We start from the raw sequence: 72,089 nt of genomic DNA on the forward strand, positions 1-72,089 counted from the left end.
CCACGATCAAAGTACCTCAAGTGGGTGCACGAGATTAACCCTCTGTTTTGATTAGGAAACCCTAGAAACGCGCTGCCATTAGGGGACCAAGGATTCAAAACCCTTAGATGCCCAAGAAAACGGCCCCACTTCCATAATCCCCATGATGAAACCAGTTTATCCTCTATTGAAACCCAATGAGATTCCTCCAACAACGCAATGATAGGAAGAATTTGTGCAGTGTGGAGAAGGAAGAGAGACGGAGTCACACGCTACAGTTGCCACGGAAGTTAGAGAGGAGGAGGACGAAGATGTGGATGTGGAGGGAAAAACTTAGGAATTTGCCATCGTCCAACCTCGTCCTTTGGATTTTTTAGGAAATAGGAAAGCCTCACGAAACGGATCTCACCAGAAGGGACCAAACGGATTTTTTTAGGATTACCAAGTTTGAGTGAAGTCCTACGAATTAACTTTAAACCCATGATTTCGAAAATGTTTCTATTGTTATAGGATATCTATATGAAAGTAAAGAAAAGTTATGGGGCTGGTGTGGGCAGTTAGCTCCACGACTGCCATGCCCCCAGGCCTATGTTAGCTTCCGCTCTCGCATGGGCACAATGATTACCAGGTTCAAGCTGGTGTCCTGGTACATGTCAAGATTTATATTCAAAGAAATTGGGCAGCTTCTTTTTTACACCAAACCTTTGTTTTCCTTGACTTATACGTGCATAATCTAAGGGAGCGTTTGATATACCCATGATCACGGAAGTTTAAAATCAAAATGCTCATTTTTTAAGAAATGATAATTATTAAATAATTGGGGTATTTTTTTTAGAGAATTAAGAAATTAAAACCTGAAATTTTGATTTCATTTTGAGAAATTGTGATTATGAAATCTTCATTCTTGAAACAAAATTCTAAACCACTAACAACTATTCATGTCGCTGAACTACTAAACATAAACTAGAGAATGACTATGAAACAACATCACTATGTATCTAGCAGGATTACAAATTTTCTGGATATGGTTTGGTGGATTGACATTTTCTGATGTATCAAACTTGTTTTAGATCAAATCGCTATAGTGCGTGTGATAAGAAGTTGTACTATTAGAACAAAATGTTCTTAGAATCATGACTCATGAACACCCATTGTGGGATTCTTAGAATCATGACTCATAAAAATAATATATAATAATGATATATATTGTTGTGACACTTATAAGTATATTCTATCCCTCCTAAGTCCCGACACAGCTTAAGGTCATGGATGTCTTCAAGCCTCTTTTCTAGACATTAGGTTATTAAGTTCCTCTGCACCTAAAAAAGGTGACGTTTGTATCAAATATCAAATAAATCATAAGTAAACAAGTGTTTTTATATTTGCCAAAAGATAGGCTCCTACTCTTTCTTTTTTTCTTTTTCTTTTTTTGGCCATATGTTAGACAGATGCTTCTAGATATTCCTTCCTTCTTTTATCTTTGATTGTACAAGTTGAGATGCCTCTACACATTCCTTCTTTTATCTTTGGTTGCATGAGTTGAGATTTTTTTTTTTTCTGGCCTGATGTTAGACAGATGCCTCTAGATAATCCTTCTTTTATCTTTGATTGCATAAGTTGAGATGCCTCTACATATCTTTGATTGCATAAGTTGAGGTAACTTGTGAGCCAACTCTAATTTATGCCATTGAAACATCCTCCTGCTCCAAATTCTTTACTTCTTCCAAATTAAATAGTAAAATTAAAAGGGAACAAAAGTTCAAAAGCAAACCTAAGTTTTGATAGTGTTTGGATGATACCCTCAAAAAAATTTGGTTTGAAAGCCATGTTTTGTAAGGCCAGTGTTTAACCAGCTTTTAAAATCTGGTTTGTATGTTTGGATTACATTGTTAAAGAAAAAAAGGTTTCACTTCTTGAAACTTTGCTTTCGTTTGAATGTCAAAAAATTGAGCTTTTGACAGAGTATACAAAAACTAATGTCAGGTGAATTATTATTGAGTAGCAATTACATTGCAGTTACCACAAGGAAAAATCTCAACAAATCAACATCCAATATTTGCGTATGATGCAAGCTGAATTACAACATAGATGACCCTTTGTCAGAGTCCGGCCGCTTGGGATCAATTTTCATACTATTTGGGACATGGATTTCCTTTTATGGATCCGGTGTTTTGAAATTGTATTCAGTTTGAAGGGAACCAATACAGGAAAAATCCACTAAGGTGGATTGCATCGGGCTAGTGGAGAGGATGGCTATACATGAAAACAAACCTGGCCTTGTTTGAAAAGATGGTATTTCACTATAGAGGTTGGACTTTAATTCAAACTTCACGAATAGTTTCAGCAACAAACAAGCATGGAACAATTTCTCTAGAAGATTTTTTACTGTTCAGGAACTTTAGTACTGGCATTGAAGTTTCACCTAAGTAGGTGAAACCATAATGTCAGGCATCATTTTTTCTGCCTATTCCGTTTCACCTGCTAGAGCACGTGCAAGTAATCTCAATAGTTGTTAAAAACATATGGAATAGTTTCATATACAGACAAATATGAAACTAAAATGTCTGAAACAAAAGTTTAAGGTCATCAAACAATGTGTGCTATATTATTGAAGGGTATTTAATACCATTTATGCAAATGCCACTTAGTGGGTATATGACATGAGCTCAAATGTGAAGCAGCTAACTTGTAACAACAATAACATTGAGTTGTTCCTTCCTAATTAACCTTATCATGAACAGAATAATATTCAAATCCAAGTACAAATGGAACCCTTACATGGCAAAACATCACATGTCTTTATACCATGAACATGATGCATAGGAGAGAAAGCTACATGTGGCTGGTCCACGATGCGCGGTAAAAGAGATAAGGATATTTTGGTAATTTATTAAAAAATGTCTTCCACAATATTTTTACTTTTTTGCATTTTCAATTTTGTCTGTACAAAAAGTTTGTTTTTTCAATGTGAACTAAATGTATTTTAGTCATTAAAGTGACACGAAAAATTGAATGCATAGTTGCCATGGTACGAGGAGACCAGCCGTAGTTGCGAACTTAACGTGTTGGTTCTCTATCATCAATATTCTGAATTAGAATAATTAAGCATAAGAGATGCATATGAATAGAGATGAGATAGACAATAAGAAAAGCTAAGGGTTTGGGCACAGTATTAGGAACGAGTACTTGACTGCAGGTCCTGCAAAAGCATGCTTCAGCCGATGAAATGCACTATTAACACATGACTGTGGTATGTTTCTATTCAGACGTATACTCCACAGAAGTAGGGCCTCTCACTTTCATGCCTGCTGTTTGAGAAGGAGCGAGCAATTTTTGTTGCCAATATGAAGACGAAACATCGGAAAAAGCTGTATATGTATTGAAACCTGATTGAAACAGTCGGTAGACCTGCAGCATGCATAATAAACTCAACAGGCTCTGTTCCAGTTCGGTGTGTGTTGCCTCAAAAGGCCGCAGGTTAGACTCTGCTCATGACCGAATTCAGATAATTATCTCACCTCTAATTTGTGTCTTAACAACATGAAATAAGTGGCGCCTTGATCCCTACTCTTTTTGGTACCGCTGACTCGAGAAACTAATGTCAATCATGAGCTCCTCAGTAACTATTCATGTGCTTACATGGGTAGTTATATAGTTTCGCTACTCTTCATATCACACCATGAGTGCTTCTTTTGACCATGCACATCTGATCTGTATGTCCAAAAATCTAAGAATCAACACGAGGGTTATGCTTCTTCATTGTTAACATTGACAAGCTTCTATAATTAAACTGAAATGGTTATACTGTTGACCTTCGAATTAATTAAATCCTACGGTTTTGTTTACTTTTTACGACTTTGAAGGAGAATTAAAATCGCTTCTCCCTATAGGTAAGTTGTTCTTTTTCCTTAGATATAACAGCCTGTTTGTAAGGCTTAATTTCAGACTCGATCGCATCATCATCGCCATGCTCACAAGTACTGTTGAGTACTTCCTGTTTCTGCCTTGCAGATTTGGATCCCAAGTAACTAGTTCAGCCCTCAACTAAGCTTAAAGATACAACATATATATACAAAGAACAATAAGAAGAGGTAATGACATAAATAAAAGAGTGAGAACATAGATGATAACCAAGTAAAATCATAAGCATAAGAAAGTACTTTCACAATTTCATTCCCTTCATTTTCATTTCAATCCATGAAACCGATCAATCTGAAGGAGGCAAACAAGAAGAAGCTAGATGCTCTTACACAAATCAATGCAGGAGCTCTATTCCCAACGCACAAAGCCCAACGGCACCCAATTTTACGGGAGTATCAGGTAACCAACCCCGTGCCCACCTCTAATCTTGAATGAGAACATATCCCTTGTGATGCAATTGCAATGAAACTTGTAATAACGCTTAAAAAACAATACTTTAACTTTTCCACAAATTTTCAAACGTAAGAAATTGTGTGTAGGTATTACAACTCGGAGGCCACTTTCATGTCACATTATTTTTTTGTGCAGCTGAGATTTTTTAAGGGTGCCAGTTTAGATAATGCTGTTATGTATTGAACGCATTTTAGTTTTATTTTTATAATATTTAATTTCTAAATTAATTTAAAATACTTATATCATTTTTAAATTTATAAATTAAAGAAGAAATCCAGCATGTGGAGATATATAACGATTTCGACATGCCGTATGAAGATTACTAGACTGATACATGAGACATAACATACTAGCACTTTTACCAAACTCCTCTTTAGTTTGGTCTTGTTGAAATTTGGAACAAGAGCATCAAGAAAATTACTCCTTCAACCGTAAGTTTATTCCTTTTACGGGATTGTGCAGAGTAAAGACATTAGTATCAAAAGTTTTTATTTTCTACCTTCCGTTTGGTGGACATGAAATCTTCTATTTTACGTACTCTCGCAATTTGTTCCTCTCATGATTTTTCTCATTGTCGGTGAGTAAATTGAAAGGCAGGAAAAAAAAGAGCGGCAAGCAGCTCGCAGGTCAAATCATCTTTCTCCCTCTCCAAGAATTCGACAGCCACACCAAACCCGTCAACTAATTCTTCTTCCCCCTTACGTATACTATTGCGGTCCCTTGCCTTCTTCCAATTCGGCTGCTGGACCGATTATATCCATGCATCTGTCAAGAAGGAAAGGCAGTTTCTCCAGCCTACGGAGTAGCCATGAAGCATATGCCGCGCAGGAGCAACAACCTGTCCGTCTTCGTGGTCATCGGCTCCACCCTCCTTTTTGCCTTTTCCATGTACAACGAAGACGTCAAATTGATCGTTGAATTCCCATTCTCGAGGCAGAAAGCTCGGCAAGAGAACGATGCAGCGCAGACATCAAACGACTTGCAGGGGCAGCCGACATTGGAAGTTCTGCAAAAGGCTAATGGGGAAGCCCTTCCCAGCAAGATGATTTTGATGCCTCGATCCGATGGGGAGGCTAACAGACCCGTGGATAAGAAATTTGATAGAGAAAATGGAGATAACAGAGACGTCGACTCTGGCGATGGAAAAATGCAGGAAATCAAGAAGATGACGAAGGAAGAGGATGAGGAAGGGGAGGAGGAGGAGGAGGAGAAGGAGAAGGAAAAGAAGGAAGCAGTACCAGAGGAAGAAGACATGATTTACGATATACCAAAAGATTGCGATCTCTTTGATGGGGAGTGGGTGTTTGACAACGTAAGCTACCCTTGTACAGAGATAGCGATTTTGAGTTCATGACAGGACAAGTGACTTGCGTCAGAAATGGAAGAAAATATCAAAATTGGAGATGGCAGCCTCGCAAATGCTCAATGCCAAAGTACCTCTCCCTCTCTCTGACTTCATCTTTTTCAAAATATAATTTTCTGGTTAATCTGCTTTACATGACACCATGTTGAATGTTCTGATAACTATAACTATCTAAACTCTCTCGATCTGATCTCTCTCTCGACGTTATTGATCAGGTTCAGCGCGAAACTGTTACTGGAGAAGCTGAGGGGGAAGCGGCTCATGTTTGTGGGGGATTCGACCCATAGAAATCAATGGGAATCAATGCTGCTTGCTTCGTCCAATCCGTCATACCGTCCGGCAAGAAGAGCTTGACCAAAAATGGATCCCTCAACGTGTTCAGAGCAGAGGTAACGTTCACTTTTTATTGTTTATTGTTCATGGTGAGACCACTCAAGGGTAGTTGATCTGTCCCAACTATTTTAACTTCTTTAACTTCTGGTACCCATTTGTGTAGTTGCTTATGCATGTTCATGAAGATTACAAGACACAAATAAAGAAGCCAACTTTCGTACAGCAGATGATTTTAAACTTCTAAACGACATGATATTTGAAAATATAGTGTTACTATACATAAAAGGTAACTACTCACTTCTGTCATTTTTTATTTTTGTATTTTCTATATATATATATATATATATACATGTGTGTGTGTGCGCAAATTCTTCATCAGCCAGTTAAAAGAATGAAATGGCTTCATGACCATACTAAGAAATATGAATATCATTATGGAAGAAGTTGATAGTTGGAATAATAATATTGTCAACTCGACAAAGTGCACCCCACCTTTAATGGTCTGATGGGGACATGCTACCATCCCTGACGGAACCAACTATGCTACACCTCTTGAAAGGAAATACAAGCAATTGATTTTTTTTTTTTCATATTAGATCCTCAAACGAAGTTTATGGACTCATATGGTTACTAATTTGTACCTATTTTTACTTTTGTATTGGAATTATAATAGGGGTATGAATGATTGTGTAGCTAAAAAGCAAAAAATCTTCATGAAACGATGAATTGGTGCTGAGAACGTGGGGTCCCTTGGTCATTATTCAAGCTCGAATGGATGGGTCAGACTAATTTTCAAACTAATTAACTTACATCGGCATTAACTTCTCTAACTTTGAATGATTCAATTACTTCCCTCACTGAATGCACGGTACTGTTGGCATTCAATTGGAAGAAAAACCTACTTCGTAGTCAAAGAGTCAATAGAGGTTGCTGTAAACAATCTAATGCGAAAAAGGATCCTCTAAACTAAGTTGCTTTGGCACTATTCAGTACATTACTGGGCATAGCTCGTTATTATATATATATGTGTTACCTGATCCTTACGTCACTGATCTTGGTATCCAGTAATATAACGCAACGGTGGAGTTCTACTGGGCGCCATTCCTGGTGGAATCCAAGTCCGACCACCCAAAGATGCACAGCATATTGAATCAGATTATAATGCCTGACTCGATCGTCAAACACGCGGAAAATTGGAGGGGAGTTGACGTTTTGATCTTCAATACATATATCTGATGGATCAACACATTCAAGATGAAAATTTTGTAAGTTATTATGCTTTTGGATAGAAGCTCATAAGGAAGGGAATTGTTGGGGGTGACTCATATTTGTTTCCTCTTACTGATCTCTTTGTTACCAGAAACGGCAGGGGGGGGGGGGGGGGGGGGGGGTTGTTTGAGAATGGCTCCACGGAATACCACGAGATCGAGAGGCCGGTGGTGTATGAAAAGGTGCTGAGGACTTGGTCAAAGTGGGTCGATTCCAATGTCGAGGAGAGAAGAACCAAGTCTTCTTTTGCAATGTCTCCTCTCCACATTAAGTAAATTAATGGAACTCTCTTTTTCTTTGTTTACCATATATAATGTGAGAGTTGGTACTGTCCGAGATCAACCAAATAAAGTTTCAGAAAATATTTTTACATGGGCCACTAACGATGTCAATTTGAATAAGATATTCGACTTAATCGATCAAAAAAAATATTATAGAAAAAAATTAATATTTGATTAAGAAATATATATGGCATATATATATTTCTAAGAATCGACTAACCTAAGTATGACATAAAAATAAATGGCAGTAAGTTGTCAGTCAAAGTTGAATATGAAGAAAATACATTTCACAATTGTTAGCAGATTTATAGGTGTTTGACACTTAACCCATTCCTTTATAAATCAATTGCATAAGTCACTTGATTCCTTTAAATTTGAACTATTTGATATAAATCTGATATGACATGTTTTGACTGATGTGCCAAAACATCTATGGTAAAACTGATAACTCGTGAAACTAAGCATCTTACATTGGATCCTAAAATCCTTACTTCACCTTTCTTTTGCATTGAGAAAATGTCGGATTTAAGATCAAATAAAGGAAAGTCTGATTTTAAGTCCATGGTTATTAAATCCTGCGGATTTTAGATCAAGTGGAAACAGATGTCCTTTAAGCACTTAATACGTCTCCAAGAACAACATGCAAACATGGACAACTCGGAAGTACATAGGCTAGAAGAAAATCTGGGTGAAGTAACAATTTAAATTCCCAACCAGATAAGCATGTCCAACCAACCTCAACTAAATCCACCAACGTGAACTCGGTGACTGCTGGACATAGTTGGCCACCACATACCCGACTACACACCATGAACTTGTTAGAAATGGACTGGCCACCAGAGTTGCCTAGATTGATCATGACCAGCACCAGGTCTGAGCTAAGTTGAGTCTTTATCCATTACCAACTACATTAAGTGTTTAATTTCAATTAACATATCATTAATCTCAACTTTATCAATTTCTTTGCCTAATATCACACTTAGGCTAAACTAATTGGCATGTCAAGTTATTTTGCATCAAGTTGACTCACATCGGCATAAGTTTAGAGAAGGACACAATTAAGAGTGGCACACTTGATTTGACTGAGCGAGTATGAAATTTGCTGAGTTTGTTCAAGCCAAGGCGTCAATGAAGCAGGATCTTATTTTTAATCATAGCACTCAACATACCAGTCAATTTTTTAACACAAAGGCATTCGAATTCCTTGTATTCTGATCTGGAAATTCAAAAAACATCATTGGGCTTCTTCGGGTAGGTTAGATCAAATTAATAAGGAAAAAAGTGCTTTATTGTTTCTACTTTGTGTACTATTTGTGTACTACATGCATGTTGTTTGTCTAATGAACAAAAACTTTTCTGTTTGAGAATAAGTGAAGTCCTTTATGGAGTATTTGGTAACCTTGGATTTGAGATCACTAGAATCTTAGATTCATGAATTTAAGGACAGATCTCATCCCATTCAACCTCAAATCCTATGTTTTTACCATAAGTACCAGGGAAACAAATCATCTTTTTTCATATAGTAGTAAAATTCAGTGTTTATTTCTACTATGTAAAAGGCATCTTAGCCAGATCAACTTTGGAATTGAAATCTGATGTTAATTGTCAAACACACTCTTAGTGTTTGAAAATGAAAGACGTGAACCAAAGGAACTGGGTGCTAGATATGTATAAAATATCGATCCATGCATGTGTGGAGGTTGGCTTCCCTTGTACACTTGGACAGAGTTTGTGCTTAGATTTTGAGCTTGGCTCGGGGCAGTGGGTTGTTGGTTGCTTTAATTTTCATTGAACTTTTTATAATTGTTTAGGCAAATTGAACCTTTAATGGGTTCCTTGCATTGTATTGGTAATATGCATTGCTGAAATCCATTTGAAGCTTTACTACTTTGTGAAGAGCAAACCCAAAGTAAAATAATACCTTATTTACTGAAACTAAACTGGCGGGACGTTTGATGTGCATTTTGTGGTGTCTTGTTCTTTGATTACTCTTTTGAGAGAAAACATATTCTTTGATTGCTCTTTTGAGAGAAAACCTTTAGTTTCTTATATGTTTGTGAATTCTATATGTGTTGTTTCCCTTAAAATAGAGGTTTATGCCGTGTGCGAATTTCTGTTCCCATAAATTGATCGTTCTCCCGCTTATTCAAATCAAAAATTATGAATATATGATGCAATTCTCAAATTTTTTAAATAAATAATTTTAAATCCTTGTTAGTAATCAAATATCTATATTTGAAATTTAAAATATCAAATATGATCTCTTGGATTTTTCAAGTATGTCTTGGAAATGAAAATGGAGTGCTATGCAAATGATTTAGCGTTATAAAAAAAATCTTCTCAATAAAAGAAACGTTATTATTCTTAAGGATAATGTGGCGACTTATAAGAGAATGGCATCTATAAAAGCAAAGATGTAATAAAAATAATAATAACATTGTTATCGATGAGTGTGGTCATCCACCCGAATTTGCAAAAAAAATCAAGTTTCTTGACCTTATTGTAAACTGAGAGTATAAATATCAAATCTAACAATATTGACGTTACGCAAAGCATTTTTGCTCAACAAAAGAAATGTTATTATTGTTGACAATAATTTTGCAACCTGTAAGGAAATGATATCTATAAAAATAAAGAAACCAACAAAAATAATAATTGCATCTTGTAAAAAAAAGAAGTCAAAGATATGCCTAGAGATTATTGCAAACAGATAGTATAGATATCAAATCAAAACCACGTTAAATCTCATGCTTTCATTACAAGACCTTTCCCAATTTTTCTTCAGGCAGTCCTACTTAGAGTGAAGGACCTTTCTCTCTCTCTCTGGCTATTCAACCGGATGATTACCTCCAGACCGGGTTATCCTTTCTTCTTCCTTTTTATACTGGCAGTCTAGGAGTTGTGCATCCAGTAGTTTCTAAGGGCATCGTAATCACCGATACCAGAGGTAATCTTGTTCTTAGATATTGTGCACCGCTTATTTTTTGAATTGCATCATTGCAGTTTTTTGAAGAACAGGACGATTTTTGGGCATCATCTTATACTCTGGTTTCTAGAGTCACCAAGGCAAATAAAGCTGTTTAGAGTTCAACGGCAATCGTTATGCTTTGCATTTGCAAATCTTTCTCTTTCTTTTTCCTTGTTAGGCACACGAGTACTATATATGCTGACAGGGGAGAAGCGTGAGAGGGAGGAGCATATGTGATGCTGTTGGATTTGGTTGCACAACAAATGTTCTCTTCATATATACTTTTGTGGGGAATGTTCCACCCTTGGTTTGTTTTACCTAGTTTGGGTTTTAAAGTTTGTTGCAAATCATTGTCATGACCATCAATTTTATTGGTAATTTTGGTTTTCTTGTTAGGTGATCTGCTTTGCGTAGGAGGGGACGTTGTCTGATTCAGATGATTACAGTGATTTTAGTGAGGGGGGAACCGAAGAGCGAGTGGAGAAGCTATATAAGAAATTGAAGGAGAAGAATGTCATCACCAGGAGCTCTGATGGCTTCCTTACGTGCCCCCTACTGCCTTGGGAGGAAGAAACAAGATTACAGATACAAGGATCTTCTTTAGCATTCAATAGGAGGTGGAAACTCCAACAAGAGATTGAAGGAAACCACGAGTCATCGGGCTCTGGTGAAGTTCTTGCAGTTGGATTTCGTAGAAAAGCGTGCACCTTCCGTTACACCTTCATTTCTCATATCTACTCCATCATCCAAACATTTCAAAAAGGACGCTCAGGAGGAGCATTTCGTTTGGCCTTGGATGGGAATCGTCCAGGCCAAGGGGAAGGATGGGAAACATTTTGCAACTACATCCAGATTGAAAGAGGAGTTTGCTCGGTTCAATCCCATAAGAGCTTATCCATTGTGGGATTATAAGGGCTTCCGGGTGACGGCCATTTTAGAATTTAACAAGGAGTGGAGTGGGTATCACATTGCGAATTCATTTGAGCGGTCTTTTCAGGTGGATCATACAGGAAAAAAGAATGGGTAGAATTCCAAGGGCATGGATCAGGCATGTATGGGTGGATGGCCCATGAGGATGACTACAACAGTGCTAATATGAGTGGATGGCCCGTGAGGATGATTACAACAATGCTGATATGGGTGGATGGACCCGTGAGGATGACTACAACAGTGCTGATAGGTGTATAAGTGAGCATTTGCAGAAGCATGGTGATCTCATAACTGTTACTGAGCTCGAAGATGAGGAGAAACAGAAGAAAAATATCCTTGTAGATGGACTCAAACAACAGATAGATTTAAAAAACAAGGATTTAGAATCATCAGGGATGCGACTGATGGAGGTTACATATGTACTGGAGCATACTAAGGCTTCTCAAGAAGAAACTGAAAGCGATATGGACAGATTAATAGACCAATATAATGAAGGTTATTCCATATGTCGACCTTTTTATTTTCCTTTCATCTGCAAGAGTTTTTTTTTCTTTTTTTTCTCACTTACATGTAGGTTGGTCCACAACTGCACTTTCTATGATACTTGGTAATGCTAGTCGCGTTGGACTCTTTATCTTGGATATATTTGTCATTCTTTTGCCTCTTTATGCTCCATTCTATGCTAAGTCACATGGGCATGGGTACGGTTCTAGAAAATGTGCAAACATGGATAGATTTTGGCATTTTGTAAAAAAGAAGGGTATAATGGATTTTGAATCAAGTGTTATATATATATATCCATATATAGATACAAAATCCCACAAAAGAATCATGCATTTTGTTGAAAACATCAAGGATTTAATGTGATCTAGGTTGGGTCTGTCTCAGACCCGACCCAAAACATGTCCTGGGGATGAATTTGCCATGTCCATGTTAGATTCTATCCTTGTGACACATGTGGGGTAGTCAATTTTTTTTATGAATGTTTTGTTGTAGTGAAAAACTCTTGGGTTGATCACTCTCAAATCTGTTCAAATTTATTATTGATTTAGCCCCATCTGGTTAATATCTCCATGAGAAAGATTCAAATGACCAATATAGGTTTGAACTGCTCTAAAAAATTCTGCACATATATGCATTTCGATTGGATGACATTTGATTGCAATCATGCATGTGGAACCTCTTCCGTCCATTGTTGTTTGTTTGGTTTTAAGGCCTAAACTTTGTATATTGCAATTGAACTTTGACCTTTCTGTGCAAGAATGTGACTCGCCCTTTTCTATGAACATCAGCTGAGGATAGTAGTGTGTGATAGCCGTTAGTGGTGCTGGTGCCTGTTAGAACTCCTTTGATGTGCATAGTTCCAAGGCTTGAAGACAGCCCATATAGATATAATAATGTTAGAAAAGTATAATTTACTCACCATAGAGGTTAATCACCCTTAGTCCGAGCAGTGGATTATGCACATTTACCTGTATGGTGGTACATGTGCAAGTACCATGTGATTTCTTTGTTTTAAGAAATTTTGTTTCTGTTGTTTTTCCTATGGTTTTTTGAAACTCATACCGCCTCACATGATTAAGCTACAAAAAAATTCTATTATCACAGGTGAGATGATTATTAGAAGTTTTTTAATGCCTGTTTGTCGTATGTGTTGAGGAAACTGAGTGTATTGTAACATGAACATCAAAATAATGCTTGTTGATATAGAACAATCATTTTCATGTTAATATTTTTCATATAGGAAGTATGTTAAAATTGCTCACATTTTAAGTGAAGACTGCTAGTTCTTGATATGTGGTTTCATACAAGTATTCTGAAGCTTTAATTTTGAGAGTTCCATTGTTCTTCCTATTTATACTTGTCTTTGAACTATTCTAGAATTACTGTGTTTTTTTTCTCATCTTGTCAGAAATGAGGAATTCACAAAGAAGGCAGCATGCTTTGTGGATGGAAGTTTTTGAGGAGCGTGAGACATGTCGATTAGAATTAGAAAAGGAAAAGAAAGAACTAGCAAGACGCCAAAAGGAGTTGCTGAAACAGGAAGAACAAAATGATTACAAGAAGAAAAAATTTGAAAATGAAAAGAAACAAGTTTGTGTTTTGTCAACTGTATATTTTGCCTCACTCATGGTTTCAGTATTCTATGGTTTGTATGAATCTTTTGCATGCTTGTGCTCGTCTGGTTCAATGTGGCATGGTTCCACTTGCGATCGAGCACTTGGTTCATAGTTCATACCATTCACATCATAAGACCTTTGTTCTGTATGAGTTTCCAAAGTTGTCCAATGAACTTTGTCTGGAGCCACTGATGAAAATTTGTTATTCTTTGCCCATGTTCATTTTTCATTAGTTTGTAGTTTGTAAAATCATTTGCTAGAGTTTCCTGTTGTGGGCATGTCAGTGGGGTTTCTTTTTTCTTTTTGTTTATGAAGCAACAAGCAATAAAAGACATTTTGTACTATCCAAATGTATGACATCATAGACTGGCAATCTAATGACACTAGATTCCTTTAAGTTTTAACCATGAGATAGGGGTCAAATTTAAGTGTAATTCCTGTTCTGTGACAAGAATTTAAACAACTGTTGAAAAGGTAAAAAACATTTATCTCGAGGAGTTACTCTATACAAATGAAGACTGAAAAGAAGATAGGACCAATATAAGCACATTATAGATCCATCTATATCATTAAAGATTGTCCCTTTAGTGAAAATTTATGTTCAGAATCTCATATTTTATAATGTGATTTCTAACATCCCCCAGAGCTCTGAAATACCTTTTTGGAAAATCCAGACCCTTTTTTGTCTTTCTCTTCTCTAAGCCATGAGGCCTTTTAGTTTGTGAAGTCAACCATTAGGTCTAGTCTCCATTTAAGCACATCATTGATACTTGTGTAATGGATGCACAATTATTCTTCTGCCATTAGGCTGACAAGGCAGCAGCTGCACACAATATTCACACCTTTCAAGGTAGTGCTAGGTTCCACACCAAGTTCAGTGTTAAGATTTCGCCAGGGATCTCAAGCATTTTCTGGAGAGAAAGGGGGAGAAAAAGAGGCCTCAAGGTACAAAAATACTTCCTTCTTTCCCCCTTCCTTCCGTCCTCCTCTCCCTCCTTCCTTCCTTCCTTGCCTCCCCTTCCTTCCTTTAGGAGGATTATGCTATTCCTACATAGTTTTATGAGGCTTGACAAATAAAAGTTTGCCTTATGATAGCTGGGAAATGCCACACGGTTTGCATTATAATGTCTAATAATCAGAACCATAATTAGACTTGCAACATAACATAAAAAAATCATAACAATTTTTTTACTAACGTATCAAAATATATTGAAAAAGTACTGAAAATCATTGAAAAAATTACAAAAAATAATGAAAATATAAGAACAAGTTACTTATGGGAAGACATGAAATGTGTGAATATAAGTTACATAAGAATGTAATAGGTGACAAACATGAAACACCAATTTAACAAGCCTTGTATAGCAACCATAAAGTCCCATGCAAAGAAAATTCCTAATAGCAAGGCCCTTTTAGTGCTTAAAGTAAGAGCCAATATATAGCTGCAGTAGCGACCTGATGGCTTCACTAGGTTCTTCTCTTTTGCTAGTTTTTTCTATTCCACTATGTTCTCTCTCTCTCCACTAGTTCTTCTTGATGCGATGGTCATACAACTGATGTTGGTGAAACATCTTCATTTTGAGATCAAAGGCAATCAGATTTCCTAGTGTATTTTTTGGAGATAGAAACAATAATTGGTGGGGTTGCTAATTGCAATCCATATTCTTCACTGCATGAATTCCTATATGAATCATATAGAACGATGTAAATGCATGGGGCATAACATAAGTTGTTGCAATGTTGCTAATGAAGTGTAACTTGAACGTATGAAGTTTCATCCTGTGGTTGCTGATTGCAAATAAAAGCATGTTGCAATCCTTCTAAAATTTAAACATGACTGTCTAATGGTCTTCATATGTAGGTTCACTAGATCTTCTGGCAAATCCAGCCATTATTAAATCAAAGTGCAAGATTTACAAAAGAAAAAGGTTTGATGGTCATCTAACCAATGTTTCCTCATATTGAAAGGACTACAGTAATAGTCAAACATTTATACTTTGGATGTCGAAAAATGCCAAAAACTTGGGTCTTTAACAAAAACCGGTCTCCCATCTACAAAATTGACTTTTAAAAACAGTGTTTTTATCCTCAAATTCATAAATGGAGTCCAACATGTGTTGAAATCAAGTATGAGGTGCATGTAAAGCTCAAAATAAGAGGGGTGTAGCATATTGGTTTCACAGTAGGTCACATTCCATAACAAATTGTAAAAATATAGCACTCTACCTACAATGTTGCAGCATGTATATGTGGTTAATAATCATCTTGAACAATGCTTCTACATTGTTGATCCTTGATGGCTTGAGTTTGATCATTATTTCTGCATAAATCTGAAAATTTCCAACTTGAGTCCTTGAGGCTTGGTAGTGCTCATTATTGTCATCATATCACAAACTTTCACATTTTCAATTTTTGGGCAGAACTTTTTTGTTACATACATGTGACTTAGGAGAATAGCATTGCACATAAATCATGATTCAAATGTGAGTAATCAATTCAGGTTTCATGTAGGATGCCACTAGATGTGCCTTTATCAAGAACTTCTAACGTTAACCAATAGTAAGATGTGCCTAGAGCTTCTGTCCATCAATCTATTCATAATTCAGGACAATGCATCACTTACAAGTTTGACCTACTTACACATCAGCATTTTGGTTTGTAATTACATTTTGTGCTAGAGTCCATTATAATTTTGGTGTTCATGTTAGGGAAAAACTCCAGTGTCCATGTATGTCACCTCCATCACTTCACAAACTGGCAGTTTATGTTGGAAATGACTTTGAAGAAAGGCTTTCATTGATGATACATGGTTGATACTTCTTGCTTATTTTTAGAATATGAATCCAAGTACATCTAATAAAACAGTATTTTTGACATGTTGTACTATTAAGTTGTTGTCTTCACTTGCATAAACTCTTTTGTAATTCCAACTACCTCTTGTATGAACTGTTTTATAGGCTGTTGTGAGGATCAAATTGTTGTAAGCTTTTCTTTCAGCATTTCTCAATGTCTAGTGATGCCTAGTTGTTTTTCACGAGTATCTAAATTTCATGTTTTTATGACCTATCCTTTCTTTGTACTGTATATGTGCATAATGGATGAGCTATTTTCTAAAATGTGTACATGTTAGCTTACTGTGTTGAATTTCTATATTTCTAGTATGCTGCCAGAGACGCTAATCTTCAAGTAGCCAGTATGGAGCAGAAGAAGACTGATGAAAATTTAAGGAAGCTATATGAGGATCATAAGGTCTATGAAAGCTTCTCTCTGTTGACAATTTTCGATGTGTAGTTTAGTTTAACAAAATTTATTGCTCGTCATACAAAAATTAAGTATGGGCTAAATAATGCTTATTAAATGTACAGAAAGAGAAAGAGGAAGCACATAGGAAGGTTCTGGATACGCAAAAGAAGGTGGAGGACAAGCATAATTTGGAGGTAGAGATACAGTGGTTGAAAGGAAAGATACAAATGATGGAGTATATGGAAGGTGATGATGTTAGAGACAAAATGGAGTCCCTGAGGACCCTACTAGAGGAAAAAGAAGCTGAGCTAGATGACTTGGATCAACTGAATACCACCCTCTTAGCCAAAGAGTGGATTGATTGCAAATGATGAATTACAAGAGGCTCGAAAAGAAATAATAGCTGTATGGATCACTCTCCTTTTCTTTCGCATACTGTTATTATGCTTAGATATTTTGATACATTGCTCTTTCTCTTCATTATCCTATATTATTCTATGCTCTACTAAAGTTTGAGTTGGTATTGCTTTTATTTATGGGTTTATACTTCATTTTCTGGTTGGTTTTGTGTAAGCTTCACATTGTCTGAAACTTTTGTTGGACCATCTCTTAAGTCAAAGTTGCTCCTATTGTAGGGTTTGATGAGTTATTTAGCAATCTTGCTCATATTGGAGTTAAACGAATGGCTGAGCTTGATTTGAAGGCCTTCAAACAGGAATGCAAGAAAAAGTATCCCAAGGATTATGAAACCAAAGCAGTGGAAATAGCCTCTTCATGGGATGTTTCATTGCGAGATCCAAGTTGGTTCCCCTTCAAAGTGGTCCAAGAGGGGAACAATTGTAAGGTATGGAGTCTGGAGATTGTTCTTGTTGGCCTTATTTTGAATTTTTATGTTTGTAAGTTGGACTTCAAATTTATAAAAGGTTTATTCTTTTCTTGAAATATTATATAAAAGTGGTAGTAGTAGATGCGAAAAGTTTTTTTTCTCATTTTTCAGTAATATTTTGACCATTCATTTTATAAATATAATTAAAATTTCTCCCGTGGGTAAGCAAAAGCTTTATTTACATGACATTTTTTGTTATTTTGTCAAACTATAGAGTTCCATTGCTTTAGTTCACCAGCATGCTGATTAGACTTCATAAATGATGAAAAAGTTCTTACCTTATAAATGACTCAAAACCTATATTTGCAAGTAGCTTTATAAGAATAGCACATGCATATGAGTATCATTTAGAAAAGCTATGGACTAATGCCCAAAATGATGTTTACTCTATCAGGTTTCATAAATTGAAAAGGAACAGCTTAAAAATGAAAAATTTTTATTGCATTCTTCTTTTGGCTTCTAGATTGCTAACGGTTCTGACTACTATGTCTATTTCTATCATTATTGAATATGCATACAATAATGAGTGATAGACATGGAAATGGATTTTCATGTTTTGAGATCTTTGGATCCAGTTTGCAATAATTTGCTCCATCGTCTATAAGGTATAATGAAACTATGAAAGTCCAAATTGTCATTCATTTTAGTAGTTTTGCATGTAGCATCTTGTAACCATCAATTAGGATGTTTAAATAACTCATAATTAGTGCCCAAATCGTTTATATTTACTTAGTGCACATATTTCATGAACCATGAATGTGAATAAGCTATGAATATGCTTGTGAGTTATAAAGTATCAAAATTATTTGGTTAAATTTTTACTGTATATAGGGATTGATACGACAGTGTTTTTAAAGTTTTGTGCAAGTTATAGTTGTAATATTTTCTTGGTCGTGGGGCGTGTTTTGGTCTGATGTCCTTATGAAATTTGTCAAAAACTAGTCGTATCCACATCACAGCCATTGCATTGTTATAATGGTAAAATTTTTGAGTTATTATTCAGCTTAGCACTATTTCGTTTCTTACCTTCTCTCTCTCTCTCCTTCCTCTCTTTTCTCATTTACTGTGTTTTTGGTCTCAACTGTTCATTGCGCATTTGCAATGTTATTTTAGTCTCTCTGTCTCTGTCCCTGTCTCTCTGTCTTACACATGCACACACATTTTCGGTACCCTAAGAAAGTGTTTGGTGGTGGGAAGATGAAGGAATAACAAAGATCATCACTATTAACCTAGTAAAGTAGTTTTCTTTTTTTATTCTGCACCTCGTAATTTTCTAATGTGTGTATTCTACTTACATTAATCTCAAGGGAAAAGTCATATTATAAAAATTACAGAGCCAAAAATAGTAAAAATATCATGGAATTTCTCTAACTGATATGATTCAGTGAGTGAGATTTCCTATTGGTTGTGAATTACGATTGATACGAATACTATGCTACATAAAATATGTTGTAACTGAATGGTTTATGGTGCTGGATAGTGAACAGTCATGGCAATTTTTTCTTTCCTTCTTCTTTTCTTTGATGGGCTTTTTTTTTTTTTTTTTTTTTTGAAGAGGGGGTGGTGGCCAGCAGTAGTGATGGCACTAGTGGCAGAAACTGACATGGTGGTGGGTGAAGGTAGTTGATGGGATGGTGGTGCTGGTGGCAGCAGTACTTTGTAGTAATGGTGTCTGAGAGTTTGATGGTAACGGTGGAGATGATGGTGGCAGCAGTGGTGGTACTGGCCAAACACGTCTTTGTGGGGTGGTAGCGATCATGGTTATGGTGGTAACATCATGTTGTGGCTGGTGGCATTAATGCCAGTAACATTGATTGGGTGAATGTTGTGAACTTGTCTTATGATACGGTGGAGTAGTTAATAAATAAGAGTGAAAAACAAGTTTCTATTTGTTTGTGAAAATAAGTTTCTATTTAAATTGATTGAAATTTGAAATTCTTTGATAATGAACATAGGCTCATCCAAAGCAGAGGAAAAATGTCTATGAACAAGTGGAACTGTGCTATTTGTTGAAATGGGGCTTTCTTATTCTTTATTTTGCTTTCGAAAGATTCAGTTGCATGTGTTTAGCTTCTGCTGTTCTGCAACATGTACACCTTCCCTGTTTTTTTTTTTAATGCCCAACTGAAGCAATGAGTTTCTGATGATGAAATTGTTGCTGACAAGAAATCATAATTGAAGACGACGAAAAGTTAAAAGAGCTGAAAGCCGGATGGGGTGAAGGCATATATGAAGCCGTGGTGACTGCCCTTAAGGAGCTTAATGAATGCATGCAAGTGGAAGGTAACCTGTTAAAGAACCTTGGAACTTCAAAGCTGGAAGAAAAGCCAGCTTGAAGGAGGCCACCCAGCATAAGCACAAGAGATGAGAGTGCTTAACGTAACTTGCTTATTGTATATGTCAGGAACTGAAAGCTTTTTGCCCTTTTCTTGGGGAAGTTCTCACATTTTTGCTCCGATAAAATCTGAACTTCAAACTGAAAATGAAAACGGTAGTGGGTCATTGACTTCAGCATTGACTTTGTGAATTCAAACTTTATGAAATCTCAATCTTGGAGCAGTTTCGATGGCTCTTATGATGTATACATTTGACCCTTTCTTGATTAAGATATTGTTCACATATACAGCTGATTTTTCTTCTTCTCATTATAATAACGCCAGCTTATGACGATGACCCTTGACAGACCCAAGTTAATCACAGGCAAAAGATTGCACAACTGAGTTGACCTTCCCGGACTTTGGGTCGATATCTCCACATCTGAATCCAAGTGGGCCTATAGGGTTGGATCGGGTTTATCGCAAGCGAGAGGGGGAAAGGCCGCAAAAGCGCAGTCGTGCCTTCCACCCTCCATGACCATGGTGAGCATGCAGGGTGGGATCACGCACGGTCTCCGTAGGAGGGAGGATTGCATCCACTATCCAGAGCGCGACTCCGTCACGACCCAAATGAAGAGACTTTAGTGGGGGAGCCTTCTTCTTCGTTCATGTGTGTGTGCGTGTGGAATCTGCGGATGACTTCGTTCGTAACTGCAGTTTCGAGGTCGAGGCCGATGGCACCACGGAGGAAGCCGAGGGTCTTTCGGGGGAGGGCCGAACGAAGAGGTTTTTGGGGAACTGGGCTTTAGGAGAGGGAGAGGTGGGAACTCTGGTTTTCAGCAGGGAGAGAGGGGGCTTTGCATATCGAGCGAGAGGTGGATTTTTAATGGCGCTCCAAGGATGCAATTCCAGCCGCGACCGCCTCGTAGAACTGACGATTATCGTCACTTGGAATACACGGCAACCCTGCCGCCGAGCGATTCTGGTACCCTTTTATATATCTCCACTTGAGTGCAGATTATCCACAATATGAAAGCTTAGCTTTTGCTTTGGGACTTACTTCTCTCTTCTTGTGGTCTTGCATGGTTGAATGCATTCATTCCCCTGAATTCTACGAATGTTGTCGAGAGGATCAAATCATACTTCTTCAGAAATGTGCCTTATTCTTAGAGATGGGGCCAAGTTCTAGCAATATATGTGTTTTTACAGTGTTTACTTTTTATCAGAGGCGGGCATTCATGGCGTTAGTCTTTGGTTTTATTTCGGGTTGAGGTTTAGAGCATTTGTAACCCGCATCGTTCTGCTGAGCTGCAGATTGTACACGTCTTCTTGATATCTTAGGTGGTTTGTTTTCCGTTTAAGGGATTTCTGTTTCTCAATTTTGGTTTGCCTGGGGTTCATGGTTTTAGGGTCGTTTTTTCCCTCTTTTAACTTTTTGTTGGAGGTGGAGATTTTTTGTAATGATTAATATCTAACACGAATGGTTAGTTGGGAGTTTCTTTTCCACTTCCTCCTTGTTTTTGATCCATCATTTCGACATTGGATCTTTTCGCTCATCACTTGGACTCAATTTGCGGTCTCCTTCAATAGGATGTGTTGTGAATTTTTTTGTCTCGATCGCGGCCTCTGTTATTTTTCAACTTAGTTGTCGAGTGCTTTTTTGCCTTATTTCGTCACGCTGCAGTCGTTAGCTTCCTCGCACACATTCATTCCCTCATTTACAGACATTTTACACCTTCCAGTATGCTCACGATATTCTCTTACTTGGCATTGCTTCCCGCCAACAAATTGTGAGAACTTGGCTTATCATTTGTATTTTTGAGGCATATCATTCGTATTTTTGAGCTCATCTCGGGTCTTTCTATTAATTCCTCTAAATGTCATCTTTCTCTCACTCACATAGATTCGACAACGATACTTCTTGCATAAGCTTGTTTTGAATGTAAGGCTGCAGGCCTACCTATAAACTACTTGGGTGTTCAGATTACGATGTCATCTCCTGCGTTCTTTTTTTAGGATGGAGTAGAGCAGAATCTTATGGATCGCCTCCATTTTTGGCAAGAATAGTTTTTTTCCCTCCCATGTCGTATTACTTTTGTTAAACATCGTTTTGCGTCAGTTCCCCTCCATGCTCTGGCGGTCTTTCGTCATCCTATGGTTGTACAGAGAATGTTTGATAAGATCATTTGTAACTTTATCTGAGATGGTGATCGGCCTTCGAATTGCATCGTGCATTAGGATATGGTTGCCCTTCCACGTCATCTTGGAGGTGTCAGGGTTACCAACCTTAGTTGGGTGTGTGAGTCTTCCTTGTGTTCTTGGTGGTGACATCTGGAAACTGAGCATTCCTCTATCTCCCTTTTCATTTGGTTCAAATATGACTTGTCATCCCCTAGTAATTGGAATATTTTCATCTCTCACACCTCTCCCTCTCACTTTTGGTGTAGTCTTCTTTCTGCCCTCCCCTTTTTTCTCTACCTTGCTGACCTTCATTGCTCACCCTCGTCCCCCCCCCCCCCCCTCTCCTCATATTGGCCTCTTTCGCCTTCTTGTGGATTCACTTCTTCTTCTTCTTGCTACCTGACTCCTTTTGGTTCTTCCGCTGCATTGCTCCCACCCTGTTCCTTTTGGTTCTCTGGCCCCCTCTCCTCGTGTCATTATTTTTACTTCACTTTTTTTTTTGACATATCAATACTTTTGATCACCTACAGTGTCTTGACATTAGTTTAGCTAACCATTATCCCTAATGTCTCACCGCGGCTGAGTCTCGGGTTTACCTTTTTACTTTCTATCATTTATTTTATAATGTTTTATGAGATTTTTTTGTTAGTAGCCTTCCAAACCCACCATCTATTCACTTTTTTTTCCTCTTTTGTCATTCCCCCCATGTTCTTTTCTTGTTGTCGGGTCTAGAAGTTGTGGCTCATGTCTTTCTGGTGGTGCATTTGGGAGGAGCGCAGCAACTGGTCTTCAAGGGCACCTTCTCTTCGTCGGATTCTGTGGCACACCTTATGTAGAGGAATGTCCACTTTGCTATTTGGCAAGGGCACCGTCCTTCATTTGCTACTAAGTCACTCTAGTGTTCTATCTTTCCACTCTCTCTCCACCCCTTTTATTTTGTTTATTGTGCTGTTATCTTGTATATTTCATTCTTTCTTTTTGTTTTTTGCAGTTTGTTCTTATATTTAGGGGTCTTCTTGTCCCCAAATTTTGTTATTGTGTTTGTGTGTACAACTCTTAATCTTTCTCTCGCACACATTGTTATTACATTTAGTATGACACTATTAGTAGTTCCCTCTGTTTCACCTTCTAAGCAGGATACATCACGGCAATTGGTCTTTCGGACGAATGTAGAAGGGGAGTTTGTGCCAGGGGTATGAGCTACAGCTCGTATCAGCTATGTTTTTTGCGATGAGTACTTAAAACGATTCATTGATGCTCTTCAAAAACAATATCAGAAGAAAAACCATGAATTTCTCCCACTTATTTGTAGTACTCTTCCAATTACAATTTCTAAACAATATTAATTACGGTTTAGAACCCACAGTTGCCTCCTCAGTAGTGTAATTCTCTTATTTGTAAAAAGCTTGCCTTTATATGTCAAAAAGGGTCGGAGAGGAGGACCTCCCCGTCAGTAAAGGCCCATGTTTGAGAATAACTCACCTTGTTCCAAACATGGTTATGGGTTTGTCGCAGGTAAACAAATTTCTTCTTCAATTTGGATATTTCTTTGGATATATAGAATACATTTGAATGGTGGTTCAATATATAAAATTCATATCATTGGTTGCAGTTATTAGCCTTGGATAGCAGATACGAGGCTGGATTTCAATGTGAAATCCATTGTTTTAGCTTATGTTGGATCTCACAACCATGGTTTTCAAATATTATATAGGGGGAAAATCCATAGTTTTGAGATTCGAATCCCCCATCCCTTCTAATTGTGTGCGCGTGCACACACACACACAAACAGAGAAAGAGAGAGAGAATTGCCTAAAGCCTCGATGGTCGAGACCCTAGAGAGACATATAGATAGATAAATAGAGTGAGTGAGAGTGAGAGGGCCAGAGCTGCAAACACTCCACAATCCTCTATGGCTGTGGAGGTGCCCTCTACCTGGTGGACATGAGAGAGAGAAAGAGAGAGAGTCACCATCGTTGTCGTGGTTGTTCGAGAGAGAGACTTGCCGTCGACGGTGCCCTGTTGAGATCGGTCATCTTAAGGGAGCAGGAGAGAGAAAGAGAGAGGGGAAGAGGGAGAAAAATGGATACCAAATGAGGCTTTCTGAAACCTCTGCTTTTAACACCCAAGGGTCTTAAATTAGCTTCCTATCTGAGATCCAAGGCTATCAAACCTAACATAGGGTGTCGTCTCATTTACATTTTTTTTAATCGCTTTGTTGATAGTTTAGGTAATTATAGTTAGGTCTACAACTACTTTATGTAATTATTGTTTCTTAGTTTTTTAAAATTTTCTTTTTTATTAGGAACATTTCATCTTAAATGCTCATTTATAATCCCTTCCAGTCGGATGTTAATTTTTCTCCCTTTTGTTTTCTATTACTTGCCACTTTGTAATCCCTCCAAGATAATTCATCAAATTATTGTTCTCAAGGTCTTTTTAGGGATGTCAATGTATTCAATTTGAATCAGATATCCAGCTGTTCCGAAAAAAAAAAGGATATGGAAAAAGTTTAATCCCAATTAATAAATAAGATCAGATTAATTTGGATTTAAGAAATGACATCTGATTGGATTCTGATTCAAATTCAAATATACATAAATATATGATGAAATTCGAATTTGGATTGGAATTGGATTTAGTTTAATAAATATCTTATATCCAATACTCTTACATTTTGAAAAATGGACTACTTTCAAAATTCAGATTCGGATATAATGTAAAAATTGGATTTGGACTGTGAAATAAGATTTCAGATTCAGATTTGGAATTGGATTTGACTTTAATTTGTTCACATTTGAGTCCAAATATCCAAAAAAACAGATATGGTTAAGGGTAGTATGGATTCAAATATGATCCATTGACATCATAGTCCTTTTGCCTTCTAATTTACCTGATAGTGTAACTTAGGATCAACAAGTTCCTAATATATAGCTGTGTCAGGGTACCAAACGGTCGCTGGCTGAGGTGCACATGCCGTATATATTATTTGGAATTAGAATGTTTGAAATACAAGAAAAACAGTTTGTTTATACTTGTTAATTAAAGCTAAAGAATCATATTGTTAAGTCATATCTTTAATAATCATTTAGATTGCTAATATGAGATGAGATAACATTCGACATGGTAGAAGAGAAATAAAGAGGCTTGCTATCATGCTTTGGAGATCACTTTTTTAGTTGAGTTGAGCGTCAGTGAAGTACTATGAGTAGAAATCCAAAATGAAAAGGACTTCAACTTGGCATCCTTTACTTTTACATTCTTTATTGACTGTGTTAAGGATCCAATTCTTACTAGTTTTATATCAGTGATTCTTAAATATGCCCCTCTCTCTCCCTTTCTCTCTTTTTGAATTAAAGGCGGATCGAATGAAGGTGGTGTACATATGGAAGAAAAAAATTAGGACGAGGCTCTGTATGAAGATGATTTTGGAAATGGCGAGATTTATAACTAAAGCATCACAGACCTTGCTGGCTGCGTGACTTACAAAAGGAACAAACTACATTGCATGTAATTCTGTCAAATTAAGAAAACGAAAGGAGAGATGATGGTGTATGCCAGTTCCCCAACGAGAGATGGGGCTTCTACTACATCTGGTTCCACAGTCCCCTACCGCTGGTAGCACTAGGTGACCGTAGGTTCTCGAACCAGCCCCAATGGGTAGGGTCGCACTTGGCCGGCGATGACCCGACCGACCGTGGCGTGAAGGGACCGGCGGACCCTCTCCAAAAGGCCAAGCACTTGACCAGCACCTCCCCAAGCTTCCCCTCGCAGATGCCGTCATACACCTTCTCTATGTCCTCGCCGGGGCTCTTCCTTTGCGTACCGCTTAGCAACCCGGTACCCAAGGTATCCCTCACGAATTGGTACACTGGGTACGTCCTGCACCTCTTGATCCGGTTCGGCACCGTGTGCGCCCCACCTTCGAACCCCTCCCTGGCCTTCGCTACCTCTGTAGGAAGCCTCTCCTTGAGCTCCTCCATGAACACCGGTATTCTCTTGAAGATGGGGTACCCGTCCGGCCCGTCTTCGCCGCACACCAGCGACTTCTCCACGAGCACCTCCTTCAGCTGCAGCATCAGCGCGTAGGATGGGTTCGCTGGGTCGTCCAGGTAGGAGAAGACCGGTTGATTCTCCACAACTCGGATCATGTCCTTCTCACAAAACCGGGTCTCGAGCAGGGAGCCTGTTTCGGGATCAGAGTAGAGCGTCTTCCGTGCGGCCTGCAGGACGGCATTCTTCACGGCCTCCCGCATGTTCTCCTCCAGGTGGCGGAGGTCCACAGCCTGGCAGAGCGCCACCATGTAGGTGGCGCTCATGAGGTTAAGGATTTGGATGGCCTCGGCGCTTTTCCGGGCGGAGATGAGGCCCAGGGAATTGACGTCCTGGTTGTGTTGCTCGGCGCTCTGTGTGTGGGTGGTGACGGGGTTGGCGAGGTAGAGGAGCTCGGAGGTGTAGGCGGCCATGGCGATCTCTGCACCCTTCAGGCCATAGTCGAGGCTGGGGTCGGGCCCGCCGGGGAGGTTGGACGGGAGTCCGTTGTTGTAGTGGTCGCAGACGAGCTCGGAGAACTGGGCAAACATGAGTTTGCCGATGGCAGCGAGAGCGAGGCGGAGGTTGTCCATGGCGACACCGATGGGGGTACCTTGAAAGTTGCCGCCGTGAAGGGCGATGTCACGGTCAACGTCGATCAAGGGGTTGTCATTCACAGAGTTGATCTCGCGTTCAATGGAATTTGTTGCCCAGCGGATCGTCTCCACCTGAGGGCCCAGCCACTGTGGAGAGGTCCGAAGGGCGTAGCGGTCTTGCTTCGGCTTCGTCAGTGGATCCGCCGCTTGCCGTCGGGCGGCCTCCTTCATGTAGTCGCTGCCATCGAGCAGGTACTCCATGATGGCCGCCGCCTCGATTTGACCAGGGTGGTGCTTCAGCTCATGCGTTAGCGGGTCTGCGAACTCTGGCTTCCCATGCATCACCTCACAAAAGAGCGCCGACAGCACCTCTGCTAGCAAAGCCAACACATTCGCATCGAAGCATACAGATGACGCCACTGCCGACCCGACTGCCGTGCCGTTGACGAGCGCCAGCCCTTCCTTGGCTTGCAATTCGAACGGCTTGTCGATCCCCACGCGGCGAAGAGCCTCCTCAGCTGGGACCTCTTTCCCCTCCGGCGTCAACACCCTGGAGTTCGGCCGGCAAGTCAGCAGCCCAGCAATATATGACAGTGGCACCAGGTCGCCGGAGGCAGTGATTGTGCCTCGCAGCGGCAGCTTCGGGATCAAGTTGCGGTTCATAAGTTGGGCAACGGCATCAAGGATCTCCCACCGAATGCCGGAGTAGCCCTGCATGAGGGTATTGGTCCGAACAAGCATGGCCGCCTTAGCGTACTCTGTGGGGAGATGCTCTTTCCCTACCACGCCTGCATTTAGAAACCTAATCAGCTCCGTCTGCAAATCGGATGTCTTCGAAGTACGGCGGTGCGAGGTGGCTCCGAAGCCAGTCGTGACACCGTAAGTGTCTGTACCACGGGCAATGTTGTCAGCCACCCACTGGGCGCTTCGTGCCACACGAGCCCGGGCTGCCGTCTCGTCAAGGGAGACCTTGACGCCGGAGCGGCGGGTTATGGCAGCCACCTCCGCCGTTGTAAGGCTTGTTCCCTGCAAGACCACGGTGTCGGAGTGCAAGAATTGATAGACCATTCGCCGGACCTCGTCGAAATGGCTTGTTTGCATGGCCTCCGCAGCTTTGCGCCAGTGGGGAGGCGCCGGGACGTAGGAATTGCCAGGGACGGCCACGGGGTTGATGCCATTCTTGGGCAAAGGCAGAGTTGGTGGCCTGCAGTTCTCGATGGTTTTCTGCAGAGATTCAGCCATTTGCTTTGCAAAAGAGAAATCGAGGAGATGGAAAAGATTAGCGGTGGTGGGATTCTGTGGAAAATGGAAGCAGAGAGAGAGAAGAGAGAGTGAGCTCTGCTTGCCTCTGGTTGTGGAGTGAGGACTCTTGTTTTTATAGAAGAGAGGAAGGTGAGAAGCCGCCTCCAGTCAATTTTGGTGTTGCTCTTTGGTTGTTGGGGGCTTTTGGATAACATTTATTTATTATTTATGTGGTTGGTGAAGCTTCCTTCTTGGAAGGAAGGTGGGAAGAAATCTCATCTCCCATTGACTAGAGATAGGGTGCAATCTTGTTTCATGGAAATTGTGCTGGAGTGATTCAAAAACTTATTTCCAACAGGACTTTTCAAAATTTTGACCGCATTGGATGTGCTCTTTACGTTAGAAAACTTATGAATCCATCTCTAAATTGGTTTATTTAGATGTCCAAACAAGATTTTATACCATCTAAATTTAAAAAAACTCTAGATTATTGATTTCCCCATATGATCATCATGTTTATGTGTCAAGATAAACGGGTTGTAATGTCGCTTCTTATGTTTCGTGTTGTAGATATTACATCTGTAAGGTGAGAAACTTGTAAAAGTAGCAAAAAAGATTGTTTCTTAAATTATATACTTTGCAGTTGCATTCTACCGGATTCATTATCACTACTGTTAGGGCAAATAATGCAAATCTTTTTGGAGTAAAAGAAAGGGAGGTTCAGTACTGGAGTATGGCTGCTTGGCGGTGGTCATGAAAGGGACGATGACGACGACTTTGGAGTCAATAGCCACCTGACCAGGCTATACGGGTTTGGACCACCTTCGTGCAACAGTGAAAAAGAGATGAAAATCAAATCGGGCCCTACCAATATCCTCATCCCCCATCTTCTTTCCTCAAATAACCTCTCTCTCTCTCTCTCTAACTATCTCTTTCTTGAAAACATATTTACAGAAATTGTTTGGGATGAAAATGGAGTTCATAGATGGATTCATCTCCTTGCTCAAACTGACTTGTAATCAAGTTTACTAAAATGAAGCTCATAGTGGCCGTCAGAAATCTTTAATGAGGAGGGGCCGAATTAAAATTTCTAAATTTTGACACAAGTCAAAATATCATTTTTTAAAATTTTTATCTAGGACACAAGTAAAATTTTTTAAAATTTACATGTAAATTTAAAAAAAAAAATTAAAGTGGGTCAGGGCCAATGTGAGCCCCCTTTGTCTCCGCCCCTGCCCCAGGACGCCCACTCAAATCATGCTTGTGAAGATTGAGCTGCCATGTACTAATCAAATTCAGATCTGAATATGCTAACCTCTCTAATTTGATGTCTAACCTAACTGCAGATTCGTCATATATTGGATTAATTTTGGGCAACTCAGGGCAGGGGTGGAGTTAGAACATTCTAACTAAAGGGCACGACCTGTATGTACGTTAGAAATATATATATCTTGAAGTATCAAAATAAAAATAAACATTTTTATTGTTTTATGTAGGCAATTGCCCAGACGGTGGCCACACTTGTCTTTCCCCCTGTTGGGGGATATTATAAAGTGTTTGTCTAGTCAGTAAAAGTGGCACATCTTTGTGATGATGTTGGCGGACCCAATCACAGCATTGGGCTTAAGAATTTAGAGTTGAAAGTAAGGTCTGATGTGTGGCATAATGTAGCTAGTAGAGCTCTACCCCGCATAGAAAAAGCGACGAAGAGAGTCAGCAAAAGTAGACTGCTTTCCTTAGCTGGGTCCTCCCCCATCCACCAACCCTAACGCATTATTGGTGCCCCCTTTCCTTTTCTCCTCCTCCCTCCAACTGGGCCAAGACATGGTCAAGTTAACATATTATTTGATGAACAATTTCTCACAATTATGTGCCTTTAATGGGTCATCTTTCATGTCTATGTATACATATGATTCTATAATTATAGTGAGAATGATATTAAAATCACTAGCTATAGATGCCATTTTGTTGATTTGTAGATGTTCTAACTGTTTTTTGATGAATTCTTTTATAAATGTTAATGTTTACTTACAATAATTGTTCTACTTTTAATTAATTATGTGATAAGTATGCCTAGGATTCTTTGGCGGCTATCTTTTCAAATCTATAAAGTGGGTACTTGAGTTACCCATTAATACGGAGCTTTAGGAGGTAAAGGTGGCTTTCTGAAAAAATTATTTCAAAGAGAAGACAACTTAGAGAGAGAGAGAGAGAGAAGACGGGGACGAGGGAGGGACAATAACCGTCCACTTAACCTTCATAATGACACTCTTAATCTCAAGCTTAACATTCCTCAATAGCATCAAGATAGCACCTTTCAAGATTAAAATTAAAGACATGACTATAACACGCCTCCCAACCCAACGGGTTGCACTACCCATCACTTGGAGAGATAGAGGTCCGAAAGACCACGGTGAGGTGTACAATTGATTGGGTCAGAAAACTGCAAGCTTGAGGTCATTCTTTTTGCTAATTAAAATGAGAAAGATACATATGCATTTGGTGATCTCGTAAGTTAACATGAAGTCATGTGAAAGGGTGGTGACATCAACCACAGTGGGTTAGTTGAGTTGAGTGCCACGTTCCCATTTTACTTGGTCAAGTCAAGAAGCCACAAAGAAGGCTCGGTCTAGTTGGGCCTCCAGCATTATAGATTGTCGGAACATTTCTTCTTATGAAATTTCGTTTTTTCCCTTCCCTTCTTGCATCATGCCCTCTCCCCTTTTCTCTAATGTATGTTTCGTTGCACTTTGCCGTGAGTTGAGTTGTAAATGCTCTGACTGTTTTTGGATGAGTTCTTTTATAAATTTTAATGTTTACTTAAAATAATTGTTCTACTTCTAATTAAGTATGTGATATGTATGCCTAGGATTCTTCGGCCGCTGTCTTTTCAAATCTATAAAATGGGTACTTGGGTTACCGAGAGATAATATGGGAGTTCCCCTAAATATAAGAACAAACTGCAAAAATAAAATAGGATAAGGAAATATACAAGACAGTAGGGCAATAAAACAAAAGAAGAGGGGTGAAAAGAGAGAGAGAAAGAAAGAGGGGATTGTGGAATGAGGGAGAGACAATAACCGTCCATTTAACCTTCATAATAGCACCCTTAATCCCAAGCTTAACATTCCTCAATCAAGATTGCACATTCCAAGATTGTAATTGAAGAAATGACTATAACACGCCACTAAACCCAACAGCCTAGGGAGAGATAGACATAAAATGAGAATGCATAACAAAATTTAGAGACACGAAATCCCCTAAATACAAGAACAAGCCTCAAAAACAAAATAAAAAAACGAAATGTACAAGACAGCAGCATAATAAAACAAAATAAGAGGAACGGAGAGAGAAAGAGGGGATGGGGGGATGAGAAAGGATAAATAACTGTCCACTTAACCTTCATAATAGCACTCTTAATCTTAAGCTTAACATTCCTCAATCAAGATTGCACATTCCAAGATTGTAATTGAAGAAATAATTATAACACGCCACCAAACCCAACGGGTTGCACTACCCATCACTTAGGGAGAGAGAGATAGAGAGAGAGGCATGAAAAACCACCGTTAGGTCTACAATTGATTGTGCCTTTGATTTAGAAAGCTCCAATCTAGAGGTCTTTCTTTTTGCTAATTAAAATGAGAAATATACGTGTATGCATTTGGTGATCTCGTAAGTTGACATGAAGTCATGTGAAAGGGTGGTGAGATCATCAACCACAGTGGGTTAGTTGAGCGTCACGTTCCAATTTTACTTGGTCAAGTCAAGAGGCCAGGTCTAGTTGGCCCTCCTGCATTATAATTTGTCAGGAACATTTCTTCTTATGAAATTTGGTCTTTCCCCTTTCCTTCTTTTATCATGCCCTCACCCCTCGTTGCCCTTTGCCATGAGGTAGTGGATTCCACCACCTCTTAGAAAAATCAGACCCAAAAACCTAATGAGAGTAATTTTTTAATCGAAAAGAAAAGGTTAAAAAATTATTGTTATATGCATACATCTAGACTTCGCATGTTTGTGTCCTTTTAAATAAATTTCTTGCTCCAACACTAGATGGATCCATCTAGTGGTGGGGCCACATTGTCGCTGCTGTTGGCAATTGCCTGCACCAGCACAGATTTTTTTTTTTTATATATATATAGATATTTCATTAATTTTTAATTTTTTACATATCAATGCTCCTTAGTGCTTGTTTGGCAGCAGGGGCACCATGTAAATGCTCCATTAATCTGCCTTAAAGGTTGGAGCAGGTTTGTCGGACACTAAAACTATTGTTCCATAAATTTGCTCCCATCTTTCAAGCAGATTCATGGGAAATTTATCTCTGCTGCTAAACTGCCTCTTAAAGTTTGAAATCTAAAGTAACACTGCCCCTTAAACAGAAATTTTTTTGCTCCAGAGTGGATCCACCAAATGAGGACAACTCAATTTTGCAACCATTGAAGGTGTTTGGGTTACATCAGCCATTAAATGTTGTGTAGGAGGCAGGCAAAACTGCAGGTCTAGGCGCGTACCGAAACTGACTTGGTGAAAACCCCAATTTTGACAACAAACACGTCGTTTTCAAAAGGAAGGAAACAATTTCATCTCCTCTTCGCATTGTCACCTAAACACTTAAAAGCCAAGTTGTCACAAAACTTGATTTTCACTCACAAAATGTTGTTTTCTGAGGGTGCCATCCAAACACAAATTAAAACTTTTGAATTTCTTTCATGACAATTCCACATGACAGATGTGTGTTCAATCGAATCTCTCGGAATCTTCAGTACCCCCACCATATCATGTCAGGTTTATAAACCATTCTATATAACTCAAGGGAGAGATAAGCCCTTTCTGCTTGTTCTCCACCCCTAAAGTTTAGATGAAATCTAGCTTAGAATAAAATGGACACCAAGGTTATAAAAACCCAATTTTCTACCTCCGTTGATTGGATATTGAGTGTAGAGTTGTAGCAAGCCCACCTGACGAGTAGAAAGGGTAGGACCAAAACGCAAGGCTATTCACTGCCACCGCGGGGAGTTTGGATATGACACTCAACTTAACCATTTTCCTCTTATGTATCACAAGTTTCTGACGAAATTGTTTGGTAACAATTAAGGACGTGTTGGAACCGATAACTTGTAACCGACCAACCGCACCTATAAGAAAGATTTAAAGGCGTACTCGCATTTTGGGAAAAGCCGGATTTTCCAAAAACGTGCCCGAGAATTTGGAATAATTAAAGTCACACCTAACTTTCGATGTTTCTAAAAATATACCCACTTTACCACTAATTAGTCAAGAAGGTATGTGAAACTGTTTCTGCCAAATCCAACCATCTGAAAAATTAACAGAAAAGCAAATATGCCTTATTCGCTAATACATCTGCTTCATAGCAAGAACATGGGACATCCAAATAACGATTTTAACGAAAAGAAAGAATCATCATAATACGTGGTACGTTAAAAAAGGATAACCTTTTTTAATAGATTCGAATTTATCTTAGTTGGGCCTTTGTAGCACGTGAGCCTCACCTCAAGTCACGTAGGATTAGTAAACAGGTCACTTTGTGTGCAGAACTCGAAACTTTTTAAAAATAACATACAAAGGTACTCATGCTTTCTTATTAAAGTCAAATTCTTCAGATAACCTTTAAAGTTTCCTTCCAAGAAAGACGGATGAATGAAACGATTAATGAGCAACTTCAGGACAAGCACGTACCCGACAATTTTTAGACCAAGATATTCCAGTATAATTAGCATATTAGCATGTTGTATAAGGATCCAGATTGAAGCTTTTGAATGTCAAATATACAAGACACTGGCCCGCCACAAATCGCATTGTGTGTCCACTGTTATTAACCAAATCGGTTGACAGCCAGACACCGACAAGAAAACAGGATGGTTTCGATCCTGCAATAATGTGAAGTGGAGCGGAGAAAAGGAGGTAGAAGAAGGCTGGGATTGGGATGCATTATGAAAATATTAAACACAAGTTTTTGTTACAGAGTTTCACATGGAGGGCTCCATTCGATCATATAATCTAGTGAGGTTGAACAATTGGCAACTAGAAATTGTTGCCCCAATTCAGATGACCAAGCTGTGGCTGCTGATAGGCTCCAACCTGACCACCAGAAGCTGCTGCAACACCACCCATCCCAGGCAATTGCTGGTGCACCAAGTGGTGTGTGTTGGCCAATGCTGCTGGCTGCGAAGGGTGATACATGTTGGCGAAGGGCACGTGTGAAGATTGTGGAGTGTTAAATGATGCATGGCCTGTATGTGAGGGCACAAATCCAGCATGAGGAACCTGTCCAGATATATTATAATATGGAGGCGACTGCAAACCAGAAAGTTCTCTCGGCGTCTGGATCCAGATTTCTGAGCTCTCGGCCTGTGTAGAATTAATCAACATTACAACCAACCAACAACAGCGGTGACACAGGACAGAAAAAAAACAAAACGGAACATAAAATTCTAGGTGGTCCTAATAGCAAAACATTGGCAAGGACGAATAGATAATAAACACATGATTAAAATGACATGGAATCAATAAAAAGCCAGATTTAACATCAAGCTTTCAAGATTTTTAATCTTGTTGTTACAAATAATTCAGTAATATAAACATGGATATCGCTTAGAAAATTTATTAGCTTCTCTCATTTATGGATACATTTTTCAGAAATGTATTATTCATAAAAAACTATTCAGACATGAAATACTGTCATTCTTCATCAAGCAGCCGAATTTGTCAAAATAATGTCTATCGTTTGTTAAAACTTTTTCCAAGGAGCATGTGCTCTGTCACTAGGTAGCAAAATAGCTCCCCTATACTCAGGCGCGCTAACAGACACAGGGCCGTGTTCTGGTACAGGCCAGCAATAATGTACAGTGGGATTTGAAGCAGGGAATCTTTTGTTCAAGAACTGAATGAGTGTGACTCGCTTAGATACCTTAAGCGCCCAATCAAACCAAAACTAACCATCCAAATACAAAAGAATCTTTATCTTTATACTGTAGGGTGCAACGAAAAGCTTATCAGGTTTATTTCAAAAGTCATCCAGCGGGAAAAACCAAACAAGACCAGGAAATGAAACTTCACCTGTGGATTTGGAATGTAGAGATTGTTTTCCTTGTACTTGATTCTGGAAACATCATCAACACCAGTATTGCCACTTGGTGTCATTGGAGTTGTCACAGCATATCCAGCTGGATTTGAGTAATTTCCATATCCTATCGGACTAGCACCAGGAATAGGCTTATACTGTGCAGGTGCATATTTCAGACCACCTGGAGTGAGGTGTGAGCTTCCTCCAGGCATTATCAGGTAACTGCTGCCTGCAGGTGGGTGAGGATATCCAGGGCTGCCAGAAAAGCTGGGCACTGCCATCGGTGGCACATATAGTGGTGATAAAAATTGTCGGTATGGAAAGAAATTTGGAAACTGAGGTAGATGAACTCCAGCAGGTTGGGGGTATACTGGTGCCATCTGTTGCTGCTGCATCATTGAAACTGTTGATGGAGTGGCACCATTTGCGTGTGTAGTCAATCCCTGAAAGAACAAAAAGAGGCCTAATTACACATGGATAGAGAAGTTCCATAACCCGTGTTACGCAATAAGGATGCCAATTAATAAAACCAAAACCACCATCTCTTTCAACTTTGATGAACAGATGTATAATTCTCCACCTTTTTCTTTACATTTTTCAAGGATGTACACTTCTTTCTAACCAAAATATTGCCCCACTGGACAACAGGAAAAGAAAAAAAAAACAAATAAGTAGCTGATATGTAGTCGACAAAAGAAAAAAATTCAACCTCTTTAGGAGTTTACGAATGTGACTAAATACAACTTTTATGGAAAGGAGCAAGTTTTGATGGAGAATGCAAATATCTTAGTGAAAAATATGTAGGTTTTGGTAAACAATCTATAGAATTTATGCTAACCATGCCTAATCACCTCCTGAGGCGATGCCATGCCTTGCTCTCTCACATTCTCATCCATAGCTTGCCTGAAGAATGGTGCATCATAATTTGGATGATCATAAGCCTGTTGCTGCATAAGCAAGAAGAAAATAACTGATGATAAGTCATGCTTCAGAGAAAACTGAACATGCTATGAAACTCTAATGCACGTGCAGGTAAGCAGAAGAAAAATAAAAAGCTTATCAGTTGACCTTTTCTAGAAAAGGATCTGCAACAAATCAATGAGCCAATAAATGCTACGACTAACAATTATTATTTCTTTTCGTCTAAGAACTGACAAAATGTTCTTCTAATACAAATCTAAAGCAGAAAGAGAAACATCAAAATGAACTTTTACTTATTATAAAGTTATAAACAGATTATTTTTTAAATCCCAGAACATGGGAATACAGGATTGAAAAGAATATCAACATATCCTAGGAGAATGAACAGAGACATGAATAAAAATGAATAAATTTTGAGTAAAGCGAAACTGACCGAAAAAGTTTGGAGATGGGAATGATCTGGCTCCTGTGGCTCTGCTGGGCCAAAAGAAGAAGGGCTCTGGCCTTGGACAAGTCCAATATTTGCATAGTTCTCCAAATTCTGCCCACTAGATGAATCTTTTCCTTCTGGCAACGGACATTCAGATGAAACAGCAGAAGGGGAATGAGATCCAGATATGCCAGGTTGTTCATCCTGTGACACTGACTGTTCACTTGAGATTCCTCCAGGATTAACCACAGCATCATCCATTGGACTGCATGAAAGTATCACAAAGAAAAAAAAACACCAAACACGTCACACATCAATGATCTTGCAACAGGCAAAGACGAAACAGCTTTGTAAACCTGGACTTCAATAATGAAGTCATATAACAGAATTGTAAAAAAATGCATCTTATGAAGTTACTGGAAACAATAGTGTAACAGGTTTTGTCATGAAAATCTTAAAATATAAAAAAAAAATAATAAGAATTTTGAAATATCATAGATGACGAAAACAGAGAGCCAACCAAGGAATGGTACAAGGTGACTAGGATACCCAAGGGACTGGTCAAACGTTGAGTACTGTTCCAAATGCAACCAAATTTTAAAAGAGTTGTTCCCAGATCAGCTGAATTGGCTGAATCGGCTCGGCTCGGAGTTGCCCTATTGTAGATACTTTCATTCAACACTAGTGTTACTCAATATCACTAAGAAATAAACTAGAGTTTTTTATTAAAAATAAACTCATCAAGTGTTTGCTCTTTATCAGTTGCTATTATTTTCAAGTTCTCTTTGTATTCACAAACGATATTTATGTCATCATACTTTATAGATGCATTTACCACCATCCATTTGTAAAAAAATACAATATAATTTACATCCCGACCCACTGTTGCATGACCAAAAAATTAGCTGATCCAACTCCAGTTCACAAGCTTGCCAACTATGGAAAATATTGACATTGATTGGAAGTTGTGATCCAAATATGATGGGGAACAAAATAAAATCAACAAAGAGCACTGTCCAACAATATAACATATTAATAAATTAACTATTCAATTTGTAAAAAAAATACAATATAATTTACGACCCGACCCGCTGTTGCATGACCAAAACATTAGCTGATCCAACTCCAGTTAACAAGCTTGCCAACTATGGAAAATATTGACATTGATTGGAAGTTGTGATCCAAATATGATGCGGAACAAAATAAAATCAATAAAGAGCACTGTCCAACAAAATAACATACTAATAAATTAACTATTCAAGGAAAATGTACCAACAAACTAATCTGATGAAGGAAAGAAACACAGGAGCCAGGTTTTCTGATGACCAATATGTTGCATTATGGATGGTAAAGAATCAAGGGAAGCATGAAGATAATTGAAAAAACCTTGCAGAACGCCCATCTTTTTGTTCTTCACTTTCCATGGACTCCCTCAATCCAGGGGTATAAATCTTGTTAGCATCAAGCACTGTCCCAAAGCTTCCAAATGTCAATCGTGTTAAGTCAGCCTCTGGTACTCTAAGATGGTCTGGTATGATTACATGCTGATATGGGCCAATATTTGCTTCTGAAAGCTTTTCTGACAAATGGTTCACTTCCACTTGCCGCCTGACTAAGCTATCAGCTCCTGACGAAGTGCTGGTTGAAGTTGCCTCAACTACAGGAGTGCTTGTAGTTTGTTTTTGGCTTAAAGACTTAGGTTTCCATTCCATATTGGTAGCTGACATAAGAAACGTAACATAAATGAGTAACTAAATCATCATGTCACAAAAATCATGGACAGAAATGTCCAACATAAAATACTAAAAATATACCAACAACCAGAGATTCAAAAAAGTATACTACTCTCTCTGAGATAAGTAACTAAGAGATTATTTACAGTTTAAAATTCCATGAATTGCATCATTCAACTTATGTGAAAATATATATATATATCCTAAGTTTAGAACACATGTACCACGAAAGGCAGCTTCTTGCAAGCAACTAAAAGATCCATTATTTTTAAAGCTAATCATGAAAGTTCGTATGGCACCAATTCTTGCAAGAGGCATATGTATTTGTTGAAAAACAATGACAAAAATTTCATGGATAGTTATAATCTGACAGCTAACAAAAGACAATATCACCTGGATAGTTAATCTGCAGCCATCTAAAGAACTTGTATTGAAATTTACAAAACAAAAATAAACACACACAAAAACATTTCCTAGTTAGATGATAACATTCTTTATGATAGCTATGGAAGAACTCAAAACTTCAAGGATTCAAAAGTCAAAATAAAGCCTTAAAAAGAATCACTACTAAGTTAACACAAACACTTCCCAAAAAAACTAATACATACACTTCCCAAAAAAACCATCACTTCTTATGAATATACCAAAAAAGCCGAATGCCTACAACATGCATATGACTGCAGAAACAAAAAAAGAACCATTTTCCTAATTTCCAAGAAGACTATAGTGGCCTGAGACTGGAGCTTAAATTTTAAATAGAGTATCCATTAAGATAGGATATAACCATAAAAGCAGACTCTACTTAACAAGTAAGAAGATCATGTGGTTAGGCCATTGTGATTTGATCCACTTGAGACCTTATATTTTCACAAAAGAAGAAGATCAAGGTCCAATATCACAAGCATCATAAATGTTGGTAAAAAGTATATGCATAAACTTGGATTTCTGGCCAATGTGGAGGAAGCACCGATCAACAGCAAAGATGCTAATGAAGAATAAAAATAGGGTACTCGAGCAATATTTTCAGATCAGAAAAAAAAATAGTACGTGAACCCACCTTTTTGATGACCAGGAAGTTGCTGATGAGCCCTGACGCTGTACTGGTTTCCCAACAGAGGACGATTAACAGACAAACCAGGCAAAACAGGTTTTTGTGGAGCTGGTTGACTGTATTGGTCATTCTTGGTCAAAGATGTAGCATTTCCAAATGATGATGTTGTTGCAGGCATGTCCTTTACCAGAATTGGAATGGAGAAAGAACTACTTGAAACAGGTGATTGGGTAGCAGAATTTTCAGATGATTGACGGCGAGCACCAACTATTCCAACTTCACGTTTAATTGTTCCAACTGTCCCAGACAATCCAGGATTACGAGTTGGAACATGGACTGGATCCTTTGATGAGGAATAAACCCCCGCCACAGAACTAGTTGATGCCAAGGATTCAGCTTGTTGTTCAGAACCTAGTGAACGAGCTTCTATTCTTAACAAAGAATTTGGCACAGACACCATTCTGCTCTCCTCTGGCAACGATGGTAAATGACTGCCCTTGGAAATATTATCACCTGCATGTTTTGCCCCAGCCTCATGGGAAACTTGCGCTTGACATCCTGAGTTTCCATTGGAACCGTAGTTCTTTTGATCAGTTAATTTTCCCGGAGAGCTACAGGAAGATAAAGATGTAGAAAATGAGCATCTAAAGTTCACACATGAAAAAGGAATAATATCCAGCAACAGCTACAAGTTAAAGAATAAAATGGTATTTTCTTATGGTGTCGCTGATAAAGACAATGAATTTCCCCCCAGACCTTGGCAAAAGAATTTTTTTCTGGCAGGAAATTTTTAAGCTTCGCATTCATACTTATTTTCGGCTTGAAAAGATGAATCAAAAAGCTTGACCATATGGAGACAAAAAAAAAAATCACCTTGTTTGGGGATATAAAGGTGCACATTTACCCTGGTAAAATGTTCACATTGAAACCACAGGTGGTTCTAAGGTGGTTCCACAGAATTGCTTTTCACACTGTCAAATTAGTTAACAAAGAATGCTGAAACTGACCAAAAGTAGCTAATACTTACAACTAGGCTGTTGCAATAGGTGAGTCTTGAAGGAATCATGTGAAATCGAAAGAACAAATTTGGACACGGAGGACTCTTCCTTATAAGGCTGAAGAACTACAGTTAAATGAAAAACACTGATTGCAGTACAGTTTCACAGGTAGGTGCTTTCTTGTCAGGTTAGCTTTTGCTGATTATAAGTTCAACCCCTTAACTTCGCGGGACCCCTTAATTTTGCTGCATTGTTTGTGATTATATGTTCCACCCCTTGCTTTCAGATCATGAACTCATGAGAAATGAAAAACTTATGTTCATAAATAGTACTGCAATTTAAGTATAATCTTCAAGAAGCAGTAATCACTTTAAGTTTTATTGTAAAGACAACAATAAGCTAATGGCTTAACAGTGCCTAAGTGATACAGAATGGTATATCATCAAATAGCAAGTCTTTACCTTTGCTTTGATAAAGACAACCATAAGCTAATGGCTTAACAGTGCCTAAGTGATACAGAATGGTATATGATCAAATAGCAAGTCTTTACCTTTGCTTTGAATTATTGGAAGGCAGTTTCTCAATTTTCAAAGCAGGTGAATGAGTCACATCGGTCCTGTTTTCTTTGTTCGAGTTTTGATTGACTCTATTATCACGTACCACACGAAATTCTTGATTAACCCCTGCATAATAGTGTATTATGAATAAACCATTATCTGAAAGGTTAAGAAATTAAGATACCTGATAAGCATACAAACTTATGAAGTACTATAAACCCAAGTCTTAAAAGGCGGCAATTCAAATTTGAGCATCTCAGATTGAGGAAAATATAACAACCAAGTCAATCCAGAAAAGAAAGACATCCATAAGTTGATAGAGAGAATCAATAATTTATACATAAAACATATTACTGCTTTACATTATGAATACAAGTACCAGTAACAATGAATAGCACCAAATAAATAATGAAAGCATCCACCAACTCTCAAAGAGGAACTTCTCTATTTGTCGTTCATGTTCTTTCTTCCTCTTGCAGTGAAGATTGCTTTAATTTTTTGCAGAATTTAGGAACATTATTGATGGTCACTGCTATAGTGAAGATAAAAATGAGAATTTTAAAATTTGACAGGGAACAAACATTCTTGTGTTGGCACGACACTATTTCACTCATTGTAAACACAATAACATGCATCAACCTTGAAAGAAGTTCACTGTATGCCTTATTCTTAAAGTTATAAGCGAGCTGGTTACTGAGATAAACCAAAAGATGGGGTTGTTTACTAGTCCTATAAGCTTTAACAGAATGAGTATCAACTAAATGTAAAAGAATTAGAAAGAAGGGATCCAATGTTCCAAGTTTCTAAATTGTACGGGGCCATAGGGTAACCCAACACAACCAGCAGCATGACCCTATGGACCAATGATTCACAAACCGGGGTTAGGCAGATTTCTACCAGACTATAGTGGAGACCTACCCAAGATATTGAACCTCTTAATTATCTGCAACTCAAATGTCTCAAGTCCAACCTCTGAACAAGTAGCCGAAGCAGATGCTGGCCAAAGCCATCTCATAATAACCACCTTTATGAAGTCCACCATAAAAAAGTTCAATGAAGTGGACTGTTCGATTCAAATATCAACACGACCATAATAGCCTTGAAGTTGACTTCTCATTACCTGGCACATTAGTACGAGTATAGCCCCCTCTCCGATTATTTCGGTCCCACTGTGTCTGAGGATGAAGACTTTGAACAGTATGCTCTGGCCGCTTTTTCATTTCTGGTGGGCCCTTAGGGATTGAATTCTGCAAGAATAAATAAACATGAAATAAGCTTTGCGATGTTGAAAAAACACCAGCAGTTACATAACCCATTCAACCTCAATAAGCTTTGCAATGTTGAAAAAACCTAACCCATCTACCCATTTAATATTCCCAATGATGTTATGTTGTCTTAGATAGTCCTTTTATGCATCAATATGATCTCTCACTTAACATGAAAACCGAAAGCACATATCAGCAAAACAAAATTTTAGCTGAAAATTTCACTGTCAGCCCTGGAGCTCATGTAAAGCCACAGAAGCCATGCCTAAGGGATGGATATAATAGAAGAATGCAAAGAGGAGCAAAAAGTGCGTCTACAGCCTCTGAAGGAGGCATATTTGGCTTGCATGCATTTCTACACCATATAGGTGAAGGCATAGGTGTAGATACAACTACATGGTTCCAAGAGATATATGTGCTAGATTCATAATATGCTCACTCTGTGAATGGCGAATTGTGTTTTATAAATTTCCATACTATCCATCAAAGACTTAACTAGAACTACTAGATTATTTTATAAATTTCCATGGGAAATTGTCAAACATTAAACACCTAGGCCGTCTAGATCAGCCAATCAACTAGGCTAGTTGTTCTTTGTTGTCCTATTTAAAAATGCTTTGGACCATCCCCCTAGGGCACCTAGGCACCTCAACAACCAAGGTCATACTCAAACTCAGCACAATGTCACAAATTCCATTCTCAGCAAAGTTTTTCCCTGGTACTTTTCGGCAAAGTTTTTCTTTTCAAAGAAATCTTGAGAAAATCTTGACAACTTCAAAAAATAAAAAATCAAAAAAATCATAAAAAAACCTTTAAAAATTATACTATTAAAACGCTAAAAATCTCAGGAAAAATGACGATAAAATTGCAAGATTTTTGTTTTGGAGATTTTCCAAATCTCACCACTTTTTCCTTATTTTTTCGTTTTACTTGATTTTTTCATAAATATAGTGGGATTTTTGAAAATCTCGTGATATCTATGACATTGACTCAACAGCCTACATTATGTCCTTTGTCCCTTTTTTCTTTCTATTGCTTTCGGCACACATTTTTTTTCTTCTATTTTACACAGTTTTTATTGTCTTCATTATTGTATCTAATTTGGCATTAAAATTACATGTGCCTCTGTGTATCACGAAAAGAGACCAAATGAAGTTGAGATGAATATGTTGAAGATTTGAACTGCTTCCTTCTTTCAGTAGGTAAGTACTTTAAAGTTTTAATTTAATCTTTCAAGTGCTAGAAACTGGAAGTAGAGATTATCAGTTGATGTTTTAGCCTCTAGGAAATTAATCTATTACAAATCAATGATGAGCATCAATGCTAAGTTGCTAACATTATAAATACCATTATGTTGTTTTCATACAAAGTGTAACCATATGTTTTCCTTTGATAACGCTTCAACTGGTTTTTGTTAAATTTATTTTGGTATTTCTTTTTGTACTGCTCATATTTGCCTAATTCCACCTATGCTCACCTAGGCTCCAGGCTCAACCTATAGCCTAGGCTGCGCCTAGGCAATCAATAAGATAGATTAAATTTTAGATAAACATAGAAAGATACGTTAGACACACATTCATGAAAGCATAAAGACAGGACAAATTATAGTTTCAACCATTCATCAAACAGAAAAGATGTACACCAAGGACTTCTCACTGGGAGGCCTAAACAACAGGAGCTAAACAGATTGGCATAGTAAATACCTCTTTTTTCCTGTCCCTTTTCCTCTTCACTTCATGAAATGGATCTGAAAACAAATCAAGAAGTTCACTCACGCTGGGTGACATGATAATCACTACTAAAGCAGGAACCATCAACTGCGATTAGAATTGAAAGCAAAAGACAGGAATGCAACAGCCTAACTAGCATAAAAAAATGTGACAATTATTCGAGAAGACAAATGAAACTTTGAGAAGTAAGAGAAGAGACAAAAAAAAGTCAAAAACATGATAAAAACATTAAGTTTCATTAGTACATGACTATTTGAAGAATTAAAGCACCACCAATAAATAAATACTTATTATTTACAAATATTAAGACAGAAATAAAGGGATTAAAATTAACAAAAGCTTTAGATGTTCAAACTGTGTGACTTCAGAAGCCAAAACTACCATTTTGCAGGTTCCAGTACTAGGGCACTAGCATAGACTCCATCAAACGCGATGTGTCCACAATCACTATTGATTTGGCAACAATTCATCTTGGTATCACTTGTATATCTCACCAATTACTAATACTCATTGCTATGTAAGTGAAAGAGGTACTACATAGAATAATACAATATTCAACAAGATTATGCAAAACTTAACTGTAAGAAACTTCAAGTCAGGTAACCTCATCTCAACAGAACTAGGACCCAAATGCCCATATATGAGAAACATAATTTCTTCAGTAGGTATATCACACATGTAAACCATTTCCTAGCCAATAGCAAAAAAGGTTACATCTTGCTTCTGATTTGTATTCCTATTTGTCCTACGAAAGGGATTCTTGCCACTTGAGATCCATCTATACATTATAAAGATTTGAGAATCCTAAAAGGTATGAAATAAAACTATGTTGTCAAACGCTCAACTAGACTGACCCCCATAGGCTAGTTCTTCTTATGTGAGCTGCCACTTGAAAACACCCAGGCCTATTGTGGTTGTCTTTTCTCTTATTATTTTTCTTTTTTACTTTTTGTGCAGTTATTCTTCTCATATTTTTGTTGTTTGTTCCATGTCTTATTAAATTGTGTATGTGTGGGTGCATGCATGTGTACACACATTTGTAGTTACAGTTATAATTGTAATTCATATACTATTCATATACTCAATAACACCCAGAATTAATGTGTGTTCCCTGTTTAGATAGACATACATTTTCACAAATAAACTGTCTGAGGCTAATTATTGTGGTTATGGATGTCCACGACAATATGTACTATCTTCTTTACACTTTTTTCTTGTTTATTAGAACTATAATAGATTCATAGAAGACAGTCTTACAACAAGTAATATTAATATGAGAGCTGTGGCTATATTGAGGATCTATGTTCCCTTCTTTTTCTTAATTAGATTAGTAATTTTAGGTTTTGTTCCAGGATTTTAGCTACAGAAATTAGAATCAGATATTTAGAAATTAGCATTTAGGAAATCGCAAGATTTTGGACGCTCCATAACATTGAAAAGAATGCATGTTTGCTTTATGTTTTTTATGCTATATAACTTGTAAACTTTAATTGTTCAATGTCAGTAAATCTGATATTTCAAGCTTGTACATTTTTAGTTATGTTTCTTAATATGTTATAAAATGTTTAATGTGTGTGATGCTGTGCATTTTAATTGCTTTATTGTTATAAGCTTTTCATTGTGAAATGCTTCAATTTCGGTTTCCTTTTTCCTTTCATAGGGAGGTATGGGAAGAAGGGAGGAGAGGAGGAAGGGGAAGGGTGGTGCTGCTTAATGTGCCTAGCCCTGCATTGCCAGTAAGCTCAGGCTGCCTTATCATCACCATGAATATAATCTCACATCAATAAAATTGGCCACCCCTGTCATAAAGGCAACTTTGCGAAAAAATAATCCTTGAAAGCCCCATCACTGATCACAACCATACACATTTCAAGTTCCATGATCTGCATCTCGTTTCCTATTTTGGTTTTTATCAAGTTTGCAGCTTTTCCAAGTCTCATTATTTTCATTTCCATTTGGAATGTTAAGCCGAGCTGAATCTGTTACCTGGTTCACCTTATTTTCAAAGTCATTTTATAATTCATGCCTTGGTAGTCAAAAAGTTTGCCGCAGCACTTCCCTGGGCAACCCAGACAAAGGGTACTATTTTCTAAAAAATGTACAACTCTACAAATTTTTGTTCTTTTATCTTCTAAGAAATTAGTTGTTGATTGAGGTAGTGTTTCTTAAAACTCCCATTTTGCATCCTATTCTCCCTTCCCTCTTCTTTCTCCCCTCTCTCTTTTTCTGTCAAATAGGCACCACCAAGGCCTTCCTGTGAAGTCTATCACATAGACCTGCCTAATCCTTTTACTTCATAGATTCCTGCTTGATCAGACATTTCAAAGACTTGCTGCTTCTGTCTTCCACAATATTCCTCGCTTGTCGGACCAACTCAACAAACCTTAATTTTTAATAATCTACACTAGGTATCTGATGTCCTTATTGGTTGGTACATACTGATACTGCTGCCCATTAACCACATAATGCTGATATGCTTAAGAGTTCGAATTAGAGGTTGATGGTGTTTAATTTCATAAGTAGAATTGCAGAACATTTTGTAAAATCAAGCATTACTGTGAAATTTTCATGTATGTTAGGTGTACATACCTATCCTTTTGAAAAACTGCGTCATAATTTATCTCAAACTCGAATTGCACCTTGTACACAGAAAACAATATATGTTACACAGTTCACAACCCGTTTCTGTTTGTTTCTAGCCAAATATTTTCATGATCCAGCCACCTTCTCCTGGACTACTGTCGATAGAATGATATGTTAATATACTTCAGAATTTTGATACCATGGAATTAATTAATAAATAAATATCATGACGATTGGACTTGCTCCAACTCAACAGGTCATTTCAGAAAATCATAACGAAGTTTGAGATTCAAATCTTTACAACAAACACATCGGCCATGTCATATTTTTCAGGTCAAACTTCAAGCCATAGATTACTCATTTCATCCCTAGCATTCCTCACTACATTGAAACTTTCTAATCAAAAAAACTATTTTACAACAGCCTGTAGTGTTTTTGCCTCTCATGTCTCAACAACCTCAAAGGCCAAAAGCTCCCCAATGTACCACCGGAACAACAATCCACAAACACTGAAGACCAATACTCGCGCTCACCAAACACCAATCAAACTGACTCAACTAGCAAAGGCAAAAAGAATATGAATGGCATTGGCTTATTCAAGAGTCAAATTCAATTGCAACGCATGAACCATCTAGCCAAAGAACGCCCATTTGCAAACAGCATCCATAAGTATCTCTTTTTCACCCCCCGTCTCGCAAATTACGAACAACCAGACACTACAAGGGATGAACTCGCACAAAGAACTAAGAACAATTTGAGAGTATCGGCACCAATCATCCTCCTCACAGAACATCCTAAAAAGCACCACACACAGTATAAAATTACTCCAAGTTCCAACACAGCCAAACCCCCCCCCCAAACCCTAGCAGTTCAAACTTACAATCAGCATATCCGACAAGACAAAAACCAACAGACAACAAGAGCAAAGCAAGGAAAAACTAAAACCTATAAGTTCCCAACTCACAAAGCTCGAAGATGTAGGCCCTGGAAACGATAAAAACGGTCAAACGAAGAAAAGCCCAAAAAACATCAAGCAGAAGCACTACCAAAGCCCACAAAAGGAAGAAACCGCAAAGAACCAAATGCACAACAAAAGAGGGAAAAGGAGAGAGTAGAAACGGAGAGAGGAGGGTTCCCACCCAGCGTTAGGAGTTTCTGGGCGGTCTCATTGGGATCCATGTTGGAGTCCTTGAGCATCACGTAGATATCATGATCGGAATGGTTGCCGACGATTTCCTTGATGGACTGAATGGTCGTGCGGAGGCGGGCGGGCAGTGTGTGCGTAGCGACGTCCGATTTGGAGACAGAAAGGGACATCGCCGCCACAAGGGACGAAAAGGGTAACGAGACAAAGAGAAGGAAAGCACAGTGTGTCGACGAATGGACGAGGAAGAGAAGACAGGGAAAGGGGAAGATGGAGAAAAGCACAGAAGAAGGGGAAAGGAAAGAGGTAAAACCCTAATTTTTTTGTTTTTCTGAAAACGCGGAGAGGAGGAAGAGGGGCAGAACAGCGGGAAAGAGACGACCTTTGAAATGAGGAGAGAGAAGGAAGAGAAGAGAGAGAGAGAGAGAGAGAGAGAGTGGCGACGCTCCAAAACCCCCAAATACGAAGCGAAGGAAGAAAGTAAGAGAGAGAGAGGGAGAGGGAGTGAAGAAACGGCCGAAAGAAGCGGAGACTTAGTATCGGCGAGGGTTTCCAAAATCTCTCACGTTTTTTACTTTTTTTTCGCCTTTTCTCTTTTTCTTTTCTTTTTTTCGTTATACTTTTCTCTCGTTTTTGATTGGAGGCTGTCTGTTGCCATGATTATGCAAAAAAATTTCTATTTAGAAACTACTTTTTTGTCGCGTTCTAGAAGTAAACCTTATGCTTTAAATATTTCCAGTTTGAGCGAAACTTTTATGCAACTTCATTGATCACGAATTATTTTTCCCTAGGAAACAAACTTAGGAAAATCGAATACAAAAATGGTAGCTTCTTTTTTTTTTCTTTCTCTTTGGATCTGGGCAGTTTGAATCTGAGAGAGTTGTTTTTTCATTCTCTTTGAATCTGGACAGTTTGAATTAAGAGTCTTAATTTGGGTAGAGGTTGCTCCAAATCCGAATCCAGATTTATTTTTAATATATGCCAAAAGTGGTAAAATCGTTGTACTACAACTATTCCATTTACAAAACTATAATGAGAATGATTTTTCTCCAATTTCTTTAGTTCAAAAGCATGAGAATAAGTGCTTATAAGAATTAGCATTCTCTTCAAAGTAACAAACTTAAACTTGATCTTTCGCTTGTTCGGTGGCATAAATAAAAATGAATAACTGTTTGAGGGAAAATTTAGGAACGCTATGTTTTTCTGAATTAGTGCTAAAATTTGGCCTATCTGCCGCAAGCTTCATTTTTTCCTTTTAAGAATAAATGCTCAAATTAAACGTCTCCCTTATGATTGGTTGAAAATTTCGTCCAAAGTCCCAAATGTGCCCGGTATTTAGCTGACTGCCCCATGGACTAAGAAAAAACTTCCGATGACCCCCAAATGATTGCAGAAATTATCAAATAGCATGTGCAGTAGTTTCATGTTTCATGTTATGTCTTAACTATAATAATAGGGACAGGCTGGAAGCTTGTCCCCCTGTTGACACGTGGACTATAGGGCCACTGTTTTCAGACATGCATGTCAATAAGGATAGGCAGATGTGTCCCTTTTAATGCCATAACAAGCAAGTCGGCCTTGTTTTAGGAATTTTTTGTAATAAAAATTGAATTATGGTTTCAAAAGTTTAACAGTATCGAAATATAATTTTAAATTTTTTTTATGTAACTCAAACTAAAATTTACAATATAAGTAAAATTTTGATTTTTTTTAAATACGAAAAAGGTGGGCATGGCCCCAAGATGGGCCCTACCTTTACCTTAATTTGGGTTCTCGCTTTATCTTAATTTTTTTTTTAATATATTACATATAAATTTAAAAAAAATTTACTTATTTTATATAAAAAAATTTTAAAAAGCAATATTTCTTATAAACTTTAATTCTTTTCTTGTCATAAAAAATTTCTATCTCAACCTTACATAGCCCCTGCGGGTCCTCTTGCCTCTTTCCTTACTTATTAATATAATAAGAAGACATGTTCTCACTTTTGTATGAAAGGGTCATTATGGTAATTTAAATTGTGAAATTTTAGATGCTCTACGATTGCCCTTATGTGGCATTGGTCTTTCATTTTGATAATAAGGTATTTTGGTCATTTCCTGCTCATCCTACATGCTCCCTTGTTAATGACCTGCATTGTAGGTAAAATCGAAATGAATCATATTTTCACTAGCGGTCAGTAGAAAAATGATTTGTTAATATTTGTTTCATTTAGTATAAAACAATTTTTTGTTTATTTGCTGAGTAAAAGGGGTCGTTCCCCTATACCAATTTAAGGCTAGTCTTTCAGTGCTAAACTCTCTACTTTTTCCAATTTAAAAATTAATATTAAAATATCAAAAACATAGTTTCTGATGTGAACGTCATTACTCATTTGTCTTTAATATTAATAAAAATAAATTAACCACTTGAAAAGAACATATCATATCGTGCAGTCGTTTTTGGGATTTTCTCGAGACTTTGATGATTCACATGTCTTTCTGACAAAGTCATGTTGAGTTTCTTTACATTAGCGATCAAGATAGAGGACTTAGAACGAAATTCTCTTGAACGGTGTGCACGGACTCGTACCTTCCCGTTTTGAAAAATAATTTGCAAAAACTTTTGTTGCAAATATGAAATATCATTAACTGTACGGTCGGGGCGGTGGACCAACTGAAGACAACTCAAATGGATCGGGTTCGGGTCAGACACTGGATCACAAAACTTAAACGAGGTCTTTATGAAGGCATGAAAAACCAATTTGCCCGGTTCATTTACAGATCTATTGTGTATGCCAGCGTCGAGCAATGACCAAGTTCAGTTCCACGTCAAGTTGCATCTAAAGCTTATATGCAAGCTTAGTTGCTGGATTCGGATCCCATAATAAATGGACATCTGCATTTATATCCAATTAATGTGATTGGCTTTGCTGCACTACTAAATTCGATCGACAAATTGCCGTGAGAGTTAATGCTTGGAATATCGATGGTCAAGAAAATGTGAGTTGGTCGAATTTGATGTGGCCAAAAAAACCAAAATCCCAACACAGTGATCTGACTGCATTGCTTACATCTTGATGAGGACGAAAGCCCGTTTTGGTAAGAGGTAACATTATGTTCTTCCCGCAAATTGTGACCGAAAATATACAACATTTTGTTTCCAAACTGCCTCTTAGGGTGAAAAGCTTGTTCCGTGTAAGTCAACTTGGTACATAGAGTGGTGAAAGATGGTTGTTGCGGACAGTCATTGCAAACCCAGGTTTGATCTGAACCCAATTTCTCATAGTTGAACATCTTTGAATTTGGATTAGTTCTAAACAAGTAGCTGAAGTTAAGAGCTTCTTTATAAGCCCCTCATTTGGTTTGATAGGCAATTTTGTTTGGAGTTAAGTATACACGTGCATACACACACACACACACATATATATATATATACTTTATTTATTTACATTTACATGTGTGTTTATGTTTATATTTAAACTCTTGGTCTCCTTCAACTCAATGATCTTACTCCAATTCCTTGGATATCGAAAGCTTGTTTATGTCTTCATTAGTGCTATAAATCTCGAATTCTGTATCGTTGCACCAAAAAACTTGATCAACGATGCACCATATTGGCCGACATACAAGCATGCATTGACATATAGTTTCGTATTGAGAGTTTCTTAAGTCAGAAAAAAAAAGGGAGAAAAGATAGTTATTTCATTGTTGATATGGCTTGAATCCTGCCCGTGTCGGTGTCTGTCCAGTATAACATCGTCGCAAAGAGTGCCTGACATGCATTATGGGCCGCCAAATAACGAAGTTGATATAGCTTTGCACCTCAGCAAAGATTTCTAATACGATTCACATGCTGGCAACTGGTCTTCTTGTGAAAAAATGACACATCGGGTGCACTTTAATTACTCTTGAATAGCAGAAAGAGTGTGAATATATGCTACAAGTTTTCTTTTTTAATAATTCCTGACCGTGTTGACATGATCTTTTGGCTCAAAACTTTGGAAACCTGCTCTTAAATTGCTAGTGCTGCTTTCAGGTGCTGGAGCCAGACATATTTGGCTGAGAGGCACTCACCATATATTTGAAGGGCATTTTAAATATAAATATGAAAAAAATTGGGGTCCACCAATATGTCAATATTGAAGATTTTATTGGACTGTATGGGCACTTGCCCACACATGTCTACATGTGTCTCCACCCCTGTTTGCTTCTCAAAATTGCAACAACTTTGAGTGTTATTTAGGAAGATGGGAGAGCATCGTTTTCAGCCCCTCCCTCAGCCCGGGCAGATGTAAATGGGGTACTCTCCCGTCTTCCCCCTAACAATATAGAAACTTTTGCCTACCAAATTTGTACAATTACATTGCAACAAATATTCCCAGTTCCATGAACATGCATGTCTTCTCATCCACTACATGAAGCAAATGGATTCTAAAGTATATTTGTTACTTTTATAGTCGCAAAGCACAAATAAAACTAGACAAGCTTTATTTCTAAAGGTGATCGAGTCAAGACAAATGTGTTCCTCAAAAGGTGTATAGTGTTGCAATGATAGAACTTTCATTCGTCTCATTATTTCGCATTCAGATAGTAATTGTGTCGGCCATGGCCCACCCATCATCTCGAAACAAGCCTTCGGCCTCTGCGACTGCAATTGGTATGGTTGCTTTACTTGCCGCGAAAGACTTCCTTGTGCCACACATGGATATTATAGTGACTATGATTGGCAACTTCTGCATTATTGCAGAAAAGTTCTTTTGGTTGTGTCATAACATATCGACCATAATGTAGAAATCCCTCTGCTAAGAGGTCAGCTCGTTAAGAGTAAAATATATTCTAGTTGAATGGCTTATATGTAGCATTAAATAATTAACCACCTACCGACCATTTAATTATGTTTCATTATTCTATCCAGTGATTTTTGAATCCCTGAATTAATAAGCTTTTTGGTCCATCTATTTTATCATCTAAAGCTGATCTCCCACACCAATTATAATCTTCATATGTAGAAAAAAGAATTTTAACATACAAAAACATGACTTAAGTTGACCAATTAGGTAAAACAGAAGAGTAAAGGGTGTTTATAAGGTTATAATCATCCAGATCTACTCAAATTTACCATTAAGCGGTATAAGCTTTATCATGGCATTGTCCTCATAAATCACACATGCATGGTCAGGGGCGTGAACTCCTTGTAGATCCAGCTAGCCATCATGTTACCAAATCAATCAGGTTGAAACTAAGCTCACTCTGACCCATTTTTAAAAATTGAATTCATATGACACTCCCATAAGATTCGACATTTGTATATTGCTGGGTTTGATTTTCATTGATGAATTCCAGTTAGAATTAATGGACTTGAACTTGGATTCAGAATTGTGAGACCGCAAAACAAATCAATATTAATCGGATCTGAATACCTTTGCAAATTTGACTAAATGGATTTAAAATAAAATTGGTAATCTAATATATAAGTCCCTCCCACTTGCATCTCTCACCATGGAGTAGGGCTAATTTGAGATAATACTCAAAAGAATGAAACAATTGTAAGTGCTGGTGTGTGAGGAGTTTCTCTTTATTAAAGAGTAAAATTTGAGGCATGCAAGGTCTATCAATGTGATCACGGCAATAAAAAAAATGAATCATTTTTAGAACAAATTAAGACACTTATTTTTCTTTTCTAAAACATTTCTATTCATAGTCTAACAATATTTTTTATAGATTTAGGGTTCTGATCAATTTTCAAAATCGCAATTTTCATCTTGCATCAGAAATTGAAGAGTACTGGTACACATATTTGTCAATAGGCATATTGAGTTGAGAACTTGAATTAGTTCTTTTTTTTTAATTAATCCATAGAGCTGCAAGACCAACTTCATATCAATCGATGATCAGTATGATGCTATACAAGCCCTCAGGTCCTCATAACTCACAGGCAACTAGCTGATATTCGTAATGAGAAAGTGCATAATTAGAAAGCGTCTTGAGATGAAATGGGCCGGGATGTTCTACACAAATGTCAATAGTTCATAAGGAAAAGCGTGAGAAAAACAATAATGTTCCTCTTATATTTTTGTAATCACGTCAAAGTTTTTTAAAAGACTAGGCACTTTTATCAAAACACAAAACATCATTTTTGGATTCAAATTAGATCCAAAACCCAAGTTCAAATCCAAATCAAGCATTTCAGGCTTATTTGCCCCTCCTTTTGACAAAAAACTTTCTTTTAAAGGGCGATTTTGATCTTTTTGGTGGGCAATACCCATTTGCCCCTCCTTTTGACAAAAACCTCCTTTTATAGGGCGATTTGGTCCTTTTGGTAGGCAAGACTCATTTACCCCTCCTTTTGACAAAAAACCTCATTTTAGAGAGCGATTTTAGTCTTTTTGGGTGGACAAAAGTACAACTCATTTTTTTTTAAAAAAATATTTTTATAAGCCTAATGGCCAATCATACCCATTTTCAAACAATTTCTTTTTCAAAATAATTCAAAATTATGTGAAATTCGGATGAAAATAAGGTGAAATTCAAAAAAATTCAAATTTTGGGTTTGAACTCCAAAATCTCTATAAATACCCCCCACTTCCCCTCTCTTGGGTAAGAGTGGTCCTTGGGAGAAACCCTAGAGTATTCTCACTTGAAGACTTAGGGTTTTTCTTGAGCTCTCTCTCTCTCCCTCTTCCTCTTTCTATTTTGTCTTCAACTTGGAACTAGGTACAACTCTCCAAGGGAGCACCAAAGATCCCTTGAAGGACTCATATTCATCATTTTGGAGCTTCATTCAAGGTGAGTTCAAGTTTATTTCAAGCATGATTGTTCATTTTCCCTAATTCATTTTCTCATTTAGAGGGATGTAATAATCTATGTTACCTGGGTGTGTTTTTTTTGGCCTCGCACCCGCGTCAATGCGATGCGGGTGCGGGTGCTGGTGTGCTCTGGATGCACACCCAAACTAGTCAAACAAGAATCTGGTGCGGTCAGCCGCACCAAACTAAAATCGTCCTTTTCAGGTTCGCACTCGACTCGCGTTTGTGAGTGGGTCTAATATTGTCCAATTTTTAGGTTTTTTTTTTATAACAAAGTCGATCCTGTGTTTGCTCTCCCCTTTGCCGCTGCTTTACCCCTTTGCCCATTTGCCGCTGTTCCTCTCGTCTGCTATCTTCTCTTCCACCGACAGCTTCCTCTCCAGTCTCCATCCGATGATCGGCGTCCGTGGCATCATCTCCTGCCAGCGGCATCAGGTTTCCTTCTTTTCCTGTGTTTTCCTACCGTCCGGCATTGGTTGTTGTCTCGATTGCTTCTCTTATGTTTTCCTTCATTTTTCATAAAACCCTACCTCGACTCGACTGCTTCCCTTCTGTTTTCCTGCATTCTTCATAAAACCCCCTTTGTCAAGGGGACCCTCTGTTTCCATACCTCTTCGTGATTCTTGAAAATTTTTCAAGAAAAATTGAGTCAACCATTATCAATCACAAAATCAAGGTCCCTCATTTTGGTAGAGGTATTGAAGGTGTGCCGGCTACCATGTATGTGGACGGCCTATTCATCTTTGTTAATTTGCTTGGGTTCAAATTAATCAGTCCAAATCGAACTTTTTTGGCTTTGCTTTGTCAGAACAGAGAATGAGAGCAATTAGTGACCAATTTGGGTGGGTTCAGGGCTCATTTCCCACGCAATATCTAGGCCTCCCACCATCTCTTTTACGTCTCTCAACAGCTGATTGGGATCGTGTTTTGTTGAAGATGCAAAAACGCCTAAATCAATGGAAATCTCATATGTTGTCATATGCAGGAAAACTTTGTCTCCTAAAATTTGTGATTGTTGTGCTGCCCTGCTATTGGTTTATGGTCTTGAAGTACTTGATTTCTATAATCAAGAAGCTTGAAGAAATTATGATTAAGTTCTTGTGGAGAGATTCTGAAGTTAATTGCAGAATGCATTTAGTCCCTGCTCAAGAACTTTTCCTGGTTAACCCAATCCATTAAAAATCAGTCTCTTGTCTGGCAAGGCCTCTTTACTATCAAAAAAGGGTATTCGGCACGATATATGTTGGGAGCTTGGCTCGATTTTGTACTGACTATTGGAATGTTGACTGTTATCTGAATTGTTTATCGTTTGCAGATCAATTAGAGATGGATCAAGACAACATGCTTACAGTTAAGGAGGCCGCTGACAAATATAATTTGAGTTTCTAATGGAAACTTTGTCTCTGTTTGTACGTTTTGTATGCTGGTAGTCTGCTTGTTATCTAATCTTGGTTGTTTTCTCATGTGTTGGCAGGACACAAAAACTAATATTACTGCTTGCAAGTTAACTGTTGGTTGTTTTTGAACACTAATATTACTGCTTGCAAGTTAACTGTTGGTTGTTTTTTTTGTTCAATTGTTCTAATATTACTGCTTACAAGTTAATTTTGTGGTTGATAGACAATTTTTTGTCATATATATTATATACATATTATTATTATAATAATAAATTAATGATAATAATAATAAAATATTTTCACCGCACCGCCGAGCCTAAATTTTTTGAGATGTGCCGCGCCAGCACCCGCACCGGCACCCGCACCCCGCGCTCCGGTGACATAGTTAATAATCATCTCTCTCATTTCTCTCCTATTTTCATTTCTCCCTTCCTCACTTTCCCATGGCCATAAGAGATAGCCCTCACTCTCTAGAGCCAAGATGCTATGTTCGAGTGCACCGAGAACATGAGAAGATTAAATTTCATTCCATAGTTGAATCATGCTCTCTTTTCTTAAATATTGTTTTTTGATACTATCTATGCATAGTTATTTGATTTTTCATTTATATGTGAATGCACAGTGAAAATGAGAGTATGGTTTGGAATTCTTTTGTTTTATTCATATCATTTTGAGGTTGGGGCTTGTCCAACCCGAGAAGAACCTTTACGAATTTGTGTATGTTAAAGTGCATTTTCATATCATTTCGCATTAGTTTCTTTTTAATAATCCGATAACGGTGGAAGAAACATATTCCTTTGCAACCAATGGAATAATAATATTCTATGTTTATATAAATCATATTTTTCAAAACATTTTTGAAAGAAACCTTCTAATATGGCTTTGGAGACTTAGCTTAGACTCTTGCATGACTCCAAGCTCCCTTCCGGCCTACATCAAACTTGAAGTCGGATGTTTTAATTTATCTTTAATCTCATAAAGACATACATGTATATACATGTTATATATATATGTGTCCACAAGATGATTTTTTTCATTCTCTCTCTATGTTTCATATTTCATTTTACAAATTTTCGTATCAATATATATATATATATATATATATATATATATATATATATATATATATATATATATATATATATATCTATATATATGAATCTCCTAGTTTTTCTCTTTAGAATCTCTCTTTTTAAGTCAAATGTCTTCATCTACAAATTTCTTATATATATATATATATATATATATATATATATATATATATATATATATATATATATATCTTTCTCCATTTCTTTTCCTCTAAAATCTCTCTCTTTATTCAAATCAATGAAGTTTTTACAATCTTTCATATATGTGATAGTATATACACATGTATGTACATCTTTTCTATCGCCCTCTCTTTCTTTCTTTCTTTTAAAAGCTTTATTTTCCTCTTCTACTAAAATTCAAACTTCATTTTCATAAAATTACATATATGTATCTATATGTATATAGATATACATATATATGTATATGTGTATGAATGCATATCTTTCTTTCTTTTAAATATTTGATTTTGTGATTTTCAAGATCTCTTTCTCTTTCTCCTTCTCTAATTTTTCTTACAATCAAGTATCTCATCTTTTGCATTTTTTTGGACATTTTTCTTCTTCAAGATCATTTTCATTTACCGACTTCATTAAAACCACAACTTAAGTAATGAGCCAATATTGGATTCATGCTTGATGGTCTACAATCTCAATCCATTTTCAAAAACTTTTCTTTCTTATATATGATAACTACAAAAAGAAAAGCCCAAATGTATGTTATGGTAGGAATGCCTTAGATGAATGTTGTGGTAGGAATGAGTCATTTTTCTTTCATTCATCTTAGGATCAATGCGTCCATGCATTCAATTCCATTCAATATCACAAATGAGCACAATCACATCTCTAAAAGAACTTAAGCAAGATGAGATGATGCTCTAACTAGGTGGTAATTGAATTAGAACAAAATCTCAAACCTACTTAAAGTCTTAAGAGAACACTAAAATGACTTCAAAATGATTTCCCAAGCTTTCCAAATGATATCTACAAAAATTTCCCAACTCTAGTTTTCCTCAGAATGTTTCACATTCTCAAGCAATTTTTCAAGAACTTTTTCAAAAAGTTTGAAACATCAAAATTTCAATATTTTTTCACACCGCATATAGAAAATATGTTTAAGCCAAAATGAAGTGCATTAATAATAAACATAGCCCTTGGATTGATTACCCCCAGTAAAGGCGTCGGGAACGATCGATTCTCGTACCGATGGGCGAGTCCCTTTCTTTATCATTTTCTAAACAAAACTTTTCTGGAGCACTCCAAAGCCAACCAAAAATTTGGGGATGCAAACAATTTTTATTGATGGTAAATTACATTTTTTTATATGCATGATCCACCAATCGTGGGATATAGATCATATATTTGAGAGTTAGCATGGTGATAAGTTACAACAGATATTCCACAAAATATGATGACTGAAATTGATGAAATCAACCTATGTGAATGTTATGCTCATAAATTTAAATTCCTAATAAATATTTGATACTCCCCCTCAAGTTGGTGTGTGTAAATTTGTGGCACTCGACTAATATATTTTGGAATACATCTCTTCATAGTTGTGAGTGTGTGGATACATGTTGGGGCTAATAATGCCAGGTTGAATCTTCCCTCTCCAAAATGAAAATCTAGTTCAATATGTTTAGTGTGTTTGTGCAAAAAAGTGGATTTGCTAAGATGTGAAAAGTTGCTTGATGGTCATAACAAAAATTGTTTGGCTTGACATGATATAGTCTCAAATCAGTTAACAAGGCTCATAACCAAATAATCTCACAAGCAACTCTAGCCATTGCCTAGTATTCAACTTCACTAGATGATCAAGCAATAGTGGTTTGTTGGATCTTCATGAGACAGGACTCTTTCTGAGATAAACGATATGCCCATAAATGATATGTCCCTAACTGATTTTTGGCTAAATTGGACAACTAGCCCAATATGAATAACAATATGGCTTCAACTGACTCTCACTTGAAGGCAAAAGAATATTCTTTTTCCTAATAAAGCTTTCAAATATCTTAAAACTTGAAGTGTCGCATCATAATGTGGAAGTCTTAGCAGTTGCATAAATTGGCTAAGAACATGAATTGAATACATAATATCTGGACATGTAATAGCCAAGAAAATTATATATCCAACTAGACACACACACATACATATATATAGCTGGATATCCTTTAATAAATCCTCATTGCTAGCTTAGGTGCAACTTCTGATCCACAAGAAAGTCGACAGGCCCCAGATCAGCAATAATCTCTAACGTGTATTTCCTTTTACTCAAGAAGTTTCTAGATGATCCTCTAACAACTTATACTCCTAAAAAGTACTTAAGATTTCCTAAACCTTTAATATGAAAACGAGAATGTGACAACAATAATATTTTTTCACCATTTTCTGCAATAATAGGGTCATCAATATATACCAGTATGACAATAAACTTACTCCATGTCTGTCATGTTAATAGAATATAATCAGCAATCAATTGCACAAATCTAGCATCTTTAAAAGTTGTCATGAGCTTGTAAAACCAGTTGTATAGTGACTGTTTGAGACCATAAAACGATTTATGAAGCCTGCAAACTCTATCTCAAGGATACTTCCCTCATTGAAAAGACTCAGTGGTAACGCCATATACACGTTTCCATGTTGTTCACCATGGATGAAACCATTGGTAACATCTATCTAATATAAGTACCATCCTAGGATGGAAGGCAGGGCCAGTAAAGTGCGCATTGTGGGTAACTTTGCAACAGGAGCCAAGGTCTTGAGATAATTGAGCCCATCAACTTGCATGTACGCATTCGCACCTAGTCGGATCTTATATCGTCCTATGCTCCCATCTGCACATCTCTTCATCTTGTATATCCATATCCATCCAATAGGCACAATAAGAAAGTATACTATTGGTGACGGCTTTTGCCATTGCCAAAAGTCTTAACACTGTTTCAAATGTATTAAGACTAAGGCCTTGGTTGGATTGGGAAAAGCATTTCACTAGGGGAAAAACCATTGGGCATTTTTGGCAGTATTTCAAAAACACCGGCCAATCTCGCTTGTTCAATTTACACCAAAGCTTGTCGTGTGTGTGTGAGTGTGTGTGTGTGTGTGTGTATATATATATGTATAATTTCAAATAAAATTAATGAAAAATGGCCTTTTAAATTTACATGCAACATAATATGTCAACCACACTCATGAGTTGCTAAACAAATACAAGAATCTTGACACATGAATAGGTCTCAAACATGAGCAAGTTTTTTCAAGTTTACTCCTTCACACACACCCAAAATATGTTTTGGATTTACCTTCAAATCCTTGTGGGATACGCCTCTGATGTGAAAATGATCAACATCATTGATGAGCCGCTGGAAGTACCTCTTTGCTTCATCCTCCTCAAGTCTCCCATGTTTAGCCTAAAACCGATCAACTCATGATCAATTTTGATAAATTACTAAAGCTTAAAGCATCTCTCTCTCTCTCTCTCTCTCTGACCTGAAACTAAGCATGTATTACAGCAGAAAATGATGGAGTGTTCCCAAAAGTTTGCTAGATTACAGCAGAAAAAAAAATTTAATAGATGAAGATAGACTATGGAAAATCATCAACCTTATGGAAGGTGCTCATTTAGTTTACATAATAAGTACCTTTGGAACTTGTTGATTGCCTGATGACCAAAATCAAGCGTACAAAAAATAGCTCCTATTTGTTTCTTTACAAGTAGGCCTGGGCGTCGGGCCCGATAGGGTGGCCCGGCTCGGCCCGACTCCCGCCCTCGGGCGGTCGGGCGGCCTCCGGCGCTTGCTCCCCTCCCTCTCTCTTCCCGTCTCCCTCTCCCTCTCCCTCTTTGCTCCCTCTCCCTTCCCGTCTCCCTCAACCCTCTCCCTCTGCTCCCTCTCCCTCTCTGCTCCCTCTCCCTCTCCGCCTCCGTCCCCCGCTCGCTCCCCTCCCTCTCCGCTCCCCCTCTCCCTTCCCGTTTCCCTCTCCCTCTCCGTCTCTGCTCCCTCTCCCTTTTCCCTCTCCCTCTCCGCCTCCGTCCCCCACTCGCTCCCCTCCCTCTCTGCTCCCCCTCTCTGCTCCCCCTCTCCCTCTCCCTTCCCGTCTCCCTATCCCTCTCCCTCTCTGCTCCCTATCCCTCTCTGGTTCCCTCTCCCTCCTCCTCTCCCGGTCTGCTCCTCCTCTCCCTGTCCGCTCCCCCTCTCCCTTCCCGTCTCCCTCTCCTCCCTCTCCGCTCTCCCTCCTTCTCTCCCTCTCCGGCTCTCCCTTCCCGTCTCGTCTCCGTCTTCGCGGCGGGCCGGGCCTGACTTTTGGTGGCCCGGTACCCGGCCCGGCAATATTATCGGGCCGGGCCAGCCCGGCCCGGCACAATGCCCACCCCTATTTACAAGTCAAAGCACTATCACATGCAAAACATTCACAATGACTCTCATTCACCTTGAAAGGTTGCATAGTTCCCTCATAGAGTGTAAGAGTTCTTCAAAATTTGGATCACATTAAGCAAATGCTCGATTACATCACTTGCAGCCTCATTGAGAAAAGCAGTACAACAGATAATAACAATTGAGAAGATAACTCATTCTGTAAACATGCAAGTTTACCACTCTAAGATGGTCATTAGTAGCAAACTTATGAAAGCATGAGGCCTGAAAACAAACAAATGAAATAAAATTTTTGAGTACATTTTGTAGTATGTCCAAAAAAATACGTAAAGTTTCCCTAAAAAGAATCTAAGTGTCAGGAAAGAAAGGAAATTAGAAGTTTCTCTAGAAAAAAGGTATGGAGCATCTCTCTCTCTATCTGACCTGAAACTAAGCATGCTTTTTCTATGCCTGTTTTGGGGAAGTATTGTGACAATATATTGGATATAGGAAGATTAGCTGATCCAAGCCAATCAAGCCTTAGCCTGGTTCACTAAAACTTAAAGTTAGGTCTAAACTCACCCTTCTAATAAATAAATGAGTTTAAATTGAGGTATTTTCTAGTCATTTACAGAATATCTACAAATGGCTTGACCATTTTCTCTAAATCAGCAGCATTGTAGCAATCATATGTTCGGCAAATATTACTAACTATTGCACAATCAAAAGATAAGAATGCAACCATGGTCATTCTTAAGCACATTCTCCAATAAATCTCAGGCTTTATTTTAAATCACTTGTTCCTCTATATATGTCTCTAGTCTTGGAGCAACAAGGCTGAGACATTCTTCTTCAGCCAACTACGAACAGCTACATGGACCTCTTGTTAGTAATGCTTTCATGAGAATAGGTTACTGCAAGAACAACATAATGCTCCAATGCTTAGCTTGGAACAAGTGATTTCAAGTCCACATGAGATAGAAATAAAAATTTCTAAAGAAAATGAAAGCAAAGCTAATATTACCTTTTTGAAAGCATGTAGTATAAGCAATGACACTTTATACATGACAATGCTTCATGTATATTGTTGGTTCAATCTCATTGTACTGCAAGACTCCAACTTCTCTAGTGTAAGAATAAGAAGCTTTGTATCATGCTTTTATGAAGCAAAATATGGAATGAACTAAATAAATCAGTATTGTGTACATGTACAACAAGTTGCCTGAAAAAGAGAAAAGAGGCTATTTAATGGTTGTCTTGGATACATTCTTCATCTTGGATATTAAGCAGCTCTATGCATTTGGAACCAGTTCCTTTCAATTGTTCAACATAAAAAAGAAAAGAGGCTATTCGTAGGCTTTTCTACTATGAAAATATAAGAGTATATGAGGGACCATTTGATTGTCCAAATTAATCTAAAACATTCACAAATACTACAATACATTACTGAACTTGTGATACTATAATGCTAAAAACAGTCAACGTAAGCAAGATTGACATTTTTCTACACTATGTATTTGCTATTGTTGACCCTCTGAGGATTTTTCCTAAAATTTACTTGATTGCAAAGGTTTCAGATTGATTTTTATTTTAAATTTGCAGCGCAAGTAAAAATAATGCTCATAGAGAGTTCAGCTTGTGGGCTGTTCCAAGTGGAGAGTTTACCTGGAAGTAAAGTGCATGTAATCTTTGCCAAAAAGGTGAATCATATGGGGGCAGGTGGACTTCTACTTTTTTCATCAGAGTAAACATGGAGAAAAAATAAGATGCATTAAATATTAAGCTCGAAAGGAAAATACCTCTTTTTTGGCATTTGTTTCACTTAGCTCAAAAGAAACTAATTTTCCAACAAAATAATAGACTTTGATTGTACAACAGGTGAAACTGAATAAAACATCAACAATCGTAAGTTGATATGCCATGATCAGATTGTTACACACTGGAGGTTTAGTAGACAATCATGGATGAAGATAGAAATTTCATCCAGGACCCAGTGGTTTTCCTGACTAGTTCTATCAGGACAACTCAGACATGGTAAAAGAAGACAAGTCTAAGGTGATTTAGGAGTCTAAATACACAATGATGGTGCAAAAAGCATCTCTAGCTACAAGCCTATCTCACTATGCAATAACACTTTCAAATTTATCACAGTTTAATTAATAAAAAATTCTTATCATATGGAGAGAGAAAATGAGGGAGAGAACGTTTCTGATCAATGTCTCAAAGGTTCTTATCATCAACAATAAGGTAAAGTAGATACAAAGATATGGCCTACTTATATACAACAATAAGTAACATGCTTGTAGATAAGTACCTAGATGTTTGATACTAGAATTGGAGGAATGTTTTCAAATGAACTCAAGTTTGGGAGATTGACAAAAAGATCAATATATTCATTTTTTCTTTGACACAAGAAAACTTCAACTTCAAAAGGGTAAAATGCTGCATAATTTGGAGAAAAAATTCTTTCTTTTTATCCTCGACAAAGTCAAGAAAGATGTTAGCCTTTTGAAACAAAGGCTTGTACAGGCTCTTCACTACATTTCATTTAAACATGAGCTAGTATTAACAAAGCCATGTAGGAGTAGAATTTCAACAATGTACCTAAAATAATTCATGTCTCGAACCTTAAAGTTCTAGGTTCTAGTTGAAACCAGCAACTTGACCTTCCTTTCTCTAGTAGACAAATGAATTAAGAACCAGCTATTGGCCTCTGTATAAAACTCTTCAAAGAAAATGAAAATAGAAATGTCAAGTAAAGATTTAAAAATTAGGCCATATACTCATTTGAGTAGAAATTTCAATAATGTACCTGAAATAATTCTCTCCTTAACCCTTGAAAATTATGGGTTCTATCTGAGACCAGCAATTTGACGTTCCTTTATCTAGTAGAAAAAATAGATGTTGGGAACAAGCTATTGGCCTTTGCTTAAAACTCTTAGAAGGAACTGAAAATAGAAATATTGAGTCAAGATTTAAAAATTATAGACCCATATTTCCACTCTGAAGTATGTAAGGAAATAATTATTGTGATAACTTTACAATAACAAGTTGTTGCAGAGATCTACTAGAAAGAAAAGAAGAAAGTTTCCTTTTCATTTAGAATTCCCCAGGAAATTAAATGGACAAACCAAAATCACAAGAGAACAAGAAGAAGAGAAGTACCAAAATGAAAAAAGAAAGGCGATGACAAAAAGGAAACAAAGGTGAGGATGATCAATTCCGTACCCAAATCATAGCCTTGGTGCCCTTCCATGGTTTGGGTTCACTGCTCTCAAGGGCTTCATAAAGATCTGTGCTCTCTCTCTCTCTTTCTCTCTCTCTCTCTCTCTCTCTCTCTCTCTCTCTCTCTCTCTCTCTCTCTCTTTCTTTCTTTCCCACCGATCAACTAATGATAGTCTCTCTAATTGCCAAGACACCTAATGTGTCTTTTTAACTAGACAAAAAACAAAAATCCATAAGAAATGTTTATGATTTTACAACTTGACCAACTTGCTCACACTAATCATCCCACACTTTACACTTGCAGTGTTTTCACCAGTAGTGCCCATTTCCTTATGTGTCATTTCCTAGGCATATGCACAATCTTGCATAGCTTGACGCTGACTGCTTCTACACAAACAACAAGCCAGATTCCAAGCTTCTTTGGCTCCAAAACGAGTCCACTTGAAGGAAGATTGGCATAATCTAGAAGTTGAGCAAACAATATCTGCAGGACTGATGATTCTCTCTCTCAATCACCACAAGAAATACATAAATTGTGAACAGTAGCTCTAAATGATGACTCCCTCTCATGCATGATTGAAACACTCTCTCGTCTGCGATTTGGAAGAGAACCTTCCGCTCTCTCTCTCTATTCCTCTATGTTATGGCTGAAATATTTAGGTATGCTGATATAATACTCCTGCTTGAAAAAAAATACTGCGTTGCAGGTATGTTAAAAAAACAAGTTTCATGTGATAGGATTTCACAACCTCACTTGAACTTCACTAACTTTCATTCCCAATAGTTGTTGTTGTAAGCATCTTTTGTTGTGGATATTGCATATTGTTGTAGTGAGGATGTTTGAGGGGAGGTAAAGTACTAATAGACTAATTGTTGTTTTGTTCAAGAGCACAAATCTCCTTAGCCATAGCATCTCACCAATGCTGGTGCTTTACTAATTTTACATACGTGCAAGGTTCAACATCACTCATAAGAGAGGTTAAGAGGGCAAAATGAGATTTAGAAAATGGTAAGACATCGGGTACCTGAAGAAGGCTATGTGGAAGAAGATACCTTAGCAACTGATGAGAAACCATTATGTTAGAGTAGACATCATCTCTTAGGTATGATGCTCATGCCAAGTTCAACTAGATCTTTTTAGAGCAAGTGAGAACAGGTTATTTTGAGAGTTTGGATCAGATTGGTTGATTTGGATCATGGAGCTTTCATGTTGGATTTCAGTAGGTTCAACAAATGATATGGGTGACATTGGAGGAGATTCTAGTGAGATGTTGGCACACTTGGTGACACAATTTCCTCATCCATATGGTCATCTTGTGGATTTGATAAATCTGATGAGCTTTGAAAACGATTATGATTTTATGCTTGGAAAGGAATTTGACCATCATACATCCCAGGGACCATCGAACCGGATCACTGCACCCCCGCTGGACCATCCGGCTTCTAGGCCGGCCAAGGGTGTGTTAGCACATCAAGCTCCGCCAGCAGCACATGTGTCAGCAGGGCCTCAAACCACTTTTCAAAATCCCCTCGACCCCCACCGTGCTTGTAAAAGTTTGCTTATACTCCAGATCATAAACTGATTGCCCTTGTTGGTTGAAAGGATATCCAACAAAGCCACATTTATGGGTTCTCGAGGTAAACTTTTCTTGATGTGCTTTCAAAATATTGACGTAACACAAGCATCCAAAAACCAGAAGATCATCATACTTGGGTTTTTTTTTATTGTAAAGAAATCCAAACAGAGACTTGTTTTCTAAAATGGTAGAAGGCATTCAATTGTTAAAAAAGGTTGCCGTTAAAATACAATCCCTCCAAAAAGAAATTGGCAAGTTCGCATGAAATCTAAGCCCTCAAAACAACTCAAGGAGATGATGCTGCTTTTCTTGACACACCTATTTTGTTGAGGGGTTCCAACATAGGTTCATCGATCGTTCAATTCCCAAACCAGCATTATCAAGTTCTCATTATCAAGTGTGGGTTTGTTGGAGTAATATGATGCATTCATGGCTGATCTACTCGTTGTCCAAAGAGAAGACCCATAGTGTCATATATGCAACTCAAGCCTCAAAGTCAAGACAAATTTGAAGGGTCATTTTTCTCAAGGTAATTTTGCTCAAGTTTATTAGTTTAAAGATTATTTCAGATTTACGCAAAGAGAAAACTCTATAGCTGCTTATTTTACTCGCTTGAAAAAAATTATGGAATGCACTTGCTTCCTACTCTATTGTTCCTGTGTGTACTTGTGGTGCTTTCAAAGAATTTAATTATTGTCAAGATCATGAGAAAGCATATCAGTTCTTAATGGGTCTTAATAAATCATTCAGTAGCATTCAAAGCCAGTTCCTTACCATGGAGCTTCTGCCTAATATTAAAAAAGTCTATTCTATGGTGCTCCAAAAGGAAACTCAACATCTCCTCACTCCTTAGTAGTCTATTACTAACAATGTTACATTTGCAGCCAAGGTGTAGTCGAATTTTTATCACAAAAAGTCTAGCCCAAAGGTCCAATCGCTAATAAGAATCAACCTTACCTGAAATGTGATCATTATTGTATTACTGGGCACACCAAGTCACGTTGCTATTCCCTTAATGGCTATGTATCCGCCAAATCATCCAAAAGTAGGCACTGGTTCCAATAGCATTAAATGTAAAATAGATTGGGAAGGTGGGTCGTCAGCTAATGCAGCAAAGCCAACTCTAATCCATCGCAGCTAATGGAGGATCAACTTAATCAATTGACATCTTGGTTAAATGCTGAGGCTAAACCTGTTGCCGCTAATCCTGTAGGTAAACACTTACTCAATTTCCATTTTTTTTCTTTACCTTGGGTGATTGGTATAGGGGTGTCAGATCATGTGCCCCCAAATTTGTTTTACTTTTTGATGTCAAAACTCTACCCAAACCATGTATAATTAAACTTCCTAATGGTCATCAAATGACCATGTCTCATGTAGGGGTCGCCCCAGCTCTAACCTAATATCATTATCATTGATGTTTTTACATACTAGGATTCAAATATAATCTATTATACATTCCAAAACTCACCTATTTATCTCATTGTGTTGTTTTCCTCTCATCTTGTTCTGTTTTTCAAGACTGTTTGTCAAAGACAACGATCAGAGTGTGTAGCTTGAGTGGCAAATTATGCCATCTCATGCTTTCTTCAGTTTCACGTGCTTTGTCTACTGTCCATGTCAACAAAGCTCTTATTTGGCATATGAGATTTGGTCATCCATTGTTTAATATGAATGTTTCTTTGAATAATGATATTGTTAGTTCCAAACACGCCTTTCTTTGTGATGTGTGTCATAGATCTAAATTTACTAGCTTGCCTTTTCTTGTTAGTAAAAGTAGAGCAAGTCAGCCCTTTGCTTTGATTCATTGTGATATTTGGGGGGAATATGTTACAACCTTAGATGTATTTTTCATTATTCAAACAACTAAATTTGTTACAATCTTACCATAACAAACAACTAAATTTGTTCTACATGGGTTCGCTTGATGAGATTTAAATGTGGAACATTTGCTTGATTGGACTGATTTTGTGCTATTGTGTTTAATCAATTTGGTACTCATGTTTGATGTGTTCAAAGTGATAATGGTGCTGAATTTAAAGCAATCAATGAAAGAATTTTTTTCATTGTCATGGAATCAATCAATTATCTGGGCATCCTGCCCAATTTGAGTTAGAGAATATTAGGTTATATCCTTTAGAAAAGATGAGTCCCATATTTATCATGCCTTTAAGCTATTTTAGTATTCTTTTCACATGAGCCCAATGTCATAGGTAGGTTGCATAAACTGACAGGTTTGTTTACAGTATAAGTGGCATCAAGCCTTCTAGACAAGATGTATTGGAGATCCCCAACTATATTCCTATACAAAGTAACATCTTTGAATATGTCCCTTTGGTATTTAGACAAATTCACATGTGAAACTGCATGGGTGCTCATTGCATTTGCAAAACTAAGCTGACTTTTCAAGATCAAATCCTATATGTATTTTTCTGGAGATAAAACAATGCAGTTATTTCCATAAGTCACTTTAATTATCAAAAAGTAATTTAAAATTCTCAAGTTCTTAATATAGAAACTTGAGAAAAGATTAAAATGAGATTTGATATAGCTTCTTGCTACTCCCCATAACTCTAATATCATCACAATAAACTAGTACCAATAGTCTGATTACCCTTAGTAAAGGCCCCATGAATGGTCAGATCTCATGGAGAAAGGACAAGTCCCATCTCCCTTATGGTCCCGCATTTTGAAAACAAATTAAGGCAACTTAAATCTTTTCTAACTATTTTAAACTCCCATATGCATGTAATACGAATACTTCCATTGCAAGTAAAAGGAGAGGTCAATTTCTGCAGGCCAATAATCAACATTAGTTTCCTTATCAGACAAAATAACACTCAACGGGTACAATTTAATTGCCTTTGAATGCAAAAGAGCATGAGATATAATGCAAAAATTTCTATTTTCAATTTCTAACCATGTCAACATGATCTTTTGTGCTGAAAACTCAGATGCCTACTATTAATTAACTTACTTCATTTGGATAAGATGACATAGGAACTAATATCCAATATCATCAATTTGTTAAAAGTGATGATTTCTAATCATTCGAGAAACCCATAATAGGAATTATTATAGCATAATAGCTACATCTGCATTGTTGAATTTACATGAAAGTTAAGCTTTTGAAGTGTTGCTTTAAAAAATTTGTGCAATTGCATTACACCAAAACATGAAAATACATTTGTTACTATATATTATAGTTACGATGCATATATGAAAGTAGGCATCAAATCACCTTTATTTATAGAAGGGGATTGAGTCAAGCCAAATCTACCTCAAAAGATGTATGGTGTTCCAATTATAGAACTTGCAGTTTTCTCAATATTTTGCATTTAGATAGTAATTGTGTGAGCCATTGCACACACAAAATCTTGAAACAAGCCTTTGGCCTTTCCAACTTATATAGTGATTTACTAACTATGACAGACTTCCTTGTGCCATGCATGGATATTCTACTATCTATGATTGGTAATTTTCATATTATTGCACACAAGTGACTTTGATGGTGCCATAACCTACATAACAAAAGACATTAAGAAATCACTCTTTCAATAGTTTGGCTCATTAAAAACAAAACTAGTTCAAGTTGAAAGACTTATAGCTTTAAATAATTAAACATTTCTCGTTGGTTGCATCCTCTATGGGTGGTTTAGTTAGTTTTTATCTTGAATTCATACCTTTTTGGTCTATGTTTTTTTTTCATATAATAATAAAGCTGATCTCACACACCAATTATATTACTCATGTGTCGCTAGGTAAAGCCCAAGAGGTAAGGAAGAAGGGTGATAAAGATCCAAACTCAACTTTGTTGTTATGCATTGTAAGCTTTATCATGGCATTGTCCTTATAAAACATGGTTAGGAATGTAATTAAACACCTTACATTAAGGTAGGATCCAGCCTTTATAGTATCGGACCCATCAGGCAGGAGTCAGACTCAAATGTTGAGCTTGTTTTTAAAAATTAAATTCATATTCGATTGACATAAGATGACACTTGTATGTAAATGGGTCAGAATTTCACGGAATTCCAACTATAATTAATGAACTTGGACTTGTGTTCGATTCATGAGACTTCACAAGGGACATGTATCTATTATGAATTAGATCTGGATATATAGGTTTACTAAATTTGACTATATATATATATATATATATATATATAACAATGGGCTAATTTGAGATAACGATTAAAAGAAGAAAACTAATAAGAGCTAGCTGGTCCTTGAGGGTTTTTCTTTGTTAAAAAGTAAAATTTGAGGCATGCCTTGTCAGTGTAATATTGACGGCAACAAAAGGAAAAGAAAACAAACACATTTAGAGCAAATAAACTTTCTTTTTCTTAAAAAAACATTATTTCCTAGTGTAGAAATATTTTTTTATAGATCTAGGGTCCTGATCAATTTTGTACTCAGTTTTTATCTTGTTTCAAAAATTGGTATACTAAGGCCTATATGAGTGACCTCAATATCAATTGATCTTTTAACAAGGCCATATAAGCCCTCACAACCAATGTTATGAGATGCAGAGACATCAAGGTGTGAAAGATGTAGAAGAAGAAAGATGGTTGAGAATCCCCTATATGAAAGGTGTGGAAGACATTCAAGAAGTAAGATACTTAAGTATCTCCTATATGTTGAGAATAGTGATTCAAAAGATGAATTGATCATAGAAAATAAAAATCCCCTTTTTTCTCATTATTTAGATGGTTTTTAGTTGGATTCAGATTTCAATATAGATGACATCAATATTCCTACCTCAACAAATTTACATGGGTCCAAAAAGAAGCAGAAGATGGAATACTTGACACTTAGACCGGTGGGAGGGTACTCCGTGCACGAAAGGGAAATGACGGCCATTATTCATTGTCTTCGCACATGGAGACATTACTTATTGGGGTCCCAATTCGTGGTAAAGACTGATAACGTAGCCACAAGCTACTTCCAGACTCAATAGAAGTTGAGTCCGAAGCAGGCTCGATGGCAGGAATTCCTTGCAGAATTCGATTTCGTCTTGGAGTACAAGGCATGGAAGATAAACGTCGTAGCTGATGCACTGAGTCGGAAGGCGGAGTTGGCAGCTACCCGGATAGCATCATCCGAAGCACAACTCGAGGGAGCTCTTCTCGGGCGGATTCGAGAAGGCATGAAGTAGGACCCAGTGGCCAAGCACTTGGTCGAAACAACGGAGGCGGGAAAGACGCGATGATTCTGGCTACAAGATGGACTTTTGATGGCAAAGGGCGGACGAGTATTCGTGCCTAGATGGGCAATCTCCGACGAGAGTTGTTGAAGGAGTGTCATGACTCGTTGTGGGCTGACCATCCTGGCCAGGAGCGGACACTGGCACTGCTCGAACGTGGCTACTACTGGCCACAAATGCGCGATGATGTTGAAGTCTATGTGAAAACATGCTTGATCTGTCAGCAGGACAATGGAACAAACCAGAAGCCTGCCGGTCTCCTGGAGCCTCTTCTTATTCCAGAACGTCCGTGGGAATGCCTCTCCATGGACTTCATCATCAGCTTGCCCAAAGTTGACGGCTTCAGCTCCATCCTTGTGGTTGTGGATAGATTTTCAAAGTATGCCACCTTCATCACAGCCTCTAAATAATGTCCCGCGGAAAAGACGGCTGAGTTGTTCATGAAGCATATAGTCAAGCATTGGGGCGTGCCGAAAAGCATTGTCAGTGATCGGGACGCTCGCTTCACAGGGAAATTTTGGCGCGAAGTATTTCGTTTGTTGGGTTCGGATTTATTATTCTCAACAAGTTTCCACCCTCAAACGGACGGCCAAACTGAACGAATCAATGGATTGTTGGAACAATACCTTCGACACTATGTCAACGCGAATCAAAAGGATTGGGTGAAATTGTTGGATGTAGCTATCTTACATAAAGGTGCAACATGATAAAGGTATATAAAATATTTATAAGATAAGTAAAATTCTATTGATTGTTTACTAATACATTAACTTTGTTGATGTTTTTGAATGGAGGTAAAAGAAAATTCCAGATGAACAAAATGAGAGTGCTGAAGAAGCAAAAGAGGAGGGT

General features: G+C 37.6%; 2 protein-coding genes and 2 pseudogenes across 5 annotated transcripts; 2 read left to right on the forward strand and 2 right to left on the reverse strand.

The window, feature by feature from the left end:
• The first annotated feature begins 5,088 nt into the window (after positions 1-5,088).
• Positions 5,089-7,318, forward strand: LOC116262158 (xylan O-acetyltransferase 1-like; annotated as a pseudogene).
• Positions 7,319-11,363: 4,045 nt separating this feature from the next.
• LOC116262161 (protein INVOLVED IN DE NOVO 2-like) lies at positions 11,364-19,975 on the forward strand (annotated as a pseudogene).
• Positions 19,976-25,665: 5,690 nt separating this feature from the next.
• On the reverse strand, positions 25,666-28,232 carry LOC116263014 (phenylalanine ammonia-lyase-like). The gene has a single exon (XM_031642579.2). The coding sequence runs from the start codon at positions 28,110-28,112 to the stop codon at positions 25,830-25,832; it is 2,283 nt and encodes a 760-aa protein (XP_031498439.1). The 5' UTR covers positions 28,113-28,232; the 3' UTR covers positions 25,666-25,829.
• A 5,803-nt stretch (positions 28,233-34,035) lies between these two features.
• On the reverse strand, positions 34,036-48,130 carry LOC116262499 (GBF-interacting protein 1-like). Of its 4 annotated transcripts, none has more exons than XM_031641940.2 (10): positions 47,604-48,128; positions 43,855-43,898; positions 42,007-42,133; positions 40,880-41,012; positions 39,338-39,942; positions 37,934-38,267; positions 36,551-36,812; positions 36,048-36,137; positions 35,190-35,639; positions 34,036-34,481 (listed from the first exon to the last, which is right to left on the reverse strand). In XM_031641940.2, exons 1-10 carry the CDS (start codon positions 47,779-47,781, stop codon positions 34,155-34,157), a joined length of 2,550 nt encoding a protein of 849 aa, XP_031497800.1. In that variant the 5' UTR covers positions 47,782-48,128; the 3' UTR covers positions 34,036-34,154. The 4 variants fall into 4 exon arrangements, with proteins under 4 accessions (XP_031497800.1, XP_031497799.1, XP_049936055.1 ...); XM_031641939.2 differs by having other exon boundaries at positions 36,048-36,143; positions 47,604-48,127; XM_050080098.1 differs by lacking the exon at positions 34,036-34,481 and having other exon boundaries at positions 35,199-35,639; positions 36,035-36,137; positions 47,604-48,130.
• Between the last annotated feature and the right edge of the window lie 23,959 nt (positions 48,131-72,089).

Source organism: Nymphaea colorata, chromosome 10 (assembly GCF_008831285.2).
Source record: "Nymphaea colorata isolate Beijing-Zhang1983 chromosome 10, ASM883128v2, whole genome shotgun sequence".
NCBI classification, from domain to species: Eukaryota; Viridiplantae; Streptophyta; class Magnoliopsida; order Nymphaeales; family Nymphaeaceae; genus Nymphaea; species Nymphaea colorata.

What these genes read in the sequence shown, in the direction of transcription:
- LOC116263014 (XM_031642579.2), bottom strand. Translation starts at nt 28,112, where the DNA reads ATGGCTGAATCTCTGCAGAAAACCATCGAGAACTGCAGGCCACCAACT.
- LOC116262499 (XM_031641939.2), bottom strand. Translation starts at nt 47,781, where the DNA reads ATGTCCCTTTCTGTCTCCAAATCGGACGTCGCTACGCACACACTGCCC. An exon ending in CCAGAAACTCCTAACGCTGG is followed by an intron (nt 43,899 to 47,603) that starts GTGGGAACCCTC and finishes ATTTGTTTTCAG; the next exon opens with ATCCATTTCATGAAGTGAAG. An exon ending in CCCATCTCCAAACTTTTTCG is followed by an intron (nt 36,144 to 36,550) that starts GTCAGTTTCGCT and finishes TTGCTTATGCAG; the next exon opens with CAACAGGCTTATGATCATCC.